Below are 72,089 nucleotides of genomic sequence, written 5' to 3' on the forward strand. Positions count from 1 at the left end.
TTTGTTTTAGATTTGTCTATGTTTGGGATGTAATTGTTTTGTGCCTCTAGTACTACATTTTTAAAAAACAGCCATCCTTTTTTTGGGGATGTTTTCTGTGGATGTTTTCTCTATTTTACTCCAATCTACTTCTGTTAGTCTTTGTTTCCTTCATAGTTTCCCTTTCTAAAATTGTAAATTAGCTTTAGTCATTACGTTTTGGGTTTTAAAAATCACTTCAAATGAGACCATGTTGTGGTTGGAGTTTGCCAATGGTTCTCTGACCTGTTTTAGTTATTCTGTCTTCCTTATTTGAAAAGACTAAATCAAGGCATGCCTCCCCTCTAGCCGGTGCCTTGACAAACTACGTTAGGAAGCAGTCATTTGTCATTTCCACCATTTCAATTTCATCCGTTGTGCTCCCCACTGGGTTTTTCCATTTTATATGGGGGAAGTTGAAATCCCCCATTAGTATGGCTTCTCCTTTGCTACACACATTTCTAATGTCATTGTATAATAGATTATTTTGCTCAACGTCTGAATTTAGTGGTCTATAGCATGCTCCTATTATTATACCCTTTGAATTTTTGTCCAATATTCTGTCCCATTATCATTTACGAACTTTTGAAAATCCTGCCCATTGCTCATTCACTAAAGTTAGAACATTTTTAAGTAATTCTATTAAATGTAATGTTAAACTATAGTTCAAGTGTGATTTTGCTGCAGTTCCAGTGTGCCAGTTATTGTTTCTGCATTTTATTGTTAAACTGCAAGGAGAATTGGGCTGTATTGCAGTTGGAGTTACACTGCAATTCCAATGGAATTTGACTACATTAGTGTTAAACTGCAGTTACAATGTCATGTTATTGGAGTCTAGTGTTACAATGTGATTCTCTATTACAGGCTATTGTTAAACTGCAGTTGCAATGTGTTTTTGCTGCTTTTTTCTATTCTATTAAATATTCCATTATTCTATTAAATGTAATCTTCAACTACACTTATAATGTGATTCTGCATCTTCGTTGAAAATGTCACAAAAAGTGATGTCAGTAAGAGAGGGCACCTCGTGCATTTTTTTGTTGTTATAAAATACACTATCCCTTAACACTTCTAAATATGAGAATTTACAAACGGAAAGGATTTAACTGATGAAAAACTATAAGGCAAGTGTTTTATTCTGGAAACCGGTATAACATTCACCACATGTATTTTCAAGCACTTTATTACTTTTTTTATTGCAAAAAACAGAACATACATCAAAAGAAAGAATACAATTCAACATCAAGAGGGCTAAAGAATATAATTAAGGCTTCTGATTTTCAGTTTTAACTGATAAAACCAGATAAAACACCCCTGATACAAAAAAATAAAAAATGAAATCGGTGGATAGCCAATAAACAACGAAAAACACTGAAAAACTATGGAAATCGTTCATCAATCAATTCACGTTGACTTTACCCTTTTTCCATTAAAAAATAAAACCTACTACAAAAAATAATAATAAATACATTTCCCAGTGCTGCTGGACAATGTCCCGCCTTTCTGACTTGTATCTATCATTGATTCGTTCTGAATACTTTAAACCTGCCCCAGCTACTGAGTGACAGCACATTCCTATATTTCTATTGGAGAGTCCGCTTGCAAGATTTAAAGCTGTATTACAGTTAAGATACGGATGATTTAAAACAGAATTGTGGTGAAATGTAAAAAAATAAGACTACTAACAAAAACCCCAGAAGAATGTGCCCGTGACCACAAGGATTTCTATGTGGAAGACAGCAAAGGAAAGAATGTACAATTTAAGTCTGCAAGTACTATCCAGTTACTACAAACATATTTTGACAGAAGAAAAATGGCCACATATTTTGAAAAGTAACCGAAAACGCTAATTTCATACAGTATACCAAAAACAAAAGCCCAGAAAAAAAAAAAAAAAAGATTTACATAAAACTCGAAAATAGCTAAAAAATAAGCACCGAAAAACACTTTTAATAAAAACCGAAAAACAGAAATTCTAAATATAATATATAAGTAGCATTACATCATGGAGAGGATGGTTATCTTATATTTAACCATAACACATAATTTATAAAAACAGACTATAGGAATTAAATAAATAAATTATAAGTACGTATAGCTTTTTTTTTTACTTTTCGGTTTACTCAGAGGAATGATATAGCATTTGGTTTCTTCAAAGAAAGAAATGAAGGATGGATTATATTTTAAGAATTTTGTTTTGTGTAGGTGATATTTTGTTTTGTGTATATGATATTTTGCCAATAATATAAATAGATTTATAATGTCTATCAAATTATTTTCAATTATATTTGCATTTTGTAAACAAAATGGTATATATTTTAAATTAAGTTTAAACAGAGATTTAGATGCATTCCTTTAATAATACCATTTTCCATATCAATCCAGAATACTTTGGTATATGAAATAAATGAGGAATGTTTTCATCAAAAAGTACAACGTTTATCTATATTTGGGTGTATTCTTGCTGAAGTTGTTTTGGTTGGGTAGAATCTATTCCATATTTTAAAGGATCATTTTATCTTATAAGTTAAAGGATATTTATTAACTAGAGTCCATGTTCTTTTCCAGTTAATTTAGCCGGATTTAGAAGCCCCCAAAAAGTTGCAAAAGGTATAGAAGAGTGTACATTTAGAAATTGTTTTCTTATGTGATTGTTATTGCATCTATATTCATAACATTTAACATGGCCAATATATAGAGTGTTGGAGTCAAAAGTAGGGAGCATATCTGATCCTGAACTGCCAGGTCTAAGAAGGATAAGGATTTGTTTAGGAAGAGCATAAAAAAAAAAAAAAAAAAAAAAAAAAAAAAATAATAGTATAGAGATAACTGGAAAATTATATTTTGGTAAAAGGGTATTTAGAACTCATAAATCTGTTTCCTTTGGTAAAAGGAATAGGTTATTAACCAAAATTGGTTGTATAACATAAAAAAAGGTGGGTCAAAAATTTTATCTACCTAAATAAAAACATAGAATTTAAAGACAACAAGGTTGTACTATATGAAAACACCCTTTTCAACACTTGTTATTTGGTCAAACCGTTTCCAAGCTAATAATACCTGTTGGTGAAAGTTAACTTGTTTAGTAAGAATTATACAGATATCAAAGTCACAGTGCAAGAGAAAAGAAATACCACCTAATCTGTTAACAAAAATGTTGGTATTATGCTCCAAACAGAATCAGGATTATTATAATGTTTTTGAACCATTTAATTTTGAGTGAGATGCTAAGGGAAGGAAAATCCAGAGCATTCAAACCAACCCTTTTTTACGACTATGCAGCAAAGCATTTCTTTAAGATACTGAGTTTTGTTTTTCCACATACATTTAAAAATGAATGTATCTAAAGTTCTACAGGTGTCTTTATTTGCACCAAGCGCTAATGCTAAATAGCTCAAACATGTTATACCCTCAGCTTTGGATAATAATATCCTACCTTGTACAGATAAGTTTCTTTGAAGCCAACAATTGAATCTGGATTTAACTTTTGGAATTACAGTATTGAAGCTAGATACTGATCTAGATTTAGGGTTTTTAGGGTTAGTACTCCCAAATAATTAACTTTATGTTTGACTGGGATATTTTCAATCTCAGTACGCTGACATTGTTTAACTGGTAACAATTCACACTTCTTTGTGTTAAGAAATAAGCCTAAAGCATTAGAGAATGAAACAATTATGCCAATACCAACTTTTACTTGTGTTTCATCTTTCATAAAAAGTGTGGTGTCATCAGCTAGCTGACTGATTTTAATATTCCTATCAAATATATGAATACCTTTCAAGTGACTTTTGTTTATTTGAGTAGCCAGAATCTGAACAGTGAGAAGAAAGAGAAAATGAGAAATAGGGCAGCCTTGTCTTATACCTCTCTATATTAAATCTTGGTGAGCTACCATTTATTAGTTTAACAGAGCTATTACCCTCCTTATACATTGCTGATATGGCTTTAGTGAAATAATTGCAAAACCCAAATAGCTTTAATGCATTTAGAATAAAATGGTGCTCTATCGTACCAAAAGCTTTACGGAAATCTATGAATAATACAAAGCTGTCCTCAATGATTAGATCGGAGTAATCAACTAAAGCAAGGACAAGGCGGATATTGTTGACAATGTGTCTGCTTTTCATAAAGCCTGACTGTGATTCACCTATTATTTCATTTAAATCAGATGTAAGTCTTGATGTAAAAATATGAGCCAGGATCTTATAATCATCGTAATTTTTTTTAAAGGGTTCTGAGATAGTAGTTATATTTTCAGCTAGTTTTTTTAATTTATTTTTTTTTAATTTATTTTTATAAATTTAGTCGTCTCCAATTTTTTACCCCGGTTTTTCTCCCTAATTATTATCTGTATTCTCGGCTCACCACTCGCAGGAACAGAGGCTGGAGCATGCGTCCTCCAAAATGTGTTCCTGCCAATCTGTCATTTTTTGTGCTAAGGATCCACAGTGAGGCCACCAGACCTATAGTGCTGGACGACAACACAGATCTGGAGGCTCCACTGCAAAACCACAGGTGCTGTATCGGCCACAGGGGTTGCTGCTGCATGATGAGCTGTGGATTCCCTGCTGACCTAAGCCCTCCCTACCCAGACAGTGCTTGGCCAATTCTACACTGCCCCCTAGGAACTCCTGGTTACGGTGGGCTGTGACATAGCCTGAACTCGAACCTGCGATCCCCAGGCTATAGGGCACATCCATGTGGAGCACCTTTGCTGGATGTGCCACTCAGGAGCCCCCTTTTTGCTAATTTTTGTAAATAGGAGATTAAATGAATTTCTGGAATAGACGAATTATGAAGTGATCGATAAAATCTAGAAACTAATTTTGCAATAATTCTTGAGTCCTCAGATAATTGGTTATCAATTTTTTATTTGGTATTTGGCATTTCTTTTTTCCAAGTCAAAGAAATAACGCACATTTTCTCTCCTTCTTCAAGCCACCTTGTCCTTGATCTAATAGCAGCCCCTTTGTTTTTTGTTGAAATATAAAATCCAGTTCATTTTGAAGTAACAATAATTTTTGAGCTCCAGGTTGTGAAATGTGAGAGTAATCTTTGGTAATGATAAGCCTTTTTTTAATAGTTTAATTTTCTTTCTCTGTATTATATTTAGCTTTTTCAGACCATAATTTTATTGCCAATTTCCTAATTTGATATTTACAGCGCTCCCAATATTTGCCCAAATCATTCTTTTCTTCAGCTTTCTTAAGCTGTTCCCCAATTAATGTCTTAACGTTGTCTACAAAGATATTGTCTTGTAATAATAACATATTAAATTTCCAATAGTCTTTCTGGACAATTTTATACTGAGGGGCCCCAAAGATACCTCAATAGAAATACAGTTATGACCTGTTAAAGGAGATGGTCTTATTGTAACGTACTTAACATTGCCAGCCAAATCTTCAGAGATTAACCAAAAGTCAATACGGGAGAATACACTGTTGTTACTTTTACTACAGGTGTATGCTTTTGTATTTGGAAACTTTTTCAGCCATGCATCAGTAACATTGAAATCATCACAGATGTTAAATATTATAGAATCTTCTTTCATTTTATTTAATTTGGCGGGCCATCTGTCTATTGAATCATCGCTAGTGGCATTAAAGTCCCCACCAATAAGTAATTTAAAATTACAAAAGTTATATTGAATTATTTTGATTCGCAAAGTAAGATCGTGCCATAATCCAGTATTACCAGGCTTTGAATTATATCTATAAACATTAAGTAGAATAAACATAACGTTGCTGTACTCCACTACTAGAATTGCCCCAGTGACCCTTTTTGTCTAAATCTGCATGGACAATCTTCCTAGAAAATTACGTTTAAGGATTCCTACACCTGCAACTGCCCGACGCCGTAAACACCACTGCTGGAAGACACGGCTGCCTGACGCGGCTGCCTGATGCCGTCGACATCACTGCTAGAAGACACGGCTGCCCGACGCTGTCAACACCAGCAGAGACAGCTTTACCTACTGGGTCACTTTCCTCACTTTTCAACAATACTAAAGCACAAACATTTTGCTAATAGTTAACAATCGAATCATGACTTCTTTAAATACCAGATAAGAAAAACTACACCACTGCTGGAAGACACGGCTGCCCGACGCCTTCAACACCACTGCTGGAAGACACGGCTGCCCGACGTCATCAACACCACTGCTGGAAGATACGGCTGCCCGACGCCGTCAACGCCACTGCTGGAAGACACGGCTGCCCGACGCGGCTGCCTGACACTGTCAACATCACTGCTGGAAGACGCGGCTGCCCAACACTGTCAACACCACTGCTAGAAGACACGGCTGCCTGACGCTGTCAACACCAGCAGAGACAGCTTTACCTACTGGGTCACTTTCCTGACTTTGTCTTCCTCAGGGACGAGGTATGAAAGGGGGGGGGGGGGGGGGGGGTAGTGTCCGGTGGGGAAAGGAGCAGGGATAGACGGGGTTGGTCAGTCTGGGTGAAAGGGGTATAAGTACCGCCTGCATGGGAATGTGGGGGAGAGAGGTTCAAGTGGTGAACGGATGAATGCACATAGCTAGGTTAATTAATTTCAACCAGTAAATTGGATTTGTTAAATTGGACCGTAAACAGGAGGTTACAGACGCACCTGGAATCACCTCCATGTAATCTTCAAAGGCACTTGTCATTCACATAACATATATATATATATATATATATATATATATATATATATATATATATATATATATATATATATATATATATACTAGCTGCTCACTGACTTTCTCTACCCAGACTCTTTTGCACCCTTAAAATAGTAGACCCAGGCACAGCACTTCACTTTTTTAGAACTTTTATGCACAGCGCTTTTAATATTTACAAAAATACAAACAAAACAAAAACCCAACTCCCACATGGAGTGCTAAACTAAACTCTTCTTCAAATCCCTACACTATAAACCATTTACTAGTTCACAAAATATACTTGTACACAACTAAGATTCACATAGTACCTCTTTTTTCCTCTGAATCATATAGGTCTTTTCACAGGCTTCAAGCTGGTCTGTCCACAAATCTCTTCACAGGATTCACACAGATCTCTTCACACGCTTCACACAGATCTCTTCACACGCTTAACACAGGTCTCTTCACAGGAGTCACACAGGTCTCTTCACAGGTCTCTTCATGTGTTTCACACAGGTCTCTTCACAGGATTCACACAGGTCTCTTCACATGTTTCACACAGGTTTCTTCACAGGATTCACACAGGTCTCTTCACATGTTTCACACAGGTTTCTTCACAGGATTCACACAGGTCTCTTCACACACTTAACACAGGTCTCTTCACAGGAGTCACACAGGTCTCTTCACAGCTCTCTTCATATGTTTTACACAGGTCTCTTCACAGGATTCACACAGGTCTCTTCACATGTTTCACACAGGTTTCTTCACAGGATTCACACAGGTCTCTTCACACACTTAACACAGGTCTCTTCACAGGATTCACACAGGTGTCGTCACATGCTTCACACAGGTCTCTTCACATGTTTAACACAGGTCTCTTCACAGGTCTCTTCACATGTTTCACACAGGTCTCTTCACAGGATTCACACAGGTCTTGTCACATGCTTCACACAGGTCTCTTCACATGCTTCACACAGGTCTCTTCACAGGTCTCTTCACATGTTTCACACAGGTTTCTTCACAGGATTCACACAGGTCTCGTCACATGCTTCACAAAGGTCTCTTCACATGCTTCACACAGACTTTACACAGCCTCTCACTCTAACATACTCTATCTAATGGAGCTTCAAGCTGTGTTTTTATTATCTGTGGCTGTTCCCAATCAACACCAATTTAATTATCTGGGAACAGCATCATTCACATGTTTTTGGCAGGGATTGGAATTAACCCCATCCTTGCCAACCACCACAAAACAGACACAATCAGTACTTTACAGGCCGGTCTTTGCCGTAAATAATACAGTAGTCTCCGTGTATAGAACACCTCCTAAGAGAACACGTTGCCTAAGGGAACACCCTTATGGTGAAACAGATTTTTCCCATTAGAAATGCTCCACCTACAGGAACAGGAACGTTGCTTAAAAGAACACCTTCTTGGGGCATCGATAGTTATCCGTTCAAAACATACACTACTGTTTTGTAAAAAAAAAAAAAAAAAAACAACAAAAAAAACGTCCTGTCATCATGAGAGGGACACTGATTGGTTTATTAAATCTTTAAGTTTATCCAGAATGACATCATATCACTGAATTGTTTTGTATTCTGACTTCTATGAGTGCACCTCATCTCTATAAAATGGCATGTAAACATACGCTGAAACACGACGCTGTTTCTCTTGCTACACAAAGTTGGAAATTGTTCGAACTCTTGAAAGAAAACACAATCAGACACAAGTCGCGGAGCAATTTGGTGTTTCCCATTCTGGTGAAATGCTGCTGCATTTTGTAAAATTTGTAGGGGTGCTGTGTTAATTTAGTTTGACGGTTAGTTTATTAACCCTAAGTAATGGCCATTATTTTTTGCCTCTGCCATTGTGATAGCCCGAAACACACCCACCAGCTAATTTCATAATACATACCGGTTTAAGCTTTTTGACCTATTGTTTTGCTTTTACTTATTCAGTTCATTTCATATGTTGATTGTATCAGCGCAGATGACAAGTATATATATATATATATATATATATATATATATATATATATATATAATATATATATTACTTTATTGATGCATATTTGTTCGTATAAAAACAGATCATCCAACGTTAGGAAGATTTATCGGCTATAAGAAAACCGAATTCTTTTGGGTTCTCATTCAGTCTCTTAGCCAGAGTTTGTTCCATAATGAAGAAGAAAAGTAATTGATAAAGTCACTATTGCAGTAAAACAGAATTAACCTGGTAGACAATGCATCCTTTTCTGATTGGAACTCCACATCAGAACTCTCTTTCTCAGAGTATTCATTCATATGCAAGACATTGCAACTTTCAAACAACAACATCAGTGTACATAGCTATTTCTACCATGCTATCTGAAGGTCAGAAGTTGGTATATAAGCATGTATAAGAAGACACATTTTATTGACTGGAGTGCCCTGTTGAAAAACACATATTAATAATAAAAGCATTGCATTGGCTTTTGCACTCACATGGGTTAGAGAGGAAGCTGTCTGAGGTTCGATCACTTTACTATGCTACAGCTACTGTGTCCACAGTTCAAGTTGCAGGTGATCTGGCATTTCAAACTGGATAAAAAATAGGGTAAAAAAGTGATTGGCCACTCAAAATAAATAAATAATATTAACAATATCTGTATTTACACAATAATCAACGGAAAGCTGTGTTATTATAACAACTGTATACTCACTCTGATGTTAAAAATATAACGAATATACGAATATAATGATACAAGCATCTACGACTGCGATGTTAGTATTCTCAAAATGAAAAAGTAATTAAACATTCTACTTTTTATAAATCATGTTTTATGGATTGAGCAAATAATGATGATTTGTTTTAATTTCATTTGAAAAGTAAAATATACCTCTTTAAAAGTTTCAGTGATTGAAACATGCAGTGGAAATTGTCTGTGAATTAATGATCAGTTGTCTAGTGGCTAAACCATCTGTTGCAAAGTGTACTGTTACATTCATTTGAACGTGTTAACTGTTCTGTCTAATTTGCTTCCTTAAATAAAAATAAATAAATAAAGATGCCAACTACAGTAGTTGTCACTGCAATGTCACAACAAATGATAGGTGTGTGCTCTCTGAGGTCTTAACAGAGTGAACTTATTAACATAATAAATACATGTATACAGAAATAAATACATACATACAAAATGCACAAAATTTAAAGCAGGTGGCAGTTTTCATTTACTGCAACATTGTGTTCAGAGGCACTAGTTTCACAAGCCACCACATTATATTGTGGATATATGGTATAAGACCTAAAACCAAGCATGCACCATCTATTGGATCCTCTCAAGTGATCTAGCAGTTTGGGGGTAGCAGTTTATTTACTATTATTTCACATTTGCCCCATACAGTACTAATCATTATTAAATACTATGGGGTGTTTTTTTTTTTCTAAGTTGAATTGGAATTGTTAAGTCTTTTAATCGAAAAACAAAATGTTATTATTAACAGCTTGTTTTCCAGCTGTTGATATTTGTAATAACAGTAAGAACTACAGTTATTAACAGCAATAGCATATTGTTTATACAGTGTGGTTGGACCATCGGCAATTTAGCACAACAGAATGTCGTCATCATGATAATAGTGTGGGAAATTATCAAGGTATGTAAACCTCACCACTGTCTACAGTTTATGACATAATGTATAATTACAGTATTATTATAATCAGGAATTTTTCTTAGCTCTGTTTTAATCCCAGTTAAATGTGAGTAAGACCAAACCCATTATTGTGTGCATTTGTAATAGCTGGAAAGCATTAGGCTTGGAAACACAGCTTCTATGAAACCATGACATTTCCACTTTCAAAATTCAAGTCAATGCTGTTACCACTTAATGGCACTAATGGCTGGAAAAGGTATGCATGTAATTAAATATGCAAGCTCATTGAGATACTTTGTGAGAGTAACAGTAATGCATGACTTTGACATTTCAATAAATAATATTGTGTTAAAGGAGCTTGGGTACTGTATATACATTTCTAAGTTGTATAGAAATTTACGTTTTAGTAAGTTTGAACTAGAGCACATTAAGTGACTAAGAATTATTATGTATTTGAAATATATTTATCTGAAAATATACCAACCAATTGATGTGAATATATATATATATAATATATATATATATATATATATATATATATATATATATATATATATATATACACACAGTATATATACAGTGCAGTGAAAAAGTATTTTCCCCCTGTCTGATTTTCTGCATTTTTGCATATTTTTGACATTGAATGTTATCAGATCTTCAGCCAAAGTCTAATATTAGATAAAAGGGACTCTGAGTGAACAAATAACACAAAATTTTGATAGTTATTTCATTGATTTATTTAATAAAGTTATGCAACAACCAATGCCCCCGTGTGAAAAAGTAATTGCCCCCTTAGACTCAATAACTGGTTACGCCACCTTTAGCAGCAATAACTGCAACCCAACGCTTCCTGTAGTTATTAATCAGTCTCTCACAGCGCAGTGGAGGAATTTTGGCCCACTACTTCATGCAGAACTGCTTCAACTCAGTGACGTTTGTGGGTTTTTGAGCATAAACTGCTCGTTTCAGGTCCTGCCACAACATTTTATATTTTGTTTTATATTTGTAATTAATTTAGAACAATTTGTAGATTTTATTATTCACGTTAACATTATGGACTTTTTTTGTGTTGATCAGTGGCAAAAACTCCTAATTAAATCCATTTTGATTCCATGTTATTACACAATAAAATGTGGAGTTTGTTGTCGAGCACAAGGTAAGAAAAATATTTTTAAAACATTTAATATGAATGGTATTGGGATTCCTGATATCTTGGTTAAAACGTAGTGAGGATTGCCAAGCAGTGATTGGTCTGGTGACTGAGTAGTCAAACTGTTATTTAACATGACATGTACTCATCATAAAGGAAAAGTGACACATATTAAAGGGTTCATAAGCAAACAATTGCCAATCACAATTCAGAATACAGTTTTTTCTTAAACATACTTGTTTATCATTCATACATTTTTTTTTTTTTTTTATGTATGACACATTTACATTAATAAGAGAACTTAGAAAACAATCTTCAATAGCCCAGGACTTTTATCTTTTATCCTATTTCTATTACATTTGGTTAGTTATAAAATATGCCAATATTAAACACCTAGACACAAAGCAGTACTTTATAATACTACTTTCATGGTTTAACAGTTACTGAAACACTTCTAAAGTAATATGCCATAAAATTGTTGTTTTACATTGTCCTTACATGTAAAGCACAGCACAAATAATTAATAAAAGAAATTGAAAACATACTTTATCAATTAACATATTGACCATAAACTAACAATACAGTCTAACTGTAATCTGATATTTCAATAATCAAGGACAACTTCCATTTATATTTAAGTTTCACATCTGATGTGTAGATAAATAAACACATGTATTTTGGAATCTGGATCTATTCCATTATTACCTGTCCATTCATGCAAGCACACAGTGATTAATTAACTTGATTCTATTTGAAAGATTTTGACATCAACATTTGGAGCTAGCTATTGTACCATTGACTAGATTTGTTTCATTGTTTTAATGAAGCCTCTTGTAATATTCAATGGCGCACATAACAACTAAAAACCAATAGCTTTAAACACACACTATTTAGTTTAATCATACAGTATTCACTTTAAATACCACAAAAGTTTCCCTGTAAGCTATTTAGTTTCAGAAGTTCCCCTCCTTTTTGAGTCACATCTAAATTCATTTTGTAAGCATACAGTATTTTGATCAAACCAATGCCAAGTGAATGTGACTAGTGTTAGTCTCATTTGTAAAGTAACATGGCTTAGGGGTGAAACAAAACCCTATAGCTCATACTTTTGTAACAGTTCAGATTGCCACTGACGTTTGCGTTCTGGAAAATCGGCAGGTATTTTAATTTGTTTAAAATCCTGTATGCACTTTTTCATTTCTTCTTCCACACTTAGCTTTTCAGAAGCTTTCTTCTTGTTTAGCTTTGTCTCTCGAGGGGCGCTCATCAGAGTCTGAAAGAGCTCACTGTTCCTGCGCTTGTCCGGTTGTGGCATCCACTGCACAGAGACCTTTTTCGAAGGCCGATCCAAGGTGAGTGTGCTTGGCTGTTGTGAGGAGGCCTGTGGAGCACAGGATATGTTGTCTTGTGGACTGGTGATTTCTGAATGGGTCTCAGAGCTGGAGGTGGACAGTTCATTTAAGGAAGTTCCACTTTCGCTTCCTTTGTCTGGGAGCTTCTCTTGTTTCCTTTCTTCACATTCTTGTTTTGGAGATACCGTCCTCTGGGTTGGCCCTGCCAGAAACAAAATCAGTGTAAAATTAGAACTTTACTTCTATACACACACAACACTGAACTGAACTCAATACTCAGTGTTGCCAGACCTAAAAATGGTTGTGCACAGTTTCTCTGTAGCAGAAGAAAACACACTACAACTTTCTGTATTCAACATTTCTGATTGATTTATTTTTACTTTTTACCAGGTCTCATTTTGCAGTTGAAGGCATTAGGCTAAAGTATCCCTTCCCCACCTACTCCTCTCCTCCTCCTTTGCAGTGTCATTGCCCTTCTGCGGGGGTCAGTGTCTCACCCCAATTGTGGGTGGCTCCCAGTGGCCTGGTGAGATCCTAGGCCAAAACTCCCTCAATTTAAACGGTCAATCATTCCTACATTCAATCCACAATACCTATCTAAGTGTTGCCTTGCCCTTTGAATCTATCTTGCATTTATTCAGCTCAAACAGCAAAATGACCAGATAAATTGCACTGTTTCAAATTATGCTGCATTGCAAACAGATTCAGAGCATGATTTAAGAAAAAAAATATTATCTGAATTCAGTTGTTTAATTTAGGATTAAACATAATTTATTTTCTATAGATTGTACTTGATAGTAATAATACTCCATGGATGTTCATTGAGTGCTGTGGTTCTTTCACTCATTCACAGAATAACTACAGTACTCAATAATTGCTCCACGGTGTATCCTTTAGATACGGCTTCCAGCATCAATGCTTCCTTGTCACTAATATTCATCAGCATTCACTAACTCAGGATTGTATTACACACACAGAGGGTAAAGATTTAGGATTCCTAAATATGCAACCTTATTGTCAGTTCTCAGAAAGTGATCAGACACTGCTTTAACATTGAATGGCAGTTATTTGTATCATGTTGAAGTCCTAATGCGTATTTGTAGAGTACAACAAGAAGTGGGCGTGACTAAACTGTTAGTGTCTTAAAAATGAGCAGTATGCTTTGTTTTACTGGTACAAAAAACCCCCAAAAACTTCATACTTGTTATAGGTACTTAGTACTCGGCACACAAACATCTCTGTATTTCCATCACTATATATTAATCAATGTATTAAAATTAACACAATATATATGGAAAAAAGAACTATATCAAAATGTTATTTAAAATAAACCTTGAAACAAATTATTCTGCAACAGTGATTTTTCTGTGTTTGTATTTCATGTCAAACTAAATGCAATTTCTGAGATAGACTGGGGTATTTGGATGCTATCATACAATGATTTTAATGTTCAAATGGCCTATAAGAAACTAAACAAGATATCCGAGAAAATGTCAAATGCATCAATATATTTTATTATTATTATTTTTTTTTTAAAAAGCTTTAATAAATATGGATTCTGTGAACACCTTTCTATAACCATAGGTTCAGCATCTGGTGGAAATTGTGAATTAGAAATATCATTGAAAATCACTGAAGTTTGCAAGTTTTTAACTACAAATTCTCCTAAATGTTTTTTTAGGCCTGGTTGATTAAAATAATTTTATTTATTTTTTTCTTGAGAGAGGATGTAATCCAAGGACAAGGTTGTCTATGTGAAAAATATATTTTTCAAGCTAGTGCTATGGGTAATGGTGTAATTGCCTGCCTCATGATTGCAGGTTTAAAATGATCTTGCTTATGAAAGGGGTGTTGTTCCCTGTGTGGTGCCGTGTCTGTAATGATTTAAAGCCGTAGCTTTGTATCTGTTATTCTCTGTCAGCTTGTATTGCCTTGAATTATACATGAAGCTAGAAAGTCATCTGGCAGACTCCCTGCAAATGGAACCAAACCATAAAAAATATTCTTAATCCAAATAAATAAATAAATGCTAGACCTGAAACATAAATTGAAAAACAGTCATTCATGTTTTTTTTGTTTTTTTTTGTAAATTAGTATAAAACCCCTTTAGACCAATATGTAACATTCAACAAAACAATTAAGCAGGTTCAAACAAGACTCTGGACTAAGAGTAAGACACTTCAAATGTATGTATCATAGATAAGCTTGGTAGATCAACCAAAATGTCTTTATAGATGTAAGAGCCAGTGTCATCTAGTGATAAGCTACTTTGGATCAAGGTTTGTCTTGCTTTGCTGACAAAATACTGCTATGCTGGAGCTTAATAATATATAACACTGACTGATGAATGAACTGAGCAATGGAAGCTTTACATAACTTAAAACAGATTTGTAAACTACATTCTATTGAACAGCACTGTATTGTGAAGGCTGATTTAAACGGAAATGGGCTCATGTATGTTATGCAAAAATGGGAAAGCATAAGTAATTCATGCGTCCATTTGGAATCCAAATTCTCCAGAAATTTGTAAATGTCTTTTATTGCCCATTGGAACCCACTCAAAACCCCTTGCTCACAAAAAATCTTGATATTCCTGACAGGATAATCATCCTGTTTCAAAGTTATTTTAATGAGCAAATCAGTTTTTGACCATTTTGTTTTTTTATTTGTCATTTTGTTTTATCATTTTTATTTATTTATTTTTTTGTCGAGATACTGTTTATCTTGTATTTCTTAGCATTCTAGTTTTGTATAAAAAGTGCTAACATACCCCAAATAAATTGCTTGCAAAAGCAGATGCTCAGGAGCAATTAAAGGATATTGAATCTTCAAAGTGGTAGTGTTTTAAAATAATGTGCACAGTGGTGACTATTAAATACACTTCATACAATTGAAGAGCTTTCATATAAACACAAGGGACTCTTTTGAATTTTATTAAACAACTCTGAAAACATTGAATACAAGTGTGGTACCTTGTGCATTTGTCCTAATGGATAAAATCTATGGTTTTGTGCAACTAATTTGCTGAATTTGCTTTTTATTCACAAATAGTTTCTCTTTTCAAATGTCTATGTAAAGAACCCTTAGGGAACAAGTGTTCTTTGTCTTCATTAACTGCAATCAAGAGAAATAATTTATGGAACCACTTGCATTGTAGTGTCTGCCTATCAAGATGATGTTTATAACAAAGCATATTGCAGTCCTAAAATGTTGAATATGTATTAAATTCAAGCAATTAACCCACATAATTGCCCATTTCTATCATAGTTTGGGGGGGGGGGGGAGGGGGGGGGGGGGGGGGGTGTGACCTGAAAAACTTGATAAAACACATTTTCATTTTTTTTTTCAGATAACCCATGCTTGCTTTCCATTATGAAACAAACACATTTTTTTCCAGGCCACCCCTCAAATCTGACCATAACCATACAGTGCACTTGTATAGTGATCAGTAGGTCAATATATTCACAGAAATTACTGGTGGTAGTTTTAAATTAACTGAATTTATATCTCTGCTTTATTTCACATGCTTTGTTTTCTGACATTATTTATTTGGACAAAACCACCTTCCCAAATTATTGTCAATGATACTGGTAGGCAAGGGCAGCTACAATGTTATGAGTCATTGTTAGAATTATAACACAATGATAAGATTTTCATATTTAGATTTACAAATAGTATAATAATGGACTGAACCAATATTAATGAGTGTGCTACCATCATATCATGTATTATTTGTTCCTAATCTTTTGTAATCTTTTTGCATTGGTATTCCTTCTACAATGAGATCTTACAGAATTAATTTATTTGCCTTAGTGTTTTCAAATAATCTTAAGTGTGCATTTAATAATTGTGAATGGCTTCTTCAATTACAGATATTTCCTTTTATACAGATGTATTAACCTTTCATGGTAAATACATCTCCATAAAGAGAGCTTGCCTTTCTGACTCTAGGTGAACATCAGATTGTATCTTACAGGAGATTTATCTTTACATTTTGAGAAATATTAGTCAGCAATACATAAAGCGATGCATTTAACAGTTAAAACAGTTAGTAATGTGATACTGCCTTCGCATACAATATATTTGCTTTGTAATTTAAGTTCAATTTCACCCTTAGTAGTTTCACAACAACTAACAGACATAACCATATATATTGCTATATAACCATATATGTTGCTTTTTTTATTTTTTTTTAGAGCTGTTAGCATTGTTTTAGTAATTTTTCAAAAGTTGCCATTAACATTAATGTTCAAGGTTTCATTAGTAAGCTTCTGAATATGCTGTCCTACAGTTGAAAGATTCTCCTTGCGCCTATACTTTAGGTTACTTGATCTTTTAAACATTCTTTTTCTGCTACAGACATCCTGATTATCTCTTCGGTAACAGACTAGATGAAAGGTGATCAATATGTAAAGTAGCTTCTAGGAACCTGTCGATTCAACCCCACAGCAACCTGACTTGCCACCTTAAAGGTATCTGAATACTGAATATCCATTCCATAGGGTAAGTTTTATTTATCAACTCACTAATATATTCTCTCACTTTTCTTTTTATAGACCCCTTTTTTGTTTATTATACATAATTACAATTTTTTTAACCAGCCAGTTTGATCTGTTTCAGTAGATGTCACGGTACTGTTTTCGATGTAACTACTGCATGAAATCGAGCTGGTCTAAGATCCATCACTATGGCAACTACTGAGTTCAATGTACCACAGAAGAGAGCAAGGTAACAGTGAAAATGCCTGGATTTATTGAAGCACTTGAGAAAAAAATGCAAAAGGCTTGTCGTTTATTCAAATTCAAAATGTAATGCAACACAAAGTATTCCTTAAATGACTTTTAACAACTAATTTACTAACATGTGAACAAAAAATAATTGCTTTAAATAAATTAAAACCCATTGATATAATTAGGGTGTGTGCGTTTGTGTCAAAACTTCAGTTTTTTCTTAAATTTTTAAACCTTTGTCAAGTATTCTTAAAAATTGAGACAACCAGTTGCTTTACCAGCTGAACTAAGGTGGTTACTGGTGCACTAGCAGTCAGAGATGTAGTGTTTGGATGCAGAACAGATCTTGTTAGGGATAAAAGGCAAGCAATATTATCTAACTCACAAAACAAGACAAAGAACTGGGCAAAAGATAAACTTCAGACTTTCTTCTTTTTATTCACAAAACTTATTTGATTGTGCAGCATTTCAAATAGAAGGTAATATGTCCTTTGTTCTATTGAAACTAATATTACAGTTACAGAAAGACTGTAAGGAATAATTCATACATAATTAAAATAAATGCTTGGTTATGCCTTGTAGGTGACATTCAATATTTGAAGAGTGTGGTTTATTTAATTACACAGGAAAGGTTAAACAATCAAATGTCTTTGTCGAAATACAAATGGGTGATGGTGCTTCTACCATTATACATAAAACACATACACCACGTATGTTTGAAATTGGCTTATAAGGTTCCTAATTATGAAATGAAAACTACAATAAAAACCCCATGGCGCATTACAATGTTAAGATGCATGCACAAAGAAAATAACAGATTCTGAGCTATGACAGCATGATTTACCACAAATCCAAATCGTTTTAATTTGTGCTCCATGTGTCACTGCAAAGTAACTATCCGACACCTGAGACGCAGTTCATCTGACAGTGACAGTGACACGAGGCATTTAATTTAGCACAAATGGAAAGTAGGAGTGGACTGACAATAAGTAAATTAAAATCTTTGATACAGACCAATTGTGAGAGGATGACTGCAGGGCAGATTTAAAGAAAACAGCAGGTGACTTGAAGTGTTATTGCAGCTGTTTTTACAAAAAACAAGATTGCTTGCTTAAGAAACTAACCAGGTCTATATATGCTCAGGTTCTGTCTTTGCTGCCTGATTTGGCAAAACACTTGCTTTTGCATCTTTAACAGAAAACAACAACACCAACATGAGCCTGTGCACAAAAGGAAAGACAGTTTAAAAAAAAAAATAATACAAAAAATGAAAAAACATAATATATATTCTTAAACAGCTTCAGTGATAAATGTTTAATAGTTTAGTGGAACGAATAATATTTTAACCATAACTATTTTATTTTACTTCAGATCTTGGTTGATGTATGATAACAAAACAAAAAAATATTGAAGAAAATTATCATTTTGACAACTACTGTCTCGTAAAAGTGTTAGAAAAAAGTATATTACACATTTTTATGTATTCAGTGGTAACTCCCACCCTTCAATGTAGAAATTAAAATATTGAGAAGATATCACTATGAAGAATCAGTTACACTTTGAAATACAGCTTAACTATATATAGTTACATTGGAGTTTAATTTACTAATATGTAGTACATGAACTTAGCACACACTTTTGTAATTGAGATCATACAGCATCCAGTCATTTAATTATATACGTACATTAAATAATTATGTAAGTATTAAATAGTGGAACACAAACATATCAGTTCACTGCATGTGCATTAATTTTGAAGTGTAAAGAAGGTGATGCATTTGTTTTACATGTAGTGTTGTTGTACAGTAAGCCTGTTTAGCCACAATGGACAAGAAATACAGTCTACCTGACTTTGACAGAGGGCTGATATTGTAGCAGGCACCACTTTCTTCACAAACAATACTTCAAAAACTCACAATGGTGGGACATTCTGAAAATGGAATTTTCAGCAGAATTCCACTTAATTATCCTGTAGGAACAAATGGTACAGTAGAATGAATGGTACAGTAGGATTAATGGTACAGTAGGATTAATGATGCAGTAGCTGTTCTACTGAGGAATGCACTCACTTGGACTACAACAAAAATGTCATCGGCTTGTACTCACATCAAATCATGACTTTTCTGTCTGTGGCCTAACATACAAGAGAGCTGCAATGAGTGATACTATTTTGTACAGCTGCTGTTTTTTTTTTTGCATCAAACTGCTGATGTTACGGAACTGGCAAGAAACAATTAGGTACACATAGGAGCTTTCAATATAACCTTATTTATCGCAATGAGCACCGCCTGTGCATCGGGCTGTTTAGCGGCCACATTTTCAGCCCAGAGGTGAGGTGAGTTAGGAGTGCAGAGAGCAGTAGGCACTGTATGAGATTTGAGAAAACATATCTTTATGTAGAGACCTTTTTGTAGATTGGAATGGCTTGTTTTAGAATTTTGTTAATATGTATTTTATTTATTTATTCCCATTTGTTTTTGGATGTTTTTTTTTTTATATTTTACTGTATATTATATTGTATTATTGTATAGTATATTTATGTCATGTGAAGCGCTTTAGGGTGCCTTGACATGAAAGGCACTATACAGAATAAATTTGATTGATTGATTGATTGATTTGTGAGCAAAAAAATTAAATCAAACCAAACACAAACATATGTCAGAGGAATGGCAGAAAAGTTCTCCTGGCACACGGAAAAGAAAATATTTTTTTCTCAGGAGGAGCTTAGAGTCCTTATGGCTGAGGTCACTCAGCATGAAAGTTTTTAAATGGATTAATGATGGCAAAGTGCTAATTTGATAGCGGGTGCAGAACGGCGGGTGAAAAACATTGTTTACATATGCCGCAATTTTAGGCAGCTAAACACGGTTTGTATGTGTTTAAAGAATTTGCAGCTGCAGTATCCTTACATCAGCCCCTTAATATAATATATTTCAGGCTTGAACCGCTAATGGTATTTTTCAGTCATGTTTTGGGAAACACTTAAGCAGAAACAGTTAGAGTAGAATCATTCTTAATCTTGAAAAGTACCCGTGATACATTCTGTGCTATCAGGGTAATGGGATACATAACACAAGTTAATTGGTGATAAAATGTCAATATCCCAATAAACCTGTACCAGCACTCCATTAGATTGTATTCAACGTGCCTCTCAGCAAGACATAAATCATGTTAAAGACAGCATGTGAGGGAAATCAGCTGACTACTGTGAAACATTCTTATGTCTGGTGTACCAAAGCAGACTGAGACATAAACACTGTGCTGGCCAAGCTAAAACAACATTTGATCTATATGGACCTTTACATCAGGTCTAATAGACTACTGTTGTGCTGTTGTAATGGTCTTCAGAATCCATATGTTACAAAACTGTATAACTCATCTGAAAACTGTTTATAATGTGGCTTGAAATTGAAGCAAGCTTATAATCACATCAGGAACATGATGGGTGAATCCATTTTAAACAGGTAATTGAGTTTAGAGACCATTCATGTGCAGAAATAAACTTCAATATAGAAAATCAGATAATTGTGCTCGCAAAATGTATATCTTTAATTCATAAAAACAATGTATCCTCTATCTTTGACACTTTACTGTCTTTTTAACATAGTTGTTTATAATGTACTGAAAAACAAAGAAAACTCCCAACAAATGACTCTTTGTTGCATATCAACAGAAGAAGGAGTCTCTGTAGGTATAGCAGTATAAGAACATGCAGAATGGCCCAATTGCACTGTTCTTACTGTTGTTTGTATTCTTAAGAATATACGGTATGCTCTATTTCACTGAATATAATCAAATTGTACTTATGTTTTAAAAGGACTCTCTGTTTTCTTCTGTGTTGATACATGGTTTGTCTCAAAGCAGCAGGTTTTCCAGGTATATCAGCATTGGACACCTTCTAGTGTGTTATTATTTACATAGCCCTGTTAGTGTTCTGGGGGTGCTATTCCTCTGCTATTAGAATTCTGGGGTCCACTGGTCTCCCAACACATCAGGAGGGCTAAGACAGCTCGCAACTAGATACAAAATAAAATTAATTCAGGGTACTAATTATGAGCATTAATAAATCTGCTCAAAACTGTTAATAGGTGGCATTAGTTAAAGGGTTGCACAGCTTGCTAAGGGCTTTTTGGCAGGCTGAAAGCTACAGCTGTAGAAAATAATGGGTTCCCAGGGTGAACTAATAATCATGGACCGTGGGTTTTTCAGGTGTTTTTTTCTAATGTACAAAATGTAAATTCAGCGAAGTACTAAATTGTAATGGTCACAGGTTTATCTTACATGCCTTTAAAGATGAACACTTTGCAAGATCTTTAAAAAAATCATAAGGGTAAAACAACAGCTTCTACATCATTTATTTATTTACATTAGATGTAAATCTTAAAGGTACTTTGATGAAAATTGGCTACCCACCAGGAGAGTAAATTAATCCTACTGTACTTGGTTTGAAAAAATTACAATGGGGACTAAAACCAGCCAGGCAATTGTTAGAGAGGAGAAGAGAAAATAGCCATCAGCTATATATTCCAATGAGAACCTAGCATGCCAAGTGCTGCTGAATAAAGAAGTCTCTAAATCACAACCTAATACTGACACATTAAAGACAATACATAGTGAACCCTGGGTTTACTTGTGAGACAGGAAACATAATTTGTAGGTCTTACACCATTTGTTTAATTTAAATCGTTTGCTGTTGCATCTAACCAAATAATAAATACAGCTCTGCAGACTGGAAAATGAACAGATATTGGTAAAACCCCTAATCTCAGTGGGTGCATTTGTTACAACAACTGTCATGTTGGTTTAAATCTGAGGATTGTTTGACAAATATATTCTCTGAGATTAAGGGATTTTACAAAGAAATTTTAAAATATTTATATAATATATATATATATATATATATATATATATATATATATATATATATATATATATATATATATATATATATAGCTGTGTAATAGTTGGTGAAGAGAAAGTTAATTTAGTTATAATGGGAGAGTATTTTCCCAATCAGTGAATATACATTCCAGAAAATGAAGAAAATATTGTATTACTTCAATTTTGCGCTCTCGAATTAAAGACACCCTATTGACACCAGTCATATATCAGCTTTATAATAAAGGCCACCCTTGAATAAAGAAACATTAACGTATTGTTTTCTCCCCCTACTAAAAAAACACACAGTAAACAAACAAACGTGCAACACTGACTTATGTACATGTAACACCCCTGAAGAGATGGGAGCCTTAATCTTTCATGTACATTACAAACTAATGTACACACACACACACATTTTATGGTAGTGCAGTTGTTATAGGTGGTTTTGTTGTTAGTTCAATTATAAGTCCTGTACTCAATCCCATACAAATAAAAATAATGTGCTTACTATCTATGAGAAGATTTAGTTTTGGTTTCTCTACAGAGAAATTCTAAACAAGCAAGTTACAGTGAGAATAACCGAGTTGGATATATTGTACTTTTTACAGAAATCAAATTGATATTCTGAGGTCATTTTTGGTGCAGAAAAACATGTCCCGCCCCTTAACAACCCACACTCCTGATTCGCTGGTACAGTACTCCCCTGACCCCATAAATCTACTGTAGTCAAAGTAGTTAACCACACATGCTACATACAGATAGGCTACCATATTACAGAAAATAAGCAATTGCGATACTTCTAAAATGTCATAAATTATGTAATAAAATATTGCAGTGTTTGAAATTAGTATTAGTTAGAAGTTAAATTAGTTTGAAGTTAGTATTATTAATAAAGGTCGCCCTCATATAAAGGCCGCCCTCTTTTAAGGGCCGCAGTCATTTTTATTAATTTTAAATAAACGCAGTGGCGCCAAATTGAAGTAATACGATATTTATAGAAATGTCTCCTAGAGAATGTGCCTTCTGGGGCTCTTAGAAATGTAAAATTCACACTGTCCACTCCTCTCTTCTCAATGGACATTATGAAACCAAGGGGACACCAACTTTCACAGCTCTAGCAGCGTTCCCGCCAAGGGCTAAAATGCGCACATTTTTCGCAGTAACTGGCAACAACATTTGCATTCAGTTTACTAACTTTCGCACATTATTATCAAAAATATCAAACTCAATCGAGACTCCAGCCTCTCGAGGTGAGCCTACTATTTTGAGACCATTCTTACCACGCATTAACATTTGGGTCTGTCTTGCAGCTGATTCTCTGATTTCCCTCTGTAAAAGTGCACTTTACAGTGCAGAGCTCGCTCAGGCATCAACAAATCTGCTGGTACAGGGTGGGCGAGGTGTCTGTTTAAATTTAAAGTACATTTTAAAATTGCTGAGATTGGTTGGAATATTGTTTCAAAATTGTATAATGCAACAAAAAATATATATATATATATATATATATATTAAAAGGGTTAATGCATGGCCGAAGTTCTCACTGATAATTTACCATTTCTCAGTCAAAACGACAAGTTTCTCAGTATTTAAAATGTTTAGAGGGAACGCTGATAAGCAGTATATCCAGCCATCGAAACTGGTGTCCCTTACGCCAGCGGTGTACAATTCAAATTGAAGGTGGTCCATACCATTTATTGTAAACTTTGTAAGAAATTGTTTTATAGTGGGAAACCCTGATTTACAAATATAAGGCATGCCAAACAAAACATGTGTACTCAGCATGAGTGCGCATGTATTATATATATAATGATAACGTAACGTTCTTTTCAACCTTAGGCCAGAACAAATCAAAGTTAGCACTTAGCGAACAAGGACATGAAAGCATTTGCGGTAACAAAACACAAGAACAATTCCAAGTGAAATCTCGCAGAACAAAGACAAGCCTTTTCGTCCGTCAAAAAGCAGCTATCGCTTGTTGAATACAAGTGGTTTGAGAAGGGGGAGTGGTTTGCCATCGCCCGACCAAATCTTCAATTGCAGCTATAAATCACATCGCAAGACTTTCGCAGGACTGGATTTTATAGTCAACTTCGATCTTGTTGAAAGCTGCTACGTATTAAGCAAACAGTAATAAATAAATAAACAACAGTAAACAACCTGATATTTGCAGAAAAAAAAACACTTTAGCCTATTTTATTTATTTATTTATTGCCAAGGTTGGTGTTAAATGTTTAATAAAGTAATACATAGTGTAGCGTGCAAGGGGGAAGGCAGCAGCAGGGTGGTAGGTGACGTAATCACATACAAAGACATAAAAGATTCACGCTCCTCGGCTCTTTCGTACAGCGGTATAGGCGCTATGCTTCACTGAGAGGGGTACCGGGGTCGTGCCCGCCCTCCGCCTGTGTGTGGAGTGCCTCGCCCTGTGTGAGGAGCCTGCCTGCGGGAACCGAGATCGCTACAATATTATTTATTTAATACGTACAAACAATAAACTATTTTCTACTTGCGGAGAGGTTTGCTTGAAGGAGTCTCTCTTTCAGTGATGGTAAAATATATTCCTTTTTTATTATATTTGTAAAACTACAACTACGGACAGTAAACTTTTTTTTAAGTCCATGGACATATTCATACCTCATCTGTGACCTCACCCACCTCCGTTCAAATGATTAATTTTTTAAAGGCACAGGGCTCCATTACATTGAACTTTTATAAAATGAAAGGCTAACACAAATGTAAACAAACTAGAATACTAATAAAGAACATATTAATTTTAGTTTTAAACATTTGGTTACTCCGTAAAGTACTTGCACAGTAACATCATGAAGCCCAAATTCTCGACATGTAAGAGCAAGCCCACCGTTCCAGTTCAAGGGAGCACGATGTGGCTATACCGTGTCAGCATGCCATAAGGATCCCTTGTAAGTTATAAATCTGTGTAGATAACAACATTACGTAATACCTATAAAGGTCATCTCAGAGGCATCATGATGAAGTTTTTAAATTTGCTTTGGGTTTTTGATATAATAATAATAATAATAATAATAATAATAATAATAATAATAATAATAATAATAATAATAATAATACAACTACCCGACTGTCCGTTTAAAATTTTTAAAAAAATTTGAGTTTGTATACAACATGTACCTGATCCTGGCGACAGTGTTACGTTGGTTTTTGTATGTTAACTTTTTTTTTTTTTCAATCTTCGATTTTGTGCAGTTACTGTACAGCCTTGTGTACAACAGGGCTCTAGGCATCACAGTGCCGGTTGGGTATGGTGACATTGCTGGGCACGGTATTGATTTTTACAAAAATCATGAAAACAATGTGGCACTCTTTCATAGTCTTGAATATTGTGTGCAGTTCTGGTCACCTCGCTATAAAAAAGATATTACTGCTCTAGAAAGAGTGCAAAGAAGAGCGACCAGAATTATTCCGGGCTTAAAAGGCATGTCATATGCAGACAGGCTAAAAGAATTGAATCTGTTCAGTCTTGAACAAAGAAGACTGCGTGGCGACCTAATTCAAGCATTCAAAATTCTAAAAGGTATTGACAGTGTCGACCCAAGGGACTTTTTCAGCCTGAAAAAAGAAACAAGGACCAGGGGTCACAAATGGAGTTTAGAAAAAGGGGCATTCAGAACAGAAAATAAGAGACACTTTTTTACACAGAGAATTGTGAGGGTCTGGAATCAACTCCCCAGTAATGTTGTTGAAGCTGACACCCTGGGATCCTTCAAGAAGCTGCTTGATGAGATTTTGGGATCAATAAGCTACTAACAACCAAACAAGCAAGATGGGCCGAATGGCCTCCTCTCGTTTGTAAACTTTCTTATGTTCTTCTTATAAGTATACTGTCTGACAGATAGATTAATAATATTAAATTTATTATTATTATTATTATTATTATTATTATTAATAAACACATTTTATTATTATTACTACTAGTAGCAGTTGTATGTAATAGCATTCATTCACTGCTATTCAAACAATAAAGTAGTATAACAGACTTTTGTTTTATTTGGTTTCTGCCGTGGCTGTCTTCGTCTGCCTTTTCGCATGTTACCACCTTGTTTCCTCCCCTTTAAAAGGTCACAAATTCTCTGCCCATTTCACAGATTGGAAATGGCTACTTTTGGTTTCATGATAAAGAAAGTGCTATATAGAAACTAGCGATATTACCGCATAAACGCTCTTTCGCAAGAGCGATCGGGGTCCGATTTGGACCAGCCCTTAGTCTTCCTTTGCTAAATTTCTTATGTTTAGTACATTATTAATACTTTTTTTAGTTTGCTGCGCGTTCACTGCAGGAGCTGCCGAACCCGCTTTGACAAAAATCAGCCCAGCCCATCTATCCTGGGAATCAATGAAATACAAGAAGCTTGATAACATGTAAACTCAAGCTGTGCAGCAAAGTTGCTCTGCGTAACTAATGCATTAAATTTAAATATCATGTGTCATTCCACTTTTTTCAATTAGTGAATCACCCAGTACGCAGCTCACTGGCAGCGTTGAGTATATAAACATTACAGCACAACAAGATGAAGAAACATTCCCATACTGTAATGTTTCCTGCATAATGAAACATCAGTCTCATGTTGTGAATTAAGTAAAAAGTAACAGGAATAGCTCGTACAATATTTTATTAAAGTGATGTCAGAGTAAAATTATCAGTATTACTGAACAGGTTCCAGTAAAATCTCCTTATGCAGTAAACCTCTATTCCTGTTAACATGCACCTCTTGTTTTCCGATTTCAAGTCTGTGCATTGCTCTGATTTTAACATATGAATAAGAGATTATTTCTTTTTAGTTTGTACTGTGGAAAGTTAAATCACATTATAGACATTCCTCTCCATTACGCCATGTGTCCCAATTCTGCCCCAGCCCCTGTTGGAATGAAGTGTAACATTAATAAATTGATTTTCAATGTTAGAACTGGCAAGGCAGGCATAAAGAGACAAGGATGTAGCGGGAGTTACATAATGTGTAATGGTAACAGATTATATCAGAGGAAAAATAGAGGTTTGGAATGGTGAGCAATTATTTTTCAGCAGAGAACTACAACAACGTTTTGAATAAATTACATACATAACTGACACTTCTGAGTGTTGAGGTGGGGGCACTGGAAAATAATTATAATATTGTCCATTTAAAAAAAAAAAAATTAAAAAAAAAAACCCTTTCGAGGCTTTAGTAAATGCCATGAGCCAGATAGTCTGAAAGAACATTTTAATCAAAATCACACCATAGTTTAGCTGCAGCAAACATGCTCATCTGGAATTCGAATGTGAGGCTTTTTTTTTTTTTTTCATTTCATGTTTTCATTTTTGTCAAACAAATCTTGCCCTACAAATTAGGTTTGAGAGATTTTACGTTATACTTGGTTGCTAAAGCCTGGGGCTGAGGTCGGTAGCCCATATCAGTAATATACTGTAGGAGATCGCTTGCACACCTTTCCAGTTATTCTGATTTAATACATTTTGGGGTTGCAAATGTGATTTCATTTTGTTCTTACTAGTTACTGATATTAATTAAGGCTGGTGTAACATGAATTAAATCTTATTTTACTGCAAAGGGACTGAGAAATCTGTGCTTAAAGCAATCAGCTATCCAATCAACAAAGATGAAAATAGCAAGTGTAAAGGATAAAAAATATCTTTCAGTGCTTTGCAAAGGGCTTTATTATTATTATTATTATTATTATTATTTATTATTATTATTATTATTATTATTATTATTATTATTGTACTGGTTTTGAACTTGTTGCCATACACATTCCTATAGCATACAGAATGTGCGTGATATTGTCACGACAGTGTAGACAGAATTTTGTAGTTTCTAAACTGCATGGAAATCAAAACAGTTGTGATGAGAATGACAAGTGATACTGGTCAATTGTATGTTGTAACTTGAATGCAGTCAGACAAGAACTAATAGAGTCTGATGCGCTGAATTCAATTCATTAAATGATGTAACCCACGTATTGTAAGACACTGCAGTGGACAGAGAGGTGTATGTGCTTATATATAAAAATTAATCTTGACTAATTTTGCGATTTAAAAAAATAATCTTAGTTAATCTTAGTTTTAATCGCATATTTAATTGATAAAATTACTGTGTTCATCTAATTCGTTTGTTTTGTTACTAATGCTATTATTATTTTAAAGTTCTTATAACCTATAAGGCCTTAAGTGGTCTTGGACCTCGTCTTCAAGATCTGCTGACCCTGCTGTTTCCCCTGTTCTTCTGAACTCTGCCCCTCATCTTTGGAGCTTGCCCCAGGTTCATATCAGGAATGCTAGCACTTTGAATCTTTTAAATCCTGTTTGAAAACATCTTTTTCTGGTGTCTGTTTATTATATATTAGACACAGGCTTTTTTGTTTTAGATTTATTTTGTAAAGCACCCCGGAATGCTTCCATGAAGAGCGCTATATAAGTGACATTTGTATTGTACTATTATTATTACTATTATTATTATTATTATATTCAAAAGCTAACTCTGCATAAAACAAACTCTGTTGTATTTCTGGATCAATGTTGTTGCCCCTTTACAGTTTTATATTTATTTACACAGAATTATACAGAAAAACTTCCAGCATTTGCTGTTAAATTGTTTGAACCAACTGCTAAATCACAATGGAGTCAGTTTATTACTCAATTTCAAATTATACTGTGTATTTTCTTATCAGTTTCCTTTAAAATTGTAAAATATATATATATATATATATATATATATATATATATATATATATATATATATATATATATATATATATATATATAATACACTTTGTCACGTAAGATTTCTTGGTACCAATGGTTCTATGCTACGAAGAAAGTTAGAATGACCAGTTTAAAAATTTCCCATGTATTCCTGAAAAAAATAAAATAACCCAATGTACAAGGGTACAAAAAGATGTTTGACAAACGTATATTGTTATAAGAAAATTCTTTTCACTACTTTTAAAATTTTACAAAAAATTGTTATGTGTGCGGATGCATTTGTCAAACATCGTCTTCCGTACCCTTGTACATTGTGTTATTTATCAGGTCCTGAGTTACCCTTTACAGTTGTCAAAAACATTACTATGAATAGTAAAATGCTGTAGTCATGAGAGAAAACATATGTAATATGGTTATGGAATGCATATTATTACACTGGAGGAAGCAGTTGTTCTAGTACTGATCAAAGGATCAACTTTGTCTCCAAGGCATGTCTACCTTAAAGACAGTTCTGCCTCTGGTACGAATTTTATAAAACTGATCAGAGATTAATTGAATTAAACAGTCAAGGATGGCCAAGGTCAGGGCTGTTCAAACTAGGTTAAATGAAAAACTAGCTTATAACTCTTTAGGGAGTGCAGATGGGGTCATGGTTACTATGGAACACATATAGGAACATATATTCAGAGAAAAAAGGCACCTTACGGAGCGTTTAAAAGGGACCAAGAACAAAGTAAACAGAAAGAGAACTTGGAACTGCAAACTCAAATAAAAAAGGAAGAGATACAAATAGCAAAATCATAGACTAAGAGAACAAATAAAAGATATACTAAATTATTACTTGTCTCAAGTTTTTACGAAGGAGGATACAGACAACATGCCCCATGTGTTGACCTGTTCCTATCCAATCTTAAATAATAATAGCATAACAGAGGCAGAAGTGTACTAGGAGCTCTTAAAATAAACAAATCCCCTGGGCCGGGTGAGATCCTCCCAATAGTACTCAAGGAAATGAAAAAAGTTATTTATAAGCCACAAGCCAACATTCTTTTGACATAGGGGTTGTACCGACAGACTGGAGAATTGCAAACGTAATACGTAAAAGGGAGACAAAACTGAACCAGGTAACTGCAAACCAATAAGCCTGACTTCTATTATATCTAAACTTATGGAAACTGTAATAAGATCCAAAATGGAAAATTACCTATATGGTAACAGTATCCTGGGAGACAGTCAGCATGGTTTTAGGAAATGGAGATCGTGTCTAACTAACCTGCTTGATTTTACGAGTTTACTTGCTTGATTTTACGGGTGCAACATCGACAATGGATAATTGCAAAGCATATAACATGGTTTATTTAGGATTTCCAGAAAGCTTTTAACAAAGTCCCGCATAAAAGATTAATTCTCAAACTGAATGCAGTAGGGATTCAAGGAAACACATGTACATGGATTAGGGAGTGGTTAACATGTAGAAAACAGAAAGTACTGATTAGAGGAGAAACCTCAGAATGGAGTGTGGTAACCAATAGAGTACCACAGGGATCAGTATTAGGTCCTCTGCTATTTTTAATCTACATTAATGACTTAGAATCTGGCATAGTAAGCAAACTTTATTAAAAATGATCTAGACAGCATTTAGAACTGGGCAGACACATGACAGACATTTAATAGAGAAAAGTTTAAGGTATACACCATATGGGAGATACTGAAATTGAAGAAGAAATCAATGAAAGAGACCTAGGAGTTTATGTTTACTGAGAAATGTCTTCATCTAGACAATTTGTGGAAGCTATAAGGCCAAAAAATGCTTGGCTATATAGTTGAAAAGTGTTGAATTTAAATCAAGGGAAGTAATGTTAAAACTTTACAATGCATTAGTAAGACCTGAACTAGATTATTGTGTCCATTTCTGGTCACCTCGCTACAAAAAATATATTGCTGTTCTAGAAAGAGTGCAAATAAGAGCAACCAGAATTATTCCAGATTTAAAGGCATGTCATATGCAAACAGGCTAAAAGAATTGCATCGATTCTGTCATGAATAAAGAAAACTATGCTGTGATCTGATTCAAGCATTCAAAATTCTAAAAGGTATTGACAATGCCGACTCAAGAGGAACTTTTTTACACAGAGAATTGTAATGGTCTGGAACCAACTCCCAAGTAATGTTGTTGAAGCTGACACCCTGGGATCCTTCAAGAAGTTGCTTGATGAGATTCTGGGATCAATAAGCTACTAACGACCAAATGAGCAAGATGGGCCGAATGGCCTCCTCTCATTTGTAACCTTTCGTATGTTCTTATGTTCTTATATGCTCTATCAAAAATGTCCTTGCTAGTGACCGCTGACCTCTCCTAAAGGTCAAATGTAAAAATGGCTTATAACTATTTAGAGAGTGCAGACAGGGTCATAGCTACTATGGAACAGATATAGGAACCCATATATGCTCTATTTAAAATTGTCCTTGTACATAACATTTGACCTCTCCTTAAGCTCAAATTGATGGTGACCTTTGACCTCTCCTTAAGGTCAAACGCAAAAGTGGCTTAAAATTGCTTAGAGAGTGCACATAGGTTCATGGTTACTATGGAACACAGATATGAACAATAATGCTTTGGAAGCCGTCAAGTTGCTTGCAACTTCTAGTTATTATTATTATTATTATTATTATTATTATTATTATTATTATTATTATGATGATTATTATTATTATTATTAGTAGTAGTAGTAGTAGTAGTCATAGTAGTATTTTGACATAGGTAATGCTTGCATTTGAATTGTTACATAAAGGAATTAATTGCCTGAGTCAAATCACAGATTTATAGTGAAACTTTTTTAGATGGTTTCACAGACCCAGATTAGCCCTAATCTTACTCAAGGTAACAGACAGTCTACATTCATTAGATACTTTCAGGTAAAATCAGTGCTAACCTGGACTGTTAAATCTGGAACTGGGATAATAAAAGCATTGCTTGATGTTAAAAAAAAAAAAATAAGGTTGTTGGTCATTAGAAAAAAATGTGATTCAAAAGCATGCATTACCTGTGTTAAAGTGCTATAAAAAGTAATTTAAAAAAAGTAATTTTAAAATTTTAAAAAAGACACAGAGAGAGAACCAAACCTACGAAATAGGTTTATAAAGAAGTTACGGTTACCACAATTCCAAAATAATAATAAATAAAAGCCTTAATTCTGCAAGCACAGTTTAGCAAGATCACTGCTAAACGGCAAGGCAATACACATCACTGTTAATACTACTGGCCATCACTAGTACATTGCTGCATGTTTTATATCAAATAAATAGTGATCTTAGACTCTGTACATTTGTTCAATTGTTTTATTGCATTTTGCTACGTCAACAGAAAAAAAAAAACACTTTACAAGAGGAATGAAAACATACAGATGACATTATTGGCTCTGCAGGTGTTCTGCTTTTGTAACACTGAAGCAGTAAATTCTGTAATAGATTTTTTTTCTATCACTACCTTAACGCTATATTGTATATCTCACTACATCAGCCCCCAGCCACATAATCGCTCATACTTAAGGAAAATGATAGCTCTATTTATGTATTTATGTGAAGATAAAATCAGTTTGTTAAATTGTTTAGGTTCCTGTTGGAAAGGAGACAAGCACCCCTAAGGGTTAATCCTCATAAACACTTCGAAATCCTACTTTTGATGAGCTCATCGAGTGTTGTTGCTGACCAATTAATTAAATTGATGAAATTTCAAAACAGAAAGATTGACACATTTCAGGAAAGAACATTTTGGAATATGTGGTGGTATATAGGGGCTAATACTTTGTTGGTTTGTAGGCTTTAAATGCATCCTTTGCTACATGCTGATAAAACTACTTTTCCAGAGTTTTTCTACCACGGCAAACTTATTAGCAAGCATACCTGCTCTGGGACAAAAGATGTCATGTGGTTCATCGATCAAAACTCTTGAGGACAACTGACATTTAGTGACAAGCTTGCTAGCTTTGCAGCTTTTAAGTTATTCAATCAGATTTCCACTGGATTTGGAAAGAGTTGTATTTTGATTTTGAATCCTATATACTATTATACATTGGGCAAGAGTGGCCTAATGGATAATTTAGCATAGAAAAAAAAAAAACAATGACCACTAACGTGATGGTGTGCTCACCTGCTGATTGCAGCCAGCCAGGGAAACTACCCTCGATGACACAATAAAGTAAAATCCCAGACCATATCTAGAAACGGCACATCCTTACTGACAAAAACAAATGTGCTGATGTTGTGTGTGTTTTTTTTTTGTTTGTTTGTTTTTTTTTGATAATTAAGGATCTATGTCTTAAATAAAACTGTGTATAAAATTTAAATATAAAAGCAATAATAAAAAAAAAAATGTACCAGTACTTGAATGTTCAACATGTGCAGGCTCAAGAGTAAAATCATCAACTGTTGTTGCCTGGTTGTTATTTAATTCTCACCAAAAGAATCTAGCCAATATAATTAATGTCTATCCTATCAAATTTTAAAAGTGTGTTTATAACACAGTATCATTTTTCCCCAGAAAATAAAACAAAATAAAATATCCAAGATAAAATCTGCTTACACCTGATAGTCAGACTTTTGGAGTGTTACAATTTCAATCTTTCCAGAAATGCCCCTGAAAATGGCAGTTAATATTCTCCGCTCCTGAATTTTCAGTGCCTACTGTGTGTTGTATTGAACGGGATGGAATGGCTGGGCACGGATGGTGTACTCCCAGAAGATAAGATTATATCAAGCGCTAGCACAGAATCTCTTCCTCTGGTAAACTTTGGGTGAAGAATAAAAAGTTTTGAATAGCAGCATTGCCACTCTTTCCGAGATAAAATAGTATTAAGTGCTTGTGAAAGCCTAGACCCAATCACCTACACTTACACAGTAAGCACAAGGGAATTACTTGGTCTAGCTTGTCAATTTAAGGTTCCCAGTGTTTATCGGGTACACTTTCACAGCAGGGCAGCTCTGTAAAGGTTTTCTAAGTTAGAGAGGCTTAAACATATGCTATTACCTGCCCCAGTGTTATCTTACCAATGTACAATTCCCACTTAAATCAATTTTTCACACACATTTCAAATAGCAATTTGCAGTCATTTGAGTCCTGACAAGGAAACATTGCATTTTTATTATTATTTTAATATATTTTTTAAACCTGCATTTAATTATTTTCTTTATATGATTCGTTTTGAGACTCAAATTAGGGTTTTATAGTTTGCATATTTAACTTGGTACCAAATCTAATGACTTACAGTGTTGGTAAATATTTCTGTACCAAATCTACTTCATTTTTGCAGATATCATGTGGCATGTGTTTTTGCGGTGGGGTATGTGTGAGAGTGTTCAGTTAAAAACTCTCTTAGCTTTAGGTTTAATGGCTCAGAGACTAATTTGATATCAGTTAAGTAATGAGGGCATGAACATGGGAAGCGGGTTGCTTGACAATGGGGCAACTCAAAGTTATGTTATTCAGTTATTGAACGTGTTTCAAATTTTGGTCTTCTTTATTTGAAGTCAGTACGGATTCATTGGCAATGTGAGGATACAGCATTGGGGTGGGTGGGAGTCATAACCCCTTGGGAAGATTGTCATATTCAAGTCACATCGCCAGCCTTTTGCAAACAAGGATGAATTGGCTACTGAAATCTCCTGACCCGAACCCAATTGTGCATGCCTGAGACATGTTATAGACTGTAACATGTACAGCATCTGATTGGTGGGGTGCACAGACTTTGTTAAAAGTGTCACTTATAAGAGTATTTCATTTTTCAACCTTTAGCAGATCTGTTTTTTTTTTTTAAGATTAGTTTGAACAGTGCAAACTGTGCATGTACAGACAGCTCACTATCGTTTACTGCACCCACAATAGGATTTTAGATGGTCCCTTAACATCATAATAATATCTGTAACAGCTGGCAGCCTGTTATCAGAAACCTTTCTCAAGAGACCTGAGGATTAGCACTTGAGTGATTAAATCATTATGTAAATCTGTTCCACTGTAGACCAAGAGGAGTACTGGAACTGACATTAGTCAAGTTAGTGTTGATTTATACAAAACAAAACATCAATATTGAATTGATGGAAAACAGACCTGTTTTCTTGACCTGAATGCAGATCATTTTACGTACATGTAGACGACAAAGTAAAATAACAATAGGTTTCCCATAATCATCCCAGAGTTTGCCAGTTCAGAAATGATTTCATTCCATGTTCATTGTGCCTTATCTGTTTTAGTTTTTTTTTAAATGTTTTTTATTTTTATTTTGCTATCTAACTGGCTAGAGAATAAAAAGAAAGCAACGTAGTGAAGGTTAAAGCATAATCTCATAGAAAGACCCAAATTACAGTGCAGGCAAGAGATCTACCCCAAATGCATCCTCTGCACATTACAGGTTTGTTGTGGTTGTTGTTGTTTGGGCCCCTTCACTTGTCCTTGTATATTGCCATGCCCAATGCTATCCCCTGCTATTGCCAGCGCCCAAGCCCAATTTTGGTTTGCCAACATTTTGTAGTAGGTAACCCTTGGATTATTGAAACAAAGCAATGTCCACATATGTTCCTCATTTTTATTATTTGACATAATAACCAGTTAATAAAAGTATTGAGTCTGAATAAAAGATGGAGTCTGAGAGAAAAAAAAAATGACACCAAAGTTTGGTGCTTCTTTCATTTGTTTGGTGAGCAAGGTAATAAAACATGCAATCTTCAACTGTGAAAAAGTTATTGCCCCCCCTAGTTAACTCAACCCAATTAATGGGATAATTAGGGTCAGCTGTTTGAATACTTTGTTTAACAATCAGGCCTGATTTGAGCCAGCCCTGCCAAATATAAATCTGACTAACTTTGGCCCTTACCATCAGAGTGAAGTTGTCAGCACATAGGTTCTAGAGGCACATTATGCCACAATCAAAAGAAATTCCTGAAGATCTCCAGAAAAAAGTTGTTGATTCTTATCAGTCTGGAAAGGGTTACAAAGCCATTTCTAAGGTTCTGGGGCTCCACCAAACCACAGTCAAAGCCATATTGTCCAAATGGAGAAAGTTTGGGACAGTAGTGAATCTTTCTAGGAGCAGCCATCCTGCCAAAATCTCTCCAAGAGCAAGGCGTAAAATCGTCCAGGAAGTCACAAAGAACCCTAGAACAACATCTAGGGATCTGCAGTCCTCTCTCGTCTCGGCTAAGGTCAGTGTTCGTGACTTCACCATCAGAAAGACCCTGGGCAAAAATGGGATTCGTAGCAGAGCAGCAAGGCGAAAACTACTGCTCACTAAGAAGAACATGAATGATCGTTTCAAGTTGGTGGTAGCATCATGATTTCGGGATGGTAGGACCTAGTTGAATTGCCATCGTTGAATTCTGCTCTGTATCAGAGAAATCTACAGGAGAATGTCAGGCCATCCATCCGTGAGCTGAAGCTAAAGCGTAGCTGGGTCTTGCAGCAAGACAATGATCCGGAACACACAAGCAAGTCTACATCAGAATGGTTGAAGAACAAGAAATTAAAAGTTTTGGAATGGCCTAGTCAAAGTCCAGACCTAAACCCCATTGAGATGTTGTGGCAGGACCTGAAACGAGCAGTTTATGCTCAAAAACCCACAAATGTCACTGAGTTGAAGCAGTTCTGCATGAAGGAGTGGGCCAAAATTCCTCCACGGCGCTGTGAGAGACTGATCAATAACTAAAGGAAGCGTTTCTTTACAGTTATTGCTGCTAAAGGTGGCATAACCAGTAATTGAGTCTAAGGGGACATTGGGTGTTGCATAACTTTCTTTAATAAATAAATGAAATAAGTATCAAAATTCTGTGTTATTTGTTCACTCAGGGTCCATTTTATCTAATACTAAATTTTGATTGAAGATCTGATTACATTCAGTGTCAAAAATATGCAAAAAATGCTGAAAAGCAGACAGGGGGCAAATATTTTTCACGGTACTGTGTGTGTGTGTATATATATATATATATATATATATATATATATATATATATATATATATATATATATATATATAAACAACTATCTGTTACTGTACATGATTTGTTCGAACAATATCTTTATGAAAATTTTTGGTTGTCAAGAGTCTCTGAGACACTTTTTGCGAATTTAGAGGTGCAGCAGACTTTGTTTTATTTTTAACTTTTATTTTTATCTCCTGCTCATCTGGGCAATTCTAAGGGCTTTAACCATGTTAGTGACTCATATTAGCGTTTAGTTTAATTTTTCACACATTGTCTTGTCCCAAAGGCATCTGTTTGCTCATACCCAGCTGGAAATGCGTGAAGGTCACTGAAAGATGTCTTTGCTGTGAATTCAATTCTTTCAGCTGGTGCTCATTTACAAAATATAGTTTAGCAATGCTTATTAACTGGCCCTCGGACTCCAACCTACAATTAATCCTTTTCAGGTTAAGTAGGTTCTTAAGAATATTTATTTTAGTCTGCTAATGTTGACAAATCCATCTAAAGAGACATATAGACGATATACATGCCGTGTTAGGTGCACTGGAAAGCAGATGTTATGTGTTTTTATGTCCTTTTTGAAACTAAAACACAGCCTGTTATTGGTCCCCAAGGACTTGTATAGCGGTGTTCATGAATATTCCATCAGCTTGTTCAAGTACTTCTTTACAAAATATCGCTCTATATGTACAGTATCACTGCTGATACATAGATTCTGATTTGGTCATGGTCAAGCCATGTCACTTTAATGCTAATGAAGTACAGTAGTAAAGAAAAATAATATCGACATACCTTGCAGCACCTGTCTCTTAATTTCTATAGACACACTGTAGCAGTAATTTAACAATACCAAAACTTTATAGGTGGAGCAATACATTATAATAGTGTGAACTGTTATAATAAAATACACACAGACCTTAATAAGAATTGCTAAAATAAAACCTAAATAAGTGGTACATGTAATAAACCGAGAACTGAGCAACAGTTAACAGTGGCATACTTTAAAACCATCTCAAACAACACACATTGTTGATGTATTTTGGCCACAGTGTGTTATTTAAAATATGTTTGAAGCTTTTGAACATTAAAATACCAAAAGCAAATGTAAAACTTGAAACAGGTGTAACTGCACCAGCATAATACGAAAGTCGAGGCACCAGCACTGCCTGAGGTGTATGGGCAGGAGCATCAGTCTGTTTTAATAATTCAAAAGTGCAGATGAGTGTTACTGTTATATTAACAGGAAATGATCTCATAGACCTCATTCATCCAAAAGAATTAAACCTGAGACAACTGCAGCACTGTATTGTAACTTCAGTATGGATTGAAAAATATTGAGAAATACAGTCAGCAGTGTTGTGCGCTCTAGGGTTATGTTTTCTGCAAGGAGTAAATCTGATTTTGAATGACATCATTAGTAACTGGAGCACATTTATGCCAGCACACATTTCAATCTGCCTTAACAACTCGAGACGACTAGAAGACACCACTAATTTAATTTGACATGCTGTAGCATGGTTGAGAAGAGAAAATGCCTGTCCCTGGGTTGCTACACACTTGCATACATTCTGCTGTTTCTGACTGCAGTGGATATCTAATGGGTTGACACTACAGTTTACTTGCATGCCAGAAGCCCACCTGGAGATTTAAAAGGTCAGTTGCAATAATACGTTTATATAATTGCTCCATTTAACCTGAAAACATGAACCGCAGGAGAAAATAATCATAATGAAGGGTCTACCCACAGTCTATTGACCTGCATCCTGAATAGTTGCATTTTGATACTGGTTGTAACTGTATTATTTAAAAGACTACCAATATAAACCAGTAAAGATGTTTTTTTTTATTCTCATTTGATAATGAATCCACTTTGTGTAACACCTGTACTGAAGACTACCTGTTTAGAACATATACAGTAAACAAAGACAACTCTGACAAATCTTAGAATTTTAAATTGTGTTAAAATATCTGTGTACAAAGTCTATTTGCACTATCTTGAATCAAATGCGACGTTTCCAAGAAGAATAAATAGAAACAGCATAAAACATTTTGAATGTATTCACCCCATGGAGCATTATCTGTCAACTTGGCTGCCTGATTATGTAAAACACACATTATACATTTAAATAAACACATAATACATTTCAAAACAAGAACCTCCTAAATATTAGACAAATCTGTATACAAAAAATATGAAACATGTTATGTGTTGGTAAATGGCTACCTGTTGTTTTTTTATTTGCTCTAAGGGCCTGTGATGAAGTGCCCGCCCCGTGTGTATTTTCTGTTATATGTTGTGTGTTCGGGAGTGGAGAACGGGGGAGAGAGAGAGAGAGAGAGAGAGAGAGAGAGAGAGAGAGAGAGAGAGAGAAGCGTAATTATAATTATCAATTGTTTTGTGTAGCATTCGTCCACCCTGTTTTTGTCAGTGTCTATTCGTTTTGTTTGTCTATTTATTTTGGCCTCACGTGCCATGTGCTGTTTTTGTTACAAACCTTTTATTTTCTGTCTGTTTAATTATTAAACTGCGCATCAGCGCCTTCACCATTCCAAAACCTGTGTTCTGAGTCAGTTCCTGTTTCTGGTCTGTCGTCACCCACTGTGGCCGTCTTTGTGACACGTGGTGTCAGACTGGGACTACCAGCGCCTCCTAGATAAAGACCAGAGCAGGGACTGCAATTTTTGAGGGAAAAAAAAAAAGGTTGTGTTTTTTTTGTGTGTGGGGGAAAAAAAAAAGAAAAAGTGTTTTTGGATTACAAAAAAATAAAAAAAATAATAATAAAGAAATGGGAAGAAGCAGGAGAGGAAAGTGGCAGCAATGACTGCAGGAGGAGGAGGAGGAACTAGAGCCCAGGAGGGAGGAAACAGAGCCTTTTCCGTCATCTGAGGAAATACTGGACTGGGTGTCGGAGGGGAAGACCGCCCACTGGTTGTTGACCTGCTGTGGGCCAGAGATGGGGAATGTTGGGAATGCTGGGAACAACACTTCTACCCAGTGCCCTTCGTGAACCCGGCAGCCGTGGTGATTAATTACTTGGCTGCCGATATGGGACTGCCCCAGCAGGTTGCATTCCAAGTGGGAGGAGCCACGCCTACCTGCATCCTCAATGGGCTGAAGGGAGACGACATGCAGCTCCCATCTCCACCAGCAGAGGAAAAATGCCTGCTGGTTTCGCCTCCAGAGCCAGAGGGAGAGGATCCGTCTCCAGCGCCAGAGGGAGAGGAGCCGTTGCTGCCATCTCCAGCGCCAGAGGGAGAGGTCCCACCGCTGTCTCCAGAGCAGGAGGAAGAGCCTCACCAAGCCCCTGCTTGAGGGAGAGCCGGGTGTCAGTCGCCAACAACAAGGGTAGACTACACGCCGCTCCCACCTCCGCCACCAGGAGACTACAGGCCGCTCCCACCTCCGTCGCCAGGAGACTACACGCCTCCGCCACCTCCACCGGCAGGAGCAGAGCAGCTGGAGCTGCCTCTGCCTCCTGCCACCTCCACCAGCCAGGAGCAGAGCAGCAGGGGTCGACACTGTCAATACCCACCAGCAGAGGGTGAATGCCTGCTGGGTCCCTGTCCACCAGCAGAGGGTGAATGCCTGCTGGGTCCCTGTCCACCAACAGAGGGTGAATGCCTGCTGGGTCCCCGTCCACCAGCAGAGGGTGAATGCCTGCTGGTTCCCTTTCCATAATTCTGGTCGAATCCTGCTTTGCACTCCCCCACCAGCAGAGGATGAATGCCTGCTGGTATCACTTCCCCCAACTGAACATCATAGGAGAGGAGCTGGAGCTGCCTCTGCCTCCATCACCATCAGGGGGAGAGGAGCAAGAGCTGCCTCTCCCTTCACCAGAATGACCAGAACTAGATGCTGGCGGTCTTCAGCAGCCCTTGCATATAGCTGCCCCAGGGAAGCACGGGGAAGAACCGCCTCCGCAGTGGCCGAAAAAAACTCCTAGGTCTTTTTCATAGTCCTGACTGTCCTGACGTCACTGCTTATAGTACCCAGGACTGACTAATGGAAACATTTGTATTTCCTGCGTGCAGTACCTTACACTTTTCTCTATTGCCCCCACCTGGAGATTTAAAAGGTCAGTTGCAATAATACGTTTATATAATTGCTCCATTTAACCTGAAAACATGAACCGCAGGAGAAAATAATCATAATGAAGGGTCTACCCACAGTCTATTGACCTGCATCCTGAATAGTTGCATTTTGATACTGGTTGTAACTGTATTATTTAAAAGACTACCAATATAAACCAGTAAAGATGTTTTTTTTTATTCTCATTTGATAATGAATCCACTTTGTGTAACACCTGTACTGAAGACTACCTGTTTAGAACATATACAGTAAACAAAGACAACTCTGACAAATCTTAGAATTTTAAATTGTGTTAAAATATCTGTGTACAAAGTCTATTTGCACTATCTTGAATCAAATGCGACGTTTCCAAGAAGAATAAATAGAAACAGCATAAAACATTTTGAATGTATTCACCCCATGGAGCATTATCTGTCAACTTGGCTGCCTGATTATGTAAAACACACATTATACATTTAAATAAACACATAATACATTTCAAAACAAGAACCTCCTAAATATTAGACAAATCTGTATACAAAAAATATGAAACATGTTATGTGTTGGTAAATGGCTACCTGTTGTTTTTTTATTTGCTCTAAGGGCCTGTGATGAAGTGCCCGCCCCTGTGTGTATTTTCTGTTATATGTTGTGCTTTCTAAGAATTGTAAGAGGAGAGAGAGAGAGAGAGAGAGAGAGAGAGAGAGAGAGAGAGAGAGAGAGAGAGAGAGAGAGCATAATTATAAATTATCAATTGTTTTGTGTAGCATTCGTCCACCCTGTTTTTGTCAGTGTCTATTCGTTTTGTTTGTCTATTTATTTTGGCCTCACGTGCCTATGTGCTGTTTTTGTTACAAACCTTTTATTTTCTGTCTGTTTAATTATTAAACTGCGCATCAGCGCCTTCACCATTCCAAAACCTGTGTTCTGAGTCAGTTCCTGTTTCTGGTCTGTCGTCACCCACTGTGGCCGTCTTTGTGACACGTGGTGTCAGACATGGGACTACCAGCGCCTCCTAGATAAAGACCAGAGCAGGGACTGCAATTTTTGAGGGAAAAAAAAAAAGGTTGTGTTTTTTTTGTGTGGTAAAAAAAAAAGAAAAAGTGATTTTTGGATTACAAAAAAATAAATAAATAACATAAATAAAGAAATGGGAAGAAGCAGGAGAGGAAAGTGGCAGCAATGACTGCAGGAGGAGGAGGAGGAACTAGAGCCCAGGAGGGAGGAAACAGAGCCTTTTCCGTCATCTGAGGAAATACTGGACTGGGTGTCGGAGGGGAAGACCGCCCACTGGTTGTTGACCTGCTGTGGGCCAGAGATGGGGAATGTTGGGAATGCTGGGAACAACACTTCTACCCAGTGCCCTTCGTGAACCCGGCAGCCGTGGTGATTAATTACTTGGCTGCCGATATGGGACTGCCCCAGCAGGTTGCATTCCAAGTGGGAGGAGCCACGCCTACCTGCATCCTCAATGGGCTGAAGGGAGACGACATGCAGCTCCCATCTCCACCAGCAGAGGAAAAATGCCTGCTGGTTTCGCCTCCAGAGCCAGAGGGAGAGGATCCGTCTCCAGCGCCAGAGGGAGAGGAGCCGTTGCTGCCATCTCCAGCGCCAGAGGGAGAGGTCCCACCGCTGTCTCCAGAGCAGGAGGAAGAGCCGCACGAGTCCCCTGAAAGTGAGGAAGAGCCACACCAGTCGCCTGTAACAAGGGTAGACTACACACCGCTCCCACCTCCGCCACCAGGAGACTACAGGCCGCTCCCACCTCCGTCGCCAGGAGACTACACACCTCCGCCACCTTCACCGGCAGGAGCAGAGCAGCGGGAGCTGCCTCTGCCTCCACCACCTCCACAGCCAGGAGCAGAGCAGCAGGAGCTGCCTCTGCTTCCTCCACCAGCAGAGGGTGAATGCCTGCTGGGTCCCTGTCCACCAGCAGAGGGTGAATGCCTGCTGGGTCCCTGTCCACCAGCAGAGGGTGAATGCCTGCTGGGTTACTGTCCACCAGCAGAGGGTGAATGCCTGCTGGTTTCCTTTCCACCAGCAGAAGGTGAATACCTGCTAGTATCCCTTCCCCCACCAGCAGAGGATGAGTGCCTGCTGGTATCACTTCCCCCATCATCACGAGGAGGAGCTGGTGCTGCCTCTGCCTCCATCATCATCAGGGGAAGAGGAGCAAGAGCTGCCTCTCCCTTCACCAGGATGACCAGAACTAGATGCTGGCGGTCCTCAGCAGCCCTTGCATAGGCTGCTGAGGGAAGCACGGGGAAGAACCGCCTGGCCGCAGTGGCCGAGAAGAGGGCCAACACCCGCACCACAGCTTGTCCTGACTCCCTGCCTCGCTTCGCCCAAGGATGCCTGCCTCGCTTCGCCCAAGGATGCCTGGCTCGCTTCGCCCAAGGATGCCTGCCTCGCTTCGCCCAAGGATGCCTGCCTCGCTTTGCCCAAGGATGCCTGCCTCGCTTCGCCCAAGGATGCCTGCCTCGCTTCGCCCAAGGATGCCTGCCTCGCTTCGCCCAAGGATGCCTACCACGCTTCGCCCAAGGATGTCTGCCTGACATCGCCTGGGGCTGCCTGTCGCTCTTCATCACCAGGGGTTGCAGTCAGCTCTGCTTGGCCGCAGGGGTCATTGTGGCCGGAGCCCCACCAGAGGGAGCTGTCAGCTATGAAAAAGGGGGAGAGGTCAGGAGACCACCCTTCCCTGCAGCAATTTTGCTGCAGGAGAACTTGGGGGAGGTCTGGAAACCACCAACTCCAGCAGTTTTTCCGCTGCTGGACTTGCCCCGGCTGAAGGAGTCAGTCTGGGAGCTGTCAGCACATCTGCTGACAGCCGCACCATTGGCAGCATTTCCGCTGCCAGTGGTACAGCGGGTGGAGAGATTTGCCCCACTGTCAGCACATCTGCTGACAGCATGGCCAGTAGCAGCCTGGCTGCTGGCAACACTGCTGCCCATCAACCCCTTAAAGTCCCTGTTCTTGGCCCAGGACTTTGAGCGAGACTTTTGGGATTTTAAGGGGGGAGGTGGCCATTGAGGCCACGTGTGCTTTGCACAGGGGGTGGGGCGGTATATGTGATGAAGTGCCCACCCCTGTGTGTATTTTCTGTTCGGGTAGTGGAGAATGGGGGAGAGAGAGAGAGAGAGAGAGAGAGAGAGAGAGAGAGAGAGAGAGAGAGAGAGAGAAGCGAAGCATAATTATAAATATCAATTGTTTTGTGTAGCGTTCGTCCACCCTGTTTTTGTCAGTGTCTATTTGTTTTGTTTGTCTATTTATTTTGGCCTCACGTGCCATGTGCTGTTTTTGTTAAAAACCTTTTATTTTCTGTCTGTTTATTTATTAAACTGCGCACCAGCGCCTTCACCATTCCAAAACCTGTGTTCTGAGTCAGTTCCTGTTTCTGGTCTGTCGTCACCAACTGCGGCCGTCTTTGTGACAGGGCCTCATTTATGAAAGGGCACTAAGTTAGCACGTACATAATGTAGTGAGCATAACGTGTGCAACAAATCTAAACATACTGCCCCATTTACTAACAGAGAACGCAATAAAATACGTGCACAGTATTTGGCTAATTTACATACCATATTGTGCACTCTACATGTATTGTATAATTATTAATTAATGTGCACGATAAGACTTACCCGTGAAGACCATAATATCAAAAGCACCAGCAGTCCAGGCATATCTTTTGGTCAGTAGCTTATTGTGAATGTGGAGGAGGCTTACATTGACCGAAAAAAAGGGATCAACAGACACAGCACTCGGCAGGGGACAGGCAGAGGCAACGTAAAGTGAAACTGCACTGCTTACCTTTTAATTTTAACTTGTCTGATGTAAAAAAAAAAAAAAAAAAAAAGCCTTTTTCATTTCTCCTTGAATGCATATACAATAAAAGCCATGTTGTGCAAAGGCATATTTTTTTTTTGTTGTTCTGCTTACTCGAGAAATATTGATTGATGAGACGTAGCCTCAATTCTCGTCCTTGTCGGCATTGTCACTCTGCAGAGCAGGTTGCATGGATCAGGGTGACAGTGCTATGCGAGTACAATCAATAGCACCCATCACATTGGGAAAGCAAGCAACCTGCTAGAAGCGCACTTTCACATCCTGTAACCATGTCCTCTGTGTGGGAAATGTAATGTAACTCTAAAAGTAAGGGTGTCAAACATACATACAGGGGTGGAAATTTTTGGCGACCTGCCAATTAGTTTCTAAAATTGCATTGATGTATCGTATCGTTTTGGAATTCTTCTTTAAAACAACCCACCTCTTTAATATAGCACACATTCAACATGTGCAGAGGTAGTAAAATAACCAGTCATATAGCACACAGGATCTGTTTCCTCACACACATGTGTAACAGCACAGAACACATCATTTTGATTAGGATAGTGAAGCGATGCCTTTATTAAACTATTTATTTTACTTTGTGTAAAATTTTAAATCAATAGCCAAAAAGTAGCTGGAGATGTCACAGAAGTGAAAGGTTGAGGAGGAACACAGAAGTTTCCAAAATTGTTAGCCAGATGATTATTTGTTCAATGAATAATTTTGACTGCAAGGCAAGATGTCTGATTTGCAGTGCAACAGTTGCAGTTATGAAAGACTATTACATGCAACGTCACTATGACACACCTCACAAAGCAACATATTTTGAGTTTACTGGAAATGAAAGAAGCAATGGAGTCAACAAAAGTGTTATTTTTTTTCTGAAAAATGCTGTGGATGCCATAAGCAACACAACCACAGGAAAGGACTTTTTTAATTTCAAGAAGCCATGGAAAGTGCAGAATTACCTTGGAAGAAAGTAACTGGGATTACAACAGAGTGCACCATATATGACTGGACAAAAGAGTGCTGGAATAAATTAAAGGAAGAAATGCAGACGTACCCATTTTCTTACACTGGATTCTGCATAAACAGGCATTATGTGGACAAGTTGCAGAATTAGAACATGTAATGAGCATTGTTATCAAGCATGTGAGAAAAGAAGTCAAGTGTCCTGACAAGTCTAAAAAAGTACATTACAGTGGTACTGTTTCCTATTTTGCATTTTCACAGCTTGTCAGTATCTTTTTTCTTTCAGTGCTGTTAAAAATGTTATATTTTGGAATATAAGTTCAATGTTGAGCTATTTTCTTTTTAGTGTTTGAGATTTCCATTGAAATCAAATACTCTTCTATTTCCCATTACATTACATTTGTGAGGTTGAGTTTTTTTTTTTTTGTCAGAGTTCCTGAAAAGCTGCTTCTAGTTATATCTGCCTATTTCTGTACTGTAAAATACATTAAGTAATATGTAGATTAATTGATTGAAACCATGCCTACATACTTATTATATGAAGAGTAAGAATCGTGCAGTGGGGTAATGTGTTTTGAGTAGTATATTTATATAGACATTTTCACGTACATTGCGATGTGTGTGTGTGTGTGTGTGTGTGTGTGTGTGTGTGTGTGTGTATATATTTTTTTTTTTTTATGGTGCAGCCCACCAAGTGAACAGTCTTAACTTAAACAGCCCTTGCTGCCAGATTCTTCCATTGAAACAAATTTTCATAACCAAGTAATTTAGCAATATGTATTTATTTCACGTTACTAAATCAGTGAATCAAACAAACAAATCTGTTGAATTGATTCACTAAACTGAACTAATCAAATTAATCGAGTCAGTAAAAAGAATCGAACTGCACATCACTAGTTTTCAGGCCAGAAAAATAGAGCACCTGTCAGTGCTTAAAGCCTGGTTCCCATACACACTAATAACTGATCACTTTAATGTGCACACTAAAATTAACGTCCTTCAGTAAATACGGTGTAAATGAAGCTCATCTCATTATTCAACACAGGGTGCCTCATTTAAATATATTATCTTGTATTTCCAAAATCACATATTCATTCTGATTGCCATACTGTGGCACAATAAAATCAGTGTGCGCCATAATATGCCTACTACTTCATGTGATAATGAATAAAATTGCAATAATAAATACAGAAATCATTAATGTGCACAGTAATTGCAATTATCGTGCACCATTAAGTTTAGCGCCCTTTTGTAAATGAGGCCCCAAAGGCTGATCACAAAAACTAGAAGAGAATGAATTCCTGTGTAAAGTCTAGATACCTGAATTTGGAAAGCAAAACAATGGAATTGTATTTATTTCATTTTTTTAATAACATTTTTGGAGCATGTGGGGCTCCACAATTGTTTCATGTCTCCGGCAGGTAGAATCTCATAATGAAATTTTGCCAGCTGTACTGAAAAATCCAGAATTAGATTCACCACAAAACTGTCTGCAAAGAAGAACCCACCTACTCTGATTGCTATCTGCTTTTATGAATCTCTAAATAGATTTCACTTTAACATGATATGCTCTGTTACAGCAGTTTGTAACATGACTCCACTTGCTGACTACCAGAGACTGCTTTTCACCCCACCCTTGTTTCTCCACAGTACACAGTGAAGCGATTTATTTTTACCTTATTGAAATATATCAACATGTATTGGCATTGAGGGTGTAAGCGCTGAATGTTAAACTTTGATTCAAATACTTGTGGTCTGCATTAGATGTTTTATGAATTGATTTATGTTTAATAGCAAGTCCTGTGGGTGATTGATTGAATGATAGAATTGGTCAATGTTTAGTATCGAGTCAGTCTGTCAGTCTGAAAATACAGTAGTTGTATTATTCTTTCTATTGGGTTTTATCATGTACTCAGTATTTCGATTAGCATATTTATTTAGTATTTGCATGTACATATATGTTGTGATTTATATCCTTTGGGGGATTATATTAAGTAGCGTTTTTAAAGTATCACTATATATATTATTTATAGTATATATCTATATATATAGATAATATTATATATATATATATATATATATATATATATATATATATATATATATATATATTTCTACTATGCTCCTTCCCTGGACTACTCTTTGTTTTTAAAGGAAACTCTAAGTTTCTATGATTTCACTTAGACCGACCCAGTAATCAAAGGTGGTGGCAGCTCATTCACACTACTGACTTGTAATACAGCATAGGGCTCAATACCCAGGTCTAAAATATGTGTTAAACAATGTAGATTTTTTGGGGGGTCAGATTCAGGTAAGAAAACTAAGCGCCTATCTGTCCACACCCCAGATAGCAGCATTTAAGGGGTATGCCTCCTTTTCTCCACTTCTACACAGGGAAACTTCATATACATGGGTGTTTCTGTCTGTTTCTGTAGATTATTATGCATATTTTCATTGATAAATAATACAAGCAATGGACTTTGATTTAAAATTATCATAAGGTCAAGAAAGAACTGGATTTTAACCAAAATTCCCCAACAGGAAAAGGTACCTTAATCTTTGTTTCATTTTTTGTTTTGTTTATTTCATTAGACTTAGGGTATAATAAGAAGCTGTTTGCTTTGCAAAACTTTGTGATATATTGTGATGAGGACAACCATACAACCGTCAAAAATTGTTTAAGAATGCCATCAACTATACTCATGTGAGAAAAGCAGTATTCAAATTTGGATTATAGAATAGACTTTAAATCATTGGTTCCATGCAAATGTATTAAAATATATTTAAATATATATATAATATATATATATATATATATATATATATAATATAATATCTATATTATATATATTATATATATATAATATATATATAATTATATTACGAATCTACGTGTCTCTAATGCACAGAGATGTATAATAACAATTTTTCTTAAAAAAGTTACCAAAATAAAATTTTGATAAACTATAAAGGTTTAATCTGAACCATTCTGGGGCTAATATACTGCAGACAACATATTGCAATAAACAAAATAACTTCAAATATACAAAATAACTTTCTTGAACTTACTGAAAAAGATGTATTCAGTGTAGCTGCTCCAGATTTTGTCATCCCTGTACTGGTTAATGAAGGCAGCAGTGCCCGTGGAATTACAAGCCACCATGTGAAACCCTGCTTCGGACAGCCTGTCAAAAGCCTGCTCCAAGTAGGTAAATTTCAGGTAAAAGCGTGAGGTATACTTCTCAGGAGGTCGGTCAGGGTCTCTGCTCTCATTCAATGTTTCCCCAAAAACTTCTTTGGCCAGGGCAATCCTGCCGCACACCATAATCCTGGCCACCCGGCGGAATTTGGCATCTGCCTGGTTGTCTCTGACCATGGTATAAGAGCCTCGGTAGCCTATGGTGATAAATCCAGACCTCTTGTCTAATGCAGCAGTCCTGGCCAGGTCACTACTTTGGGAATTTTCTTCTATATCACTCTGACATCCTTCATCATTCATAGAGCTTTGTTTGGTGACCTTGGGTGTCAGCAGTTTAAGAAGATCATTAAGTTGGAAGTACTCTGCCTCTCTTAAAAGCCTCTCCTTTTCAGGGAAGTGGTCTGGAAGGACCAGCTGCTTGTCCCTAAGGAAATCCAAAACGTACCTGAAGAGGAAACCGTCTCGGTCTATGAAGAAACGACCCCTGTTGTCCCTGGGTAAATCTTTCACTTGGTTCTTGGTGAACATGCTGTGCAAAGTAGTTTCGGGGATGCTGATGAGGGTAGAATGGTTAGTTACGTACACCTGTCCTCCCACGTTCAGCTCCATCACCTCTGGGAAAGGACTCAGCATCTCACTGATGGGCAGTATGCCTTCTTTTAGTGCCATTTCAGATGAAGAGGTTAGGGGGGAAATAAAGGCAAGAAGGTTGCTTCAGGGAAAACTGGAGGTTGCTGCCGGCAGATCAGAAGTTTCTGTTCAGAAAGACTACATTACTGCTTCTGGAAAAAAAAAATAGGATCAGGTTCCCAGGACTGCTTTCAGAGTGCCAGGAAAAGACGACAGTGAAACAGCTCAGAGAGGCAAAAAAAATCACTGCTGAGCAACTCCCAGTATCATTAGATTAGAGTCTGGGGAAGCCATGGTGACATCATTAACTGACTGCAGGGAATGCTGTTAGAAATTTACACATCAGTTATTTAAAGGAACAGCATACAGTGGGATCATTTGCTATTTGATTTGTGGGTAACTGCTGGCAGCTTTAATGCTGCTTACATAAAAGCAAATTATGTTTTTTTTTTTTTTTTTATGCTTAAGAACCCCAGAAGACATTTTAACCTTATTAACTAAAACCGGTATAACGTTAACACCTGCTAAAGTTCTTTAGTTAACCTTATTTAATTACCAACCTACCTTTTTAACCACATGCATAGCTAGACAGAGCCAACAATATTTGTACTATATTTGAAGTATATGTTTCATACGTAACACCTATCAAATATTTAATTGAAATGTTTCACTGTGTTAATTTAAATGCAACAAGATCGTTTCATTTTTCAAATATGTTTCTTTAGAACAGATCCACAAATTGTAACATATAGCACCCACTTCTTGTTTCAGTAAATCCAGAAGTACACAATTTAAATGTTTTTGCTCTGGTTATTACTGGAATTAAGTAAATTCCATGTTTCTGATACAAAATGAGAAACAACCATTATATCTCTGCCTAACACTTTTTTCTTTATCTAGTTCATTATGCCATCCCCAAATCAATTATGATACAGAGTTTTGTAATTGTTCTTTGTTCTTCTTAAAATCTTTTTGTGAGATATTTGGAACACTATAAGGAATGTATTTAAATGTACACTATGATGTAATAGTGATTGTGATTGCACACTTCAATTTCATATTTCATATGCTGTAGTAAAAAGCCTACCTCCTTATGACCAGATAGAGAACAGTTTACTCTTATGTCTAAGCAGTGTGAACAGCACCATCACATGGCAAAACATTAGACATACACCACTCATTGAAAATCCATTTCATTCACTGAACTCAAATGACTTCAGCATGTAATTTTTAAAGTGTCAAGATCTATCGTAGCATAATACATTTAAGTGAAACAACATTTCAGACCAAAGGGAACTTCATATACATGGGTGTTTCCGTAGATTATTATGCATATTTTCATTGATAAATAATACAAGCAATGGACTTTGATTTAAAATGATCATAAGTTCAAGAAAGAACTGGATTTTAACCAAAATTCCCCAACAGGAAAAGGTACCTTAATCTTTGTTTAATTTTTTTGTTTTGTTTATTTCATTAGACTTAGGGTATGTGTATTAACCTTCACAGCATGACTTCCCTTAGCAGATCTATGACAACAGCAATGACACTGTACACCGTGTGTCTATATATATACTGTTACCAGTGTATATATATATAGATATATATATATATGATGAGAGAGAGATAGATATATCCATATATAGCTATATAGATATATAGATAGATAGATATAGATAGATATATATAGATATATATATATATAATGAATGAGCAAGGCTCTTATGCAAAAGAAAGTAAAACAAGTAGGTATCAGAATTTCACACAAAACTGGTCTCCAACGATTATAATCCTTCTTGTAATGTCTTTGCTGTTTCCTTAGATATCTACTCTCTAATTACTTCTGCAGCACTCAAAATATATTCATTAGATTTTACAAGCAATGTTTTCATTTAGTGCAGCAGTGATACGTTTCTGATTCCATGAAACGGTACCAATCCTGTTCCTTCTGGCCAAAAGTTTAGTACTCGTTATGTAACAGTGACAAAAAAATGGTACAGATTTTCTGTTTATTTATTTTTTGTGTGTTAAGTTTGTTTTTAGGTGTGTAACCCTTTTAAAAAAGCTGTTTCTTACTCGTTAATGCGCTCACTTTTAGAAAACAGGATATAGTTTCCAGGGCGGGATTAGAGCATATGAGAGGGTACAGGTGGTGGATTTGTTGTTTTTCTTGATTTATAGCTACTGAATGTTTAAATACATTTGTTAATCAAAAAGAAAAATGCCAATCAGTGGAATGAAAATGTCAAATAATACTTGAATCCTCATAAGGACATGTCGGAAAACTGACTTTCTTGGTCCCCAGCAATAAAACAACTTTAACTAAACTGAAGTAAATGAATGAATGGTAATGTGTATATGAACACTTTATTTTGCTTTTCCTTTACTTCTAACCATCGTTTGGTATAATGTGTTGTTTATGCTATGCAAAATGGATAACTCTGTATTCACACAGCTGTCTCCTAGCAAGTGAAGGCACCACTGTATTTTGGACGCTGTTTGTTCTAGGAACATGTCACGGGCTTGTGAGATATCATTGGAAGCCCCAAGCTTCTTCTTTCATTTGGTATATTGACTGTGTTCCTACAATATCACGATATGGAAATTATTATCGATATCACTATCATATCAAAATATAGATATTGGTGCCCACCCCTAATATACAGCTATGGAAAAAATTGAGACCACTGCAAAATTATCAGTTTCTCTGGTTTTACTATTTATAGGTATGTGTTTGGGTAAAATGAACATTTTTGTTTTATTCTATAAACTACTGACAATATTTCTCCCAAATTCCAAATAAAAATATTGTCATTTAGAGCATTTATTTGCAGAAAATGACAACTGGTCAAAATAAGAAAAAAGATGCAGTGTTGTCAGACCTCGAATAATGCAAAGAAAATAAGTTCATATTCATTTTTAAACAACACAATACTAATGTTTTAACTTAGGAAGAGTTTAGAAATCAATATTTGGTGGAATAACCTTGATTTTCAAGCACAGCTTTCATGCGTCTTGGCATGCTCTCCACCAGTCTTTCACATTGATGTTGGGTAACTTTATGCCACTCCTGGCGCAAAAATTCAAGCAGCTCGGCTTTGTTTGATGGCTTTTGACCATCCATCTTCCTCTTGATCACATTCCAGAGGTTTTCATTGGTTCAGGTCTGGAGATTGGGCTGGCCATGACAGGGTATTGATATGGTTGTCCTCCATCCACACTTTGATTGACCTGGCTGTGTGGCATGGAGCATTATCCTGCTGGAAAAACCAATCCTCAGAGTTGGGGAACATTGTCAGAGCAGAAGGAAGCAAGTTTTCTTCCAGGACAACCTTGTACTTGGCTTGATTCATGCGCCTTTCACAAAGACAAATCTGCCCGATTCCAGCCTTGCTGAAGCACCCCCAGATGAGTCCAATTTTCAGCTTTGCCCAACACCTAGTCGTCTAATGATTAGACGGAGACCTGGAGAGGCCTACAAGCCACAGTGTCTCGCACCCACTGTGAAATGTGGTGGAGGATCGGTGATGATCTGGGGGTGCTTCAGCAAGGCTGGAATCGGGCAGCTTTGGCATGAATCAAGCCAAGTACAAGGTTGTCCTGGAAGAAAACTTACACGTCTGTATTATGAGTTTTAAAAGTCAATTGGAAGATTCATTTCCTCACAGCTGAAGTGCTGGCTTTTTTACTACCATACCAAGGCCATAAACTGACTTTTGACTGACTGGCAGGGAATCCAAGCTGATGCCATAGCCTGTCGTAGGTCAAGGGTGTGTGACAGAAAAATTTTAGAATCAAGCCCGTAAGATTGGCAAACTAAACTGCAGTTATCTGCGTCATAGGCTTTGTTAGTTGAGACTAACAAAACATTAATTAAATCTGTTATTGTGAAATGTTGTGAAATGTTTTGGTCATTTCATTTTATAGAAACCTAACTACAACTAGTAATGGTTACACAAGTTATTTTGAAAAAAAGACATTCCTTATTGGAAGGGCTATCTTTCAGTTGCCTTTCATGACTTGCAATGTCTCCTTGGCTCCAATTATAGGTTGTTACAGGTCACTTGAACTGAAATTAAGCCTGGGGCTCCCCCCACTATCTACTCTAGTTTATATTTAAGAAACTCAATGAATATTACCGTCACCCACCTCTTTATCCCACTACTCCCTCATACCATTGTACGCCAAAGCCCAGGAAATCTATTTCATTTTTCATTAAATATTTTCTGCTCAATGATACATAGTACATTAAAAAAAAAAAAAAAAAATCTTAATTTTACAGTCACTTAATTTTATTACTTCAATTTTATTTTGATGCACATTTAAGCTCCTTAATGAATAATGAATACCAGCCGCTGCACATGTGCTGGGATCAACATATAATCATTCTGGAAGAGGAGGTAAATGCGTGTGGACCATTACAATCTTTGTTAACCTTCTAGAACTTAAACTCCACTTATGGAAAGGAGTGGATTTTGCAGATGCTCATCCATCATGCAGCAAAATTACACTCCACTTGCTGTTAGATTAGGTTTAGAAATGTGATTACCACAGACAACCCTAGCAAAATATCCTCAATACCTTTTTATTATATGTTGCTGGCTCTTACTTGAATACTTAGTTAGCCTGGGTTGCAAATGTTTGACAGGTGACTAAAACAGAAGAGCAGATTATTCATTCATATCAAAGCACCTTAACAAAACATATTTCAGTAATTGTAATAAGAATTACACTGATTGGGTTCAAACAAAGTTCAGGTCATCTGAAGCTACTCACACAGTACAGGCTGTATATGGTGGAAATGAATACACTGTTTTTAAGTTTGTCATATCATTCAACTTCCATTTACAATGTTCACTTATTTACTGTAAATGTTAAGTTCCAGTAAATACAATATTTGAAGTAAAAGTTAATTTCAGAAAACTATCAAAAGAGGGAAGACACCATAAGTAAAGCACAGGGATATGCAATGAGAAGCTGCTGTCCAACCATAGCTAATCTGGAGATTAATATGTTTGAAGCTGACAGGCTGCACCGTGCGATTATTATGAGGACCAAAACTGTCCCAATGAAGCCTCTGTAATAAAATAACAAAATAGTTACTTGTTCTATAATCATACTATATTTCTTTCTTCTCATAAAAATAAAAATGGTCATTTACCCTACTACGTACATTTTATGTACTACACAGTGACCGATTTAAAAAAAAAAAAATAATAATAACTTTTTTTATATATATATAAATCAGTTCAATGGATTCTTCTCAAGGCCATTTATTTTTTGGCTTTGCACGACTTTGTATGCTACAGCTATTGAAATGTACAACCACGTCTGACTATTTGCTTGGTAAAAAAAAAAAAAAAAAAAAAAAAAAACACTAATAATGCATTTCAGAATTCCAAGGCTGTCTTACTGGCGTGCTGGTAACATTATTACCTAGTCTGACTCTTCAACAGAAATGAAATAGCACTCAGCTTGAATAATAGCTGTCATAATGGGGCCGATTTCAAAGAATCCTGAGGTTTAATTTAATGTGTCATTTTACAACATAAGCACAAATAGCATTTTTTTTGTAAATATCTTGATAACAGTGACTACTGCATGTCCCAATAGCAGAAATATATATATATATCTATATATATATATATATATATATATATATATATACCTTTTGTTCATTTTTTTTTCCTTTTGGCTTTTGACAAATAATTGACAGCGACAACTAATGACTTCTGAATCTCAATAATCAATGCAACACTGATTTTGATACAGTCAGGAAAGCAAGTTAATCAATGATCTCCAATAAGAGTTGTTACATAACCCCTGTAGTGCTTACAATAAATACACTGTATTATCTATTATTTATTTACTTTTTTTCCCAACATATTTCTGATTGTTTTGATATTTCTTATTATCAACTGGTTAATTAAGATTTTTCAACTTTTACTCAGGAACGTTCGCCAGGAAAAATATAACTTGTCTTCTAAAAATCGCAGTCCATCCACTTGATGCTCCCTCCAACTTGCTTCTTTGGATAAAACAGCGGGTTAAAAATAAGAAAATATTTTTTTACCGTGTTGTGCAGGAAACACTTCCTGTATTCTTACTGGCATGAATACGTCCGGTTCAGCCATGGAAAGTTCTGCTACTATGCGAAAAGTGGAATTGCTGCCTGGAGCTCCCTCTGGTGGTGACAGTATAGGAACTACTTTTCAAGCTAATTCCAAAATTATTCAAAGCAATGCACACGACACACCCTGACAACAATGTCTCAGATTGAGAATGCTGTTGCTCCAGTTCAGAACCCCTTTACCTCCATTACTTGAAAGGTCTTCACTATCCACATCATGGCGTGCAAGCCCAACACCATGGTTTCATCTCCATCAGTTATGCAGTCCCCTGAACATGGCAGTAAAGGAGTCCCCAAACCTTGTGAGTTTGTTGCTCTTTTAGAATGATACTTCTGTGCACAGAAACTGTCCAAGGAATGTTTTGAATGTTTGACTGAAGATGGCAGGAAGGCTATGGGATGAAACATTTTTAATGATGGAAAATCTCACAAAAAAGCTGATCACTGGAGTTCACTTAATTCGTGAAACTGGATTGTTAATTGACCTCCAGCATATGAAGGTGTGGTATTCTAGCTCAGTCAAAGAGGTGCTTTGGAACTTCCAGTGCTTGTGGCAGCAGGAGATTCTCCAATTCTGGAAGTGGAAAGAGCCACCTCCTTGCAAAATAGTAGTACAACATGATCCTTCTCCAAGGAAAAGCAGAGTCAACTACAAGATGTACTGCAGCAGTTCTCAGAAGTTTTAGGGGACCATATAGGCAGAAGTGACACTGTTCAACACCTATATTAAAACAAATGCATCTCCACCCTGTCAGCAGAGACCTTATCCATACAGGCCAGAGAAGCAAATGTCCTTCCAGCAGCAGCCCTCTAAGGTCACCTTGGGCATCTCCTGTAGTCATTGTCAAAAAGAAAGATGGCAGTGATCGTTTCTGCGTAGATGACAGGAAACTTAATTTTGCAACCCAAACAAATACCTTTCCTATGGTGAACATGTGGGAGGTCCTCAATAGTCTACATGGGGCACTCTAGTTCAGCACTCTAGACTTACGCTGTGGATATTGGCAGATAATTGTCACCAGAAAGTCTGGAAGTGACAGCTTTCATTACACACATGGACATGTATCAGTTTAGAGTCATCCTGTTCGGGCTAAAGAATGCTCCAGACATGTTCCAGAGGTTTATGAACAAGGTACTTTGGGAAAGGTCCATCACAATTGCTTTGCTTATCTTGATGACATTGTCTTCTTCTCGTCATGCTGGGAATGGCATCTCCAAGATATAACTGAAGTCTTGCAGCAACTTGAGGCTCATGGACTAACCTGCAAACTTGAGAAATGCATGTTCGGTCAGAAAGAACTAAAATATCTAGGGCACATTATCTCTGACAAAGGTGTAGCCTGACTCAAACATGATGGAAGCAATGAACCAGTACCCCAGACCAAGCAAACCAGAACATGTTCAACAGTACTTGGGCCTGTGTAAGTGGTACAGAGGATCTATAGAAAGGCTTTCTGACATTGCTGAGCCATTGGCAAGGCTGTTAAAAAAGAATATCTCTTGGAAGTGGAGTACAGAAGCAGAAGCAGACTTTCAGTATCTTAAAAAAGAGCTACAGAGTGCTGTGCATTTGAGTTATCAAAACTTCCATAAGCCTCTTGTCCTTCAAACTGATGCCAGTAGTGTAGGACTAAGGGCAGTCCTTTATCAAATAGAAGGTGAGAGAAAGTGCATCATTATGTATGCCAGCAAGACTCTTAATGCTACAGAGCAGTGCTACCATACCACTGAAAGGAAGTGCCTAGTGGTAGTATAGGCTGTAAAAAAGTTTTGTCCCTTCCTTGATGGATGTCACATTGCAGTATTCACTGATAATAGTGCACTGAAGTGACTAGCAAGCATGAAAGATACAATCACGAATTTGATTTTGAAGTGCAGCACTGCGCAGGAACTTCAAATCAAGTAGCAAATGCCTTGTCTCGGAACACTGTACTGGAAGACAGCTCTGATTATAGTTCTCTTGATGACAAGATGCTTCCTGAATTGCAGCTCTCACCTGAAGAAGCCATAACAGCCCTCGTCTCTACGTTAGCGGAGGAAAACCCTCCACTCCTTTTAAGCCAAGATATTGTTTAAGAGAAGTAAAAGAAGGATGGGTACCTGTTGCCTATCATTGAGTACATCAGTCATGAAACTCTTTCCCCCTGCAAAGAGCAAGCAACTTGAAGACAACAGTCCAGATAAGCTGTTTTCATGCATTAAAAAAATCTGAAATACACACTAAACTTAAATTGAATGCGTAACAATATGCATATAAATTTGGCTGTACAGCTTGTCTGTCTCCTTTATAAATTCCACTAACAACTACATCTCCCAGTCACTAGGAAAGTGTACAAAAGAAAAAACAGTCAACAAACATTATTCAATCTCTGGCTAGCCTTTTCTTCTTTGCAGCCAATCACAATAAGAATAAGAACATTTTGAAGATACACAGGTTGAAGCATAAACATTCAAGTCCAGTTCAAATCCAACTGAAATCATCGCCAGAAGCAATCGTTAAGAAAAGGTACCTATAATATTAAATTAACTGTTTTATAACTTATTAATGCATTTTCTTATTTTATTTATCTGTATGGCTTTATATTGAAGTTCACTGAATTTAAGAATTTCATGTTAAACTATAAGTAGCATAATTAATCTGCAGCCAGTGTGATATCTCGAAAAAAAAAATGTGCTCAGCCGATAAAGAATCTTGTAGAACACACGTGTGGTTGCACAGTACTTCAAAGTAACATTGCAGTTAAAATGGAAGGCTCTTTTTTAGTGCCTGCCACATTGCCATTATAGATAATATAGTATTTCTCGAGATTACTCATGACTTCAAGGTAATGTTGCATTTTACCCCCTGAAAATTCATTTAACTTTCTCAGGTCCAGATTTATAAAAGGATTGCGCATGAGGGTTCTGAATTCTTGGATGGGATTTATAAAACACACGCAATGGCATAAACATGCAATTAAAACATGATTTGTGGGGGCAATGGCTCTGCGCTTTAGCCCTTGATGCATATGTAATTCTGTATATGCATATGTAATTCTGGGGTGTTTCTGAACAATACCGCTAAAATTGGGAGTGGATTTTGCAAATGAGGTCTATTAAATATTCTGTCTAATTTATTAAAGATGCCGGTAATTGCAGGCCTCGTACTTGATTATTTTAAGAACTCTGAAAAGCAGGCGTTAATTTGTCACAGTCAGACAGTAAGCTATGTAAAAGGCAAGGTGATGTGGGAGACTGTCTGCAGCAAGAAGACATTGTTTTCAAGGACAAAGAAACATTTAATAACATTTTGCAAAGAGCTAATTTTTCAACTCTTCTTATCATATCAGTTTGTAAATTGTAGTTATTATACCGTATTGTTTTTCAAACTCCAATTTGCAATACATGATTCATAGCTTACATGACAAAAAAGAAAGTCTGCAAATAGAGAATATAGAATCCATGTAAAAAGAAAAGGTTCTTAGAAGCACCTAAACAGGTCTCCCCACAGTGGCAAAACAAGGTTCTAATGAGAGCCTTTACTTCTTAAAGTGTAGGCCCTATTAAAAGAACGGTGGAAGAGATTAAGAAAAGATGGAACGATATTCTGTGGCTCACTAAAGAAAAAGTCATAGTTAAACTGAAGACTGTTCGTATGAAGCTGTATGGAGTTATTGTTGTTGAACATAATGTTGTACAATGGAAGGATTTTCCACCCATTTGACTGCCATGGTTGTAAGTAAATAAAACTTATTGTTTCTGAAGTTTGAGAAGTCTATACGCCTGGATTTATTCATATTAAAATAAGAAGTTGAACTAATATGCGATTCACAGTAACTGGATGATGCATCGTAATGTGTAAGCAACCTATTACAAACTCTGAAGTGGTACATTTGTTTAATAAGAAGCCACCACACATTCCATATTTTATTCATTTGTCCTGGTGACGTATTTCGAGCTTGTAATACATCTTCGTGTGTTACAAGTACTGCTTGTACCAAAACCTCCACTTCCATATTGGTAAATTTCATTTTTTGCTTCTGAGCATCCTCAGCACCATGGCTAGTACCAGGCTGAGGTCTTTGTGTGCCATTCATTTTCTTTTGGAATGTGTAGTCTACACACGCAGGGTTGACCCGTTATTTATTGTGAGGTGTGCAATTCTCCACTGCTACTTGCGGTGAGGGGTATTTAAATTGTTTGATCACCTGCTTCACCTAATTAGTCTTATAAAATAGGTCATTATTTTGATGCTGAGTGCAGCCGTAATGAACACGCACATTACGTGGCTTTTTAAATTTGGGCATCAGTGTTCAAATTAGAGGGTAAGTTATTCCCAGACCCAAAACCTTATCTGGAACGCTGCTTGTAGACGATGTCCTCTACTGAATGGATAGGAATCATCACCACACAGAATCAGATGAGGATTGGAAGATGGTAATTCCTTCTTCTCTCTAGCAAGAAGTCCTTAAGATATTCCAAGACTCTGAGACAGCTGCACATATGGGGTACAAAAGACTTTAAATCGTCTTCAGCAGCAGTACCTTTGGAAGAGAGATGGATCTCCCAAATGATTGTTCATTGGCCACTAGTAAAGACCCAGTTGAAGAGGTTCTTGTAGACTTTGCAGGGTGTTCTGTCACGCTTGATTTCCAGATACAGATTGAATACCTGGCAGTTAAAGGGCTTAATCAAAAACATTTGTACAGTATTAACAGGAATGTACTGTACTACAACATGAATCCTGTTGTAAAAAATACTATATTGGCATTGGTAATGCTATATAGATTCTTGTAATGCTTGCTATCTTTCTTGCAACCATGTAGAACATTTATACTGCAGTATAGAAAAAAATGTCTTTTTATGTTTAATGGCTTACTATATTGAATGAAAATGCTTTATATTGTTCTACTTAAACATTCACAACATTTTAAATGCCTGGTACCTTCAGTAACCTTCATTTGTCTCATTTAGATATTAGTGTTTTCTATGAGTTCTGTAATTCTGGTGCTGTGTATACATTACATGAGTAATTACGTAACTGTAGTGTAGTTATTTAAACAGAAAAGAAAAAAGTTTACCTTTTTAATACACCATGTTTATCTTGAGTGAAAATCTTTGTTGAAACAAATAATGTTTAAAGAGGTGCTACAATAAGCAAAAAGAAATATATGTATTTGCCTTAAATTTGTTAATGTATTCAATTAATAAAGTTACTGTTTGGGCCTTATCTCTACAGATAACAGTAAAGTTAGCCAAGCTATTTTTTATTTCTTTTCTCATCAAGTTTAACAACATGTGCATTGCAAAGTACAACACTGATCCCGTGAACAGCCAAAGTGAACTTTACCAGCCAACAATTAAAAGAAATATTAGACTGTTAATGAAAGTGCATGGTTGTTTAATGATGCTTTTTAAAATGTAATGCAGGTCTTGTGCACTGCCTGACAAATTAGATTTGTGCCGAGTCCATTAGATGAAACCATAATACCGATGAAAATACAGTTAATATACATTGTTATATATTACAGGATCATTCTTTGAAAGGAAGATAATTATTGAACAAATGAACAACTGCTAATATGAAATAAATTATTTGAGAAGCTGACTTCATATTTTCAATGGTAAGGAAACTCTTTTGGCAAAATCATAGTACTCTTCACTTCGAACTGTGGCACTGGTGGCCATACTGTGGTTAATGGACTTTTTAATTTCTGGAAAAAAGACCTGTAACTTCGACATATCAGCTTCATACTGGGTTCTAGGATTCTTTCGTTCAAGCTTGATATGGGCATCAAAAAAAAAACATTTTGTATAAAATCAAAAACCAGTGCACCAGAGAGTTGTTGGTATTCGCTGATGTTTCTGAATACAGTTCTAAAACAGTTTCTGAATTATTTATGCATTCAAGAAGATACTTCGATCTCTTTTCTGTAAGATGAAGTTCTTGAGAGCTGTTACAGGAGGAAATTTGTATCACATTGCCCAGGATAAATAACAAGGGCAAGGCTTTTTACATCCAAACCACACAGATGCCAAGAAAATGTGGTCAAATCGCTCTGTTGGTGAAAGCTCATTAATTATATACATTATTGGCCACACACAGAAAGATGAGAACTTGAACACAGGCAAGCCATCACAGCTGAACCTTATGGGTAATGCCATTCACTGCTTTGTGATAACAGCTCATGATATTTTTTAACCTGATGATATGTCATAGAATGTCTGCGACTGGCAGCTATGCCTGTCTCTTACTAGCTGTTGTGACAATTATGGGTCCTATAAAATGTTTTTATCTGTACACATAAAAGACAAGTGAAAGAAAAGTTTCCTTCTTTCACACTCTATACTCTTTTTTTCACAGTAAGTGCATTTACCAGAGGCTTCTGTACTTAGATAAGATTCACAGAATTTGCAAATATGAAGTATTTCCACAAAATCTTTTAATCCCTGAAACTGCTTTTTTAAGTGGCACCGGGTTTGTGGTACAGTGTCTTTACCAGCCAGTAGATTAATAATGTACAGCATGTCAGATACTGCTTCCTTGCTAAGCTTGTGCTTCAATTCCCATGCCATAAGCAGCAGTGCATTCTGTTGTCGAGACGAGTTAACTTCATCAACCTGAAACAGGGAAAGATTTTTATTAAGAAATGTATTATATATCATACACTATATTCATCCTATAATTACACACAGAATACCGAGATACAACAATTAATAGTTTACCATAATATTAGATGCTCTTGTTTCTACTCTTATTTAAATCCTACATTATGCTATTAAGTCACATAACAAGCTTGAAATAACATCTCCAGACCAAAATTCTCTTTGGAACAATAGATTTTGTGTGTTCTAGTAGAAAAGAGTTTTGATACAGGGCTCCATACAGAGACAGTTGTGTATAGTCATGCTGGTACAGATTAATGGAGTTCTCCGACTTACTCAGCATGATGGGTTCAGATACAAACAAAAATCAGCGCATTGGCTTTGTGTGCATTTTTTAAGGCTACAGTATTATAGATGGGATGACAGTGTTAAGTACACATCTTTAAATCCACAATTACACCCAAAACAAGTTCACCCTTCACCGGTTTCTATGATCCTGTCCTCTCAATATGAGAAAGAAGGCAAGTGGCCTTCATTAGCACCAAAAGCAAGGCTGCTCAAAACACACTAAGCAGTGGGTACTACAGGGTAGGACACAATAATATATTCAAACCTCTTACAGATAATGTTCTGTAGATTCATCTTGAGAATTAAAAGACTCACTTCCAGGATTCTCAATGTCCTGTTCCTGTAATTGAAAAACATGCATGTTTACATTCTATACAGTTCTGAGAAAATGTTCAAATAACTTTCTATCAACAGTATGGTGTTCAATTACTGGTGCTTGTAGTACAAAGGGGATTTTCTGCTACTACTTGAACTACTTGACATGACCAGAAACTGCAAAAAATTTTCATTTAAATAAAAGCATTTTGGGGTGGGAATACTTCACATTTATTAAATTGTTGTTCACTGATAGAACACTAAAACAGCCATACTGTTATTGAGGGTAGCATATCATATATAAAGATTCCTATATACCGTGCTACTCTCCTGTTCACTTGGGGTAGTTTCAGGGTCTCTTCTTTTACGAAATCACCTGATTCTGGTAGATCAGCTTCATCAATAATGTCAGTTTCTATACTCTCATCATACTCAATGTTGCTTCCAGTATGAACCTGCTCATGTTCTACAGAACCCTAAAGATGCACACACACACACACACACACACACACACACACACACACACACACACACACACACACACACACACACACACTCATAAAACGGTAAATCAACTGGATATGACAATTAAAAAATGATACCACACACAGTAATGTGTCATCAGCTACCACACAAAGCAGTTTAAAATGACTCTCTGGAATCAGATTTCAACTTAAATCTTTTAAATACATAATTTGTAGCTGTCTTACTCTTTATAGAAAACAGAGACCGTACAGAAAAAATTACACCGTGTAATAAGTAATACTGATCAGCTATTCACTTGGTCTGCTTGGTGGCAGGAATAATAAACAGCTGTTCAGTATTGCTTATATGATCGGGAGAGTCAGTGAAAATTAGGGCGATATAACAGAAGGTAAAAAACAACTTTAAAATACTGGAAAATATTTTTTTTATTTTTTTATTTAATAAAATAGTATTATATTATGCTGCCTCATAGCAATTAGGCAACAATCTCACTTTACCAAAAGTGAACGCTTGATTTGTGGTTGATTTCTTTCAATTTAAGTGTAATAAAACTCCTGTCCTGTTTTAAAGTGCCCAGTTACTGTGGCCAGTTGGCAACCCTAGGTATTAAAATAGTTAAGTATTAGATATTTAGAGTAAAACATGCTCTGTTTAAGGGTACTCTTGTATAAAGAGACATACTATTCCCCAAAACTACTGTGAAACAAGATAATAGTCCAAATACTTTACTGTTGCTTCTCCTTGACTTGATTGTTCCTCGTTCCTATTAAGAATTTTTTTTTTTTTAAAGGTTAAAAACATATACCATTATGACTGAACAGTTTTAATAAATGAAATAATGGCTATTACTACTTGCCTTTTCTTTTTCCATCTTCAAAGTGTTCTTCCCTGAACACCCGTTGTGTTTACCAAGTATCGTTTGTAGCCACGCGTGCTGTGGTGATAAGACTCTAAACACATTTTTTTTTTTTTTTTTTTTTTTTTTTTAACAGTAAGTAGTGCACTCTGTTTGCAATGCAGTCTCATCACATATAGTTTGACCCAATTTAACCCAAATTCTATAACACCAGCCTAAAATAAAACTGTGCAAAATTAGATACTATAAAATCAATCACCAGCAACCAACGACCTGAAACAAAAACAGTCAGGCAGCACAAATTGACAGGTCCTACGTCTCCTTGGAAACACCAGCGTAGAGGGAGGTATGTCATGTGTATTGTTATGTTTTCGGGTTCTCCTGGGACAGAAATGAGACTGCAGCTGTGAGTAGATGAAGGCTCAAGTCGTTTATTATTTACAATAATTAAAATGTGCACAAAATAAAACCTAAAGTGGGGGGAAGGGGACTGGGAAGTCGAAAATGAAAATAAATAATTTTATATTGCTAGTATTTGATTCCTTTGATCCCTTTTCTCTTCCCTATCTCTATCTCTCCCCACGCACACCGCTCTGTGTCACTTCTGCTGTCTCCACTCCTTGCACTCCCTTATATGCCCTCGCTTTCCCTGCACCTCAGTTCTCCTCCACATTCACTGACACAACCCTTGCACGCACACGCACACACACCCAATGAGGTTGTGTGTGAATATGGGTGTCTGTGGGTGCTTGGGGGTGGGAATGTGCGGGAGGTTGGGGTGCCCCCCCCCTTCTCCTGGGGGTCCAGGACTTGGCGGGGACCGGCAGAGCACAGTGATTAGTGGGACGGGGGGCGGGCGCAGTGATCTGGATGAGGGTGGAGGGAGTGTTTCGGGGGAAGGAGGGGGTTTGGTAAAAGACCTACTGTGAAATATAAAAACAAACCGTCTGAGATCTGGTATCTATCTGGTAACTTACTGCATGCTGGAACACAGCAGCAAGGATACAAAAAGTGAGAGAGAGAGAGCTGCAGGATAGGATTGAGGGTTTTTAGTGGGTTTTCTTGTTTTGATGGTGTGGTCCTGGCCCAAACAGGGACCGTTAGTGTGTCACGGAGGGCATGAAAAAGCTCCACAGAGCATTGCACCAACATCAGTGGTCTGTCTGTTCCTTCTAAGAATCTGAAAAGAAACCCAAGTTCAAATACATCGACCACAGTCATTACAGTACCATAAAAAACTGACCCCTTTTTAAATTTTTTTTTTTTTTTTTAACTTTTACACAGCTCATTTTCAAAACAAAAAATATAATAAATAATGAACAAAAGACGACTAGCTTATCTATATTGCCCTATTGTCCTATTAAATGAGTGGCATTTTTTTTTAAATGTATGAAGTACCAGCTTCTATAAAAGGGGTCCTAGGTCAGCCCTGCCACTGACACCCTGCCTCATGTTAACACCCAGGAGTCCCTCTATCAGACTGACATAGGTACAACTGTATTCCTCTAGGGGGCAAAAAAAAAAAAAAAAAAAAAACTATTCCTGAGCACATTATTTCGCATGCGCGCTGACTGCAAATGAGACTTCTTCCGAAGACACTGGCTGCGTTCACGGAGATCATTCTGCGCAGGTTCTGCGTACAATCTGACCAATTTAGCCAATGGGTGCGTTCAGGGAGATCATTCTTAGAAGATCATTGGCTAAATCTGATCTGATTCTGCACAGAATCTGCGCAGAATGTTCACCGATAGCCTCACTCAACTTTGTTTAATGTAACATTTATTAGTATTACTCAACACTAAAGTTTTTTCTTGCGCACTTGCCTTTAAATTGTGTAGGTATGCATATTCGTAAATTATACAGTAACTCAAGTAATCAAAATAACCCAACTCTTTCAATACTTGTTTCTTGTTAACAAAGCTGTATCGGAGCATATGTTAAATTAACCAATCCGTGCGCTCATTTCATTACGTCGAAAGCACATATCACATGATTTGAGGCGAGTCACATGAACTGTGTTTTAGTTTGATTCGGTGCTGCTGGGTACAGTGTTTTTCAGTGAGCAGGAAGAGCGCACTGTAAGTATTGGCTGGTTTTGTCCTTTTAAATAATAATAATAATAATAATAAAAAAGTAATATACAAATAATGTGAGTAAATATAAAGTGGCATTAAACTGTTAGAAGTGTTTATTCTGTAAATTGTATGACAAACCAGCTCGATCACAAATTAGTAAACGCGGCAGTAGATAGAGCACTATGCAACACTTGTTTTTCTGTAAAACATTTTAAACAGTACAACTCTGTATAATCATTAGTTATGTGACACATTCAAGACCGATAATGATAATCCAGCACGTCCATGTTAAGTAGCATATCGTAGTTCTAACTTGCATTCTCTGATTAAGTTTATTGTGATACTTTTTGTAACGAGGACTATATAACGATCATGTAAAAGTGACTACAATTTAAGTGATGCCGAACACCTTCTGGAGGTTTGCATTCATCTGATACAGACGATACCTGGTAGAGATTAAGCTAATTGTATCTCACTGAAAATGGGATGATACTAACCAGTATTTATGGGTTTTTAAAATACTCAGCAACAGTCAGAATATTGGAATTAAGTACAAAACGAGTCTAAAGTCTCATAAGAATGCTACAGTGTGTTCTGTTATGCATGAGTTGAAAACCACAACCACAGACTTTTTTTTTTTATTGTACAGCTAATTAATTTTCCTAATTATTTTTACAGTTATTGTCATATATTTATCAAAGTACTGGATTAAACGTCTGCAGAACAATGAGATTGGTAATTCTTGATGAGTATAATCAGGCCAGCGAATGGGCAGCAAAATATATACGCAATCGCATCGTCCAGTTTATGCCTGGTCCAGACAAGTTCTTTACATTAGGACTACCCACTGGTAAGTATTTGCATTTTATATAAATTTACAGCATGTATTTAACATCTTCTGTAATACAGATATTTGAAGTATATTTTAAAAATAAATGTATGTCTTAAGTAAAGCTAAGGGGTACACAAAGAAAGACTAGATCAGAATGCATTTTTGCATTCTTTTTTTTTTTTTCCCCAAAGATAATACTTGAATTTGTTGATTGATCTTAATCTTTATTACATTTATTGGCCAATTATCTTTACTTTTCATTTAGGAAGCACACCTTTGAGTTGTTACAAAAAGTTAATTGAATACCACCGAAGTGGGGACATCTCCTTTAAATATGTAAAGACCTTCAACATGGATGAATACGTAGGTGAGTCTGATTTACTGTTTGAAAATGTGCAAGTAATCACATCTGTGCATGTCTCCTTCCAAGAAAAAAATAAGTCAGCACTTAGTCAGCACTTCTACAGGAAGGCTGTACTTTACAACTGGTTGTAGTTAAGAAACAAAATCTACTGTGTTCCTTCCAAAGGAAGTTTCAGCATGGACTGCAGAACATTTTCAACAGGATGTGTATTTAAAACCCTTTTTTGTTTTGTGTGACAACTAGGAAGGATACAGTATGCCCTTTGCAACCACTTTAAATCTTTGCATGGTGAAAGTCCATCTGTTAATATTGTAAACTGTTATTTTGTAATAGCGTTACCAAGAGATCACCCTGAAAGCTACCACTCTTACATGTGGAACAATTTCTTCAAGCACATTGACATTGACCCTGCCAATGCCCATATTCTTGATGGCAATGCACCTGACTTGCAAAAAGAATGTGAAGCTTTTGAACGAAAAATCGAGGAAGCTGGGGGGATTGAACTTTTTGTTGGAGGTGAGTGAAGAGCTTTTTATTCGCAGAACAGCAGGTCTGTTTTTGCACAAATACCACAGCTTATATATATATATATATATATATATATATATATATATATATATATATATATATATATATATATATATATATATATATATATAATATATAAATCTTTTATTTCATTTGGTCTTAAATTTGATTAAGAGTTGATAAAATATGGTGGTATACAGCAACACGTTTTCACTTCCGGAACTGTACATTGAACTACCGATTTTTGTTTATTAGATCTAAATATACTTTGTTCACAGTATTGAGTTGCGGTAGTTCCGCTACGATCTGTTTGTTTTTTTTTTATAACTTGACCCCTTGTAGATATCAAATCTGTATATGGGTGTTTATTTCATTTAAAATGGGTCTGTATTTGTGCATAAAAATATAACATAGCGGACAGTGAAAATGTAATTACAAAAGGATCTACCAATATTATATTTTCCACATTTTAAATTAAAGTGATTTGTATATGTTTACACTTGCACAGTTCTTGCTATTTTATTCATTTTTTTTTTTTTTCAGGTATTGGTCCTGATGGACACATTGCTTTTAATGAACCAGGCTCCAGTCTGGTATCCAGGACAAGAGTTAAAACCTTAGCAAAGGATACCATTTTGGCTAATGCTAGATTCTTTGGTAATGACCTGTCAAAAGTTCCAACAATGACTTTAACAGTAGGAGTGGGAACAGTGATGGATGCTAGAGAGGTACCTTTTTTCATATTATGAAATATTATTTGTTAACTGCATTAAGCTATCAAGAAGTGACTGAGTCTATTGCATTGACTAAACATCAGGAATTGCTTTCATGTTTTGCTAAATACTAGTAATCTCTGGAAACTGTCACATGTATTATTGCTGTTTGTCAAGTATTTGTTTGCATATTTATTGCAAGAAGCTTGTTTTATAGCACTGTGTCTTTTTTATAAATGTTTTCAGTATAACAAATTGTTTTGTTTTTCCCATGCAGAGCTTTAACCAGGCACATTATTGGAAGTGTTACTTTGTTTCTTTATTCTCCTCTTCCAGGTAATGATTCTCATCACAGGAGCCCACAAAGCCTTTGCTTTGTATAAGGCGATTGAGGAAGGAGTCAATCACATGTGGACAGTTTCAGCATTCCAGCAGCATCCACGCACCATCTTTGTCTGCGATGAAGATGCCACGTTAGAACTGAGGGTTAAGACAGTAAAGTACTTTAAAGGTGAGTTTTAAATGCTTTGAGTGAAGCACTGGCCAGGTGTGTCTTGCTGCAACCAATACATTCTGATATCATTTCCAGTGTGTCTGTTTAATAGAAGCAGGTATAACATATTTAGTTCTTGCGCCAGGTTGGATTGCAATTATATAACGCATACAGAAAGTGTAAATGACTGACATTTGTACTCCCTATCTGGTATAATGGTGATGCACTGCCCATCTTAGACATAGTAACCCCCCCTTCTAATTTTTAAACATACTGACTTACAATACACACTGTATGGGTAATTTCAGAGAGCATACTTTGATGTTTATTTACACAGGATTATACTGGCACCCAAATAGCAGTGTTACAGTAGATGTTTGGAATTTTTTGGCCAAATCCTCTATCAGAAATGTTTACTGCAAATGCAATGCCATTAAGCTGTATGTAAATGAAAAACGCAGGCACAAGAGAAGTACTGTACTAAGTCTTTTTTTTAAATATATATAAAGTACAGTAGTCTCTCGCATATCTGACTACGGTGGGACCAGAGTAAGGGTGGATATGTAAAAAGTCAGATGAATGAATCCTATTTTAAGTACCATTATTCAGAGCTATAACAATTACTGTGTTCACACAATTATTGTTCTGAGATTCAGCTCCCCTAAATTCCTTGCTTAGAAAGATACAGGGTATTAATGCTTGCGACAGAGTGGGCGTGTGCATTCGCTGCTGAGTGACAGGCAGGAGATCGAGGTTGAAGTTGATACGCCCCGCAGGCGAACAAGATTTATTAACACACTGAACAGCTCACCGGCAGTGGCAGCACACTGATCTCATGCAACAATGTACGAAAACTGATCTGTTTAATGATAAACTAACGTTGCTGAAGAGGTTGATCATGGTGGATATGTGACGGATTACTGTAATTTAGTTTGACTGACTTCATTGTGCAGGCTCCTAGAAACCCTTGTGTAAGGTGTTTTTTAATTATTTTTTTTAAGGTTTGATGCATGTACACAATAAACTTGTGGACCCACTACACAGTATGAAGGACTACAAAAACTGAAGAATGTTGAACCTGACGGGGAGAACGATTTAAAATGAGAAACTTTAACTCTTAAAGAGCAAGTCGTGCGGTTCAGAAAAAATACAGCTTCATACATCCCTATGTCTCACTAAAAGTATTTCAATAACGTACCGATCATTTTTCTTAACATCCTGACAACTTTTTACACTTATAACTTTAAAGTTTGTGTCAAAGTTATTTTCAAAATGGTCGCTCTAGTGCACTGGGGTTTGAGATGTTCTCAAATAAAAACAAAAACAACAACAACAAAAAAAAACACATCATGGATCGTTATTGCAGTGTTACCCGTTTGACAATGTGGGCAATAATCCTTACGTTATCTGTGCAGTAGGTGGCCATTTTGAAAAGAGATTTGAAAGTTGAGTGTAAAAAGTGGTCAGGATGTTAACAACGAAAAGAAAAAAAAAAGATACGTTATTTAAACAGTTGTAGTAACAAATGTGGATTTGTAATGCCATATTTTTCGGAACCCAGCTACTTGCTCCAAGTACTATGCAGAGATGTCAGTTTTACAGGTCTAGTACTCTATCCAGTATAAAACACTCCTTTGGGTTTTTTCTTTTTTTTTTTTTTTAAGATTACAGCTTCAGTTGTAATGTCAAACCGTAAACCTTTTGTCTTCATTTAGAACATACTATCTATCTATCTATGACTGTTTAACTGCAGTATTTTCTGTTTTGTAGAAGCTGTTACTTCTGTGCAAATCAGTTTATTTATAAAACACAAAACCAGCTACCATTAGTTTTCAATGACCTATTTTAATATGGGCCACAATTAACAGAATGTGTCAGTATAGAACATCCAAGTAGTTCATTGACGCCTATAGAACTGGTAGCATTAACACTTTTGCGCTTTCAATAAAGGAACTGTTACACAGTTAGCAGACTGTTACTGTATTCAACTTTCCAAACCGTGAGTGTAATGTTTCTTACTCTACGCACACTCCATCTTTCTTTAAGCATATTTTATAGAGTATGCATTAAAAATTATTTACAACTTATGCGTTTAGGGTTTAAATATGCATTCGCTGCTGCCTTTTTTTTTTGTTTGCTTACTGTGGAACTGTACTGTAAAAATGCATTAAACATGTTCAAAACTTTGATCTCATACTAATATTTAGCTAATAATTATTATTGTTCTGTGTCTTCATCATATATCATGTGTGTTACTAAATGTGGTGCCAAAATCTGACTTTAATGCCTTTTGTTTAAATACATCAATTACAAGTTTCTGGTGCATGTTGGTACCTGTATCTCCTTATACTTTATTAAAAAGATTAGTTAACAGAAATAAACACGTGTTTGTTTTCTTTCTTTAAAAAAAAAAAAAAAACATAGGTTTTTGTGAATTGTCACATGGGAGATTCACGTTGTAATTGCTTGAAAATTAGGCTTCACCCAGTTCCACAAAACATTTCCACTCATATTTCACAAATCTCTGAACTCGCTGTCAAAACCATCTCATGCATGATG

At 36.4% G+C, this 72,089-nt stretch overlaps 3 protein-coding genes across 4 annotated transcripts in view; 1 reads left to right on the forward strand and 2 right to left on the reverse strand.

Moving 5' to 3' along the window:
- Positions 1 to 11,373: 11,373 nt before the first annotated feature.
- On the reverse strand, positions 11,374 to 56,107 carry LOC121324175 (BTB/POZ domain-containing protein KCTD8-like). The gene is made up of 3 exons (XM_041265731.1): positions 55,879 to 56,107; positions 49,046 to 49,957; positions 11,374 to 13,003 (listed from the first exon to the last, which is right to left on the reverse strand). Exons 2-3 carry the CDS (start codon positions 49,842 to 49,844, stop codon positions 12,543 to 12,545), a joined length of 1,260 nt encoding a protein of 419 aa, XP_041121665.1. The 5' UTR covers positions 49,845 to 49,957; positions 55,879 to 56,107; the 3' UTR covers positions 11,374 to 12,542.
- A 10,389-nt stretch (positions 56,108 to 66,496) lies between these two features.
- Positions 66,497 to 70,815, forward strand: gnpda2 (glucosamine-6-phosphate deaminase 2). The gene is made up of 7 exons (XM_041265745.1): positions 66,497 to 66,603; positions 67,279 to 67,450; positions 67,698 to 67,799; positions 68,130 to 68,312; positions 68,868 to 69,052; positions 69,374 to 69,548; positions 70,532 to 70,815. The coding sequence occupies exons 2-7, from the start codon at positions 67,327 to 67,329 to the stop codon at positions 70,594 to 70,596; spliced, it is 834 nt and encodes a 277-aa protein (XP_041121679.1). The 5' UTR covers positions 66,497 to 66,603; positions 67,279 to 67,326; the 3' UTR covers positions 70,597 to 70,815.
- A 162-nt stretch (positions 70,816 to 70,977) lies between these two features.
- Positions 70,978 to 72,089, reverse strand: part of guf1 (GTP binding elongation factor GUF1) — a 12,180-nt gene continuing 11,068 nt past the window's right edge. For both annotated transcript variants that reach the window (XM_041265767.1, XM_041265757.1), the window contains one exon: positions 70,978 to 72,089. This exon is cut by the window's right edge and continues 549 nt beyond it. The gene's annotated coding sequence lies outside the window, so the exon portion shown is untranslated.

The sequence above is a fragment of the Polyodon spathula genome, chromosome 1 (assembly GCF_017654505.1).
Source record: "Polyodon spathula isolate WHYD16114869_AA chromosome 1, ASM1765450v1, whole genome shotgun sequence".
NCBI lineage: Eukaryota > Metazoa > Chordata > Actinopteri > Acipenseriformes > Polyodontidae > Polyodon > Polyodon spathula.

Coding starts and splice junctions, on each gene's coding strand:
- gnpda2 (XM_041265745.1), top strand. CDS start 67,327: ATGAGATTGGTAATTCTTGATGAGTATAATCAGGCCAGCGAATGGGCA. Junction 67,800..68,129: donor CAACATGGATGAATACGTAG/GTGAGTCTGATT, acceptor ATTTTGTAATAG/CGTTACCAAGAGATCACCCT. Junction 69,053..69,373: donor CAGTGATGGATGCTAGAGAG/GTACCTTTTTTC, acceptor CTCCTCTTCCAG/GTAATGATTCTCATCACAGG.
- LOC121324175 (XM_041265731.1), bottom strand. CDS start 49,844: ATGGCACTAAAAGAAGGCATACTGCCCATCAGTGAGATGCTGAGTCCT. Junction 13,004..49,045: donor CACTGAATACATCTTTTTCA/GTAAGTTCAAGA, acceptor TGTTTCTGGCAG/GGCCAACCCAGAGGACGGTA.